The sequence below is a fragment of the Leopardus geoffroyi genome, chromosome A1, assembly GCF_018350155.1.
Source record: "Leopardus geoffroyi isolate Oge1 chromosome A1, O.geoffroyi_Oge1_pat1.0, whole genome shotgun sequence".
Taxonomy (NCBI): Eukaryota; Metazoa; Chordata; class Mammalia; order Carnivora; family Felidae; genus Leopardus; species Leopardus geoffroyi.
Genome location: NC_059326.1, coordinates 234,176,438 through 234,248,526, shown reverse-complemented (window position 1 = coordinate 234,248,526; position 72,089 = coordinate 234,176,438). Strand labels below are relative to the sequence as shown.

Sequence of the window (72,089 nt, the reverse complement as noted above, 5' to 3'; positions counted from 1 at the left end):
TTTGCACGAATGGGAGCAAAATGCCCGGGTGATGTTCCAGAACTCAGACCTGCCCGTGCACCTGACACGCGTCAGTGTGTCTGTTACCGGCTCGGGTCCTGGGCTCTCCAAGCAATAGGTGTCGGCTGGGGCCAGATGGGAATTCTCGAGCAAGGGTTTTACTGGGGCTTTTGCCCAAGCACAAGAGAGACAGCACAAAGAAGAGGGTCCTTCCTGTTGGCCCTCTGAGCAAAGGTTGGGAACGTTTTAAAAAAGACTGAGGTGGGAAAGGAGTGAAATCCAAGCATGTAGAGGTGGGGAAAGACGCAGAAAGTTGGGTGCACAGGCATAAGGGCCAGAACATGCTTCTTCATACATCTCATGTCTCATTAGCATGTAAAATGTCCACCCATGGGCCTGATTTTTAGTATTATAATGAGGGGGATGGTCATCAAAGAGTCAGCACTGGGATCCACCTTGGCACAGACTGGTTTGTTTGGGTCTCTGCCAGTCTTTGTAGTCGAACCCTCCTTCAGTAAGCATCCTGCTTCCACATTCTTGCAAGACACGCTACTCAAGGGGGCACCGGGCTTCAGCTGTCAAAGAACGCTGGATTTTGTCATCAGGGGTGAGGAGACCCGAGTCCGGTCCCTGCTGTGTCTCAAGCCAGTGACTGAGACGCTGGTGTTGAAGCACAGAAAGCTTTATTATCAGAAGGGTAGCCCAGGGAGAAAGCTGGGGATCATTCCCAAAGCTGCCTTGCCCTGTTGAGCCTAGGGACAGCTCATATGTATTTGGGGAAAGAGGTGAATCCATGAGAGGAGAGTGAGGGGTTTCTTAAAACCTTCAGGAAAGGGGCTCCTGGGAAGCTCAGTTGGTTGAGCGTCCAAATCTTGATTTTGGCTCAGGTCATGATCTCATGGTCATTGAGATCGAGCCCTGCATCAGGCTCTGCACTCACAGCAGGGATCCTGCTTGGGATTCTCTCTCTGCCCCTCCTCCCCTTCAAAATATATAAATAAAAATTGAAAAAAAACAAAAAACCTGCAGGCAGGAAGACCTTAAAATAATCTGGAGGTATGCACTCTTCTGGACAATGAGGCACCATTTGGGGCCTGGCACCATCGGGTCCCACAGATGGCTTGAAGACAAACATATGGTTGGGTTCCCATTAGGCTTCTACAATCAGTGTGTGAACAGGGAGTAGTGGTGAAAAAGGCAAAGTTGAGGACTGATCGAGCATGAGGGTAAGAGGAGCATGAAACATAATTCAGTAGGGAGCAAAACGGAATGTAGAGCTAAGTTAATAACGCAACTAATACAACTACAGTTCTACTTAAACTTTGAGAACAAATCCAGGGGAGGGGGCGGTGCCTGGGTGGCTCAGTCGGCTAAGCGTCCGACTTCGACACAGGTCACGATCTCACGGTCCGTGGGTTCGAGCCCCATTTCGGGCTCTCTGCAGACGGTTCAGAGCCTAGAGCCTGCTTCCGATTTTGTGTCTCCCTCTGTCTCTGCCCCTCCCTTTCTCTCTCTCTCTCCCGCTTTCTCTCTCAAAAATAAATACACATTAAAAAAAGAAAAAAAGAAAACAGGCCCAGGAACCCAGCCTCCGTCTTTATGACACAGAGGAGGAGGAAGGCCTGGTGCGTTCTGAGCCCTAAATTTTCAAGGAAAATTGTGATATCCTCATACTTGCATCTCGTGGCCGCAGTTGGGCCTGAGGACTATGAATTTAGAAGCGAGAATGGATTCAGCTTAATACTTTGCTGTTACCGTCATTAACACATGAGACTCCACCCCTCTGCTCCAACCGTTGTGGTCTGGAACAAAAAAAATCTTTGTTCTCCTTTCTTGCTGTGGCACGCTACAGGCCAGTTTCGGCAGATGTTGGTGAACAGGAGGGAAGTTTGTCGGGCCACATACATCCTTCACCCCGAAGGTGGTTCAAGCTCACCCAGCCTGATGCCTAGATTTTCTTCCAAGTGTGCATTTTTATCTGCAAATTATCAGCTTTCCGTTCTGTTGCCCAAGGATATATGTTTGGGGTGCATGTTTAAATTGAGAGTTAATTTACACATAGATAAAATAAGTTAAAACAGACTTACAAACTTTTCCAGGACAGTAAATTCTTGTGTGACATCTTGGGATTCTTAACACAGGCCTCCAGTTTTCCATTTCACTCTGAAGATGTTCACAGCAAGGACATTTTGGTAATAAGCCTATTGCTAATAGGAATTAATCCTATGGTGATTTTACTGTGGTTTTTCCTTTAGTTTATAATACGAAATTCTTTCATACTCTGATTTAGTTTTGTGATCCGGTGATGCAACGACTAGGGTTGTGCCTGCCTTTGATGCACTCAGTCCTCCTGGGATGTTTGAATTCTTTCCTGAGCTGCGGTTGGTGCTGAGGAATGCAAACCTGTACCAAGCCTTTGAATGTAGTGTTTTTCTGGAGCAGGAAGGGGGGCGGGGGTTGTCATTACTCTCACAATTCAAATAGTAGTTGGTGCCTATCCTTCCGTCCCCGACACGGCACCCTTGAAATAATGGTGCCACATTTGTTCACGGGTTCAGCTGCACTGTGCATTATCCCTAGGCAGCTGGGGACAATCTACCCTCAAATAATGCTAAATTAATATCGCCTAAAATCACAAACACATTACCTCACCAACATGAGTGCTGGATACAGCTGGTCGTTATTTCCCTGAGGATATCTGATAACCAAATGGAAATGCAGAATGACGAATACAACCAGCATTTCAAATTTCATTAGTCTTAGAATTTGAAATTCTCTTATGGGAGATGTGACTTCAAAGTTCTTTAAAAACACACTCACATGCCTTTCAGACCGATAATCAGTATCCATATTCTTGACTTCAGGTGCTACTTTTCTTTTTTGTTTTTCTACTCTTTTCTGTTAGATTTCAGCTATATTTATAGTCCATTGATTGAATGTTTTACATTCTAACTGCTCTTTCCCACAAAAGCTAACAGGCTCTGAGGCTGTTAGCTTATGGCTGGCTGTGCACATCTCTGTTGGGTCATCTTATTAACATTTCTTTGCAGAGCCTCTTAATGTTTTAACTGCCATCACTAACCTTTCAAGTTTCAGTTGTCTGCCCAGAATGCCCTGTGGTTAGTTTTACCTGGTTCTCCTTCATTTCAAAGCCTTTTACCGAATGGGACTAAGGGTGCCTTCTAGGCAAACCAAACAAGGGGGTGGAGCCCAGATAAGAATCTGGGCTTCAGCTGTCTCAAAGACAGAATCCCCCTTGTTTGAGATCAGTTTGGGCAAGGAGATAATCACATTACCAAAGCAGATACTTTCCCTACATTTCAGGGGCATTATATAGACACGGTTCAAATAGATCTTTTTTTCCTGAGAAATGTTAGCAATAGTAAATATTGCACCACCGCTCCATCAAAAAAATTCAAAACAACAACAACAGCAAGAAAACCAAAGCAAAGCAGATCATCAACTCATTCATTTGTTCACTTGTTCGCTGAGTATTCCCTGTGCCACCTATTCTGTTCCATGCATTGTTGTAGGTTCTGGAGATGAAGCAATGAATGATGCAGACTTGCCCTTCACGATATGGTGCAAAGAAGAGAGAAACATAGGAAATAAGTATAAAATCCAAAAGGAAAAGAAGAATGGGCCACAATACAGCATGACTAAGGGGTTGCTTTTTTTTTTTTTTTTTTTTTTTTTTTTTTGGCAAGGTCAGTATAGTCCTCTCTGAAGAGGTGGTATCGGTGAAGAGAAGAAAACACTCATTTGAACAGAGATCTAGGACAGCATCCCAGCTGGAACAAATGGCCTGAAGATATGGAGCCTGGTGTTAGGAACTAGCTGGTTTGTTACAGAAACGGTGGCCCAGGAAGGTACTGAAGGAGAGTCATTGGCAAAAGGTGATGAAGCCAGGTAAGTGGGAGAGGCTGGAACATTCAGGACTTGGAAACACTCAGAACGTAACCAGACCGTTAGAACATCTGTGAGAGCGGTAGGAACGTACAGGATTCCACCAGACGGTAAGGAGATTCAATGAAGGAAGCCATCTATAATCAAGGGTGGTGATATTGCTGATGAAATACTATCCAGCTTAGGTGATCAAATTAAAAGAAGTTACAGAAGAATTACATCAGGGAGTCACTTTAACCCGAGAGAAATTGAACCCCATCAAATTCCCCTACAGGAACCATGTTGTCGTGAAGATTATAAAATGGGTTCAGAGTGCCCATCAGTGGTACAGAAGCATGGCTCAGGATGGACGGCATCCTGTGTTCTACTTCTCAGCTTCAAAATCAAGGCCTAGAAGTCCCCTTGGCTCTCCAGATATGACCATCCTATTGGGGTCTCAGATCCCTTGACAGGATAAAAGCATTTCCCCTTAGTAGGGAAGTGTCCTTCTTATCTCAGAAGGGTTTCCAATGAAATGCATAGATGATGAAACAAATAAACCCCATATCCATATTGTGTGCTAAATTTGTAAATAGTTTATATATATGCGCTATTCCAAAGATAGGAAATGTTCCCAAGAAATTTGGCATTTTAGAAAACAGAACAGTATGGTTCAGTGATAACGACGATGTCCAAGATTTCTATAGCACTTAGTGCTGTTCCCAGACCTTTTATTTGTTATCTGAGAAAAGCCTGTGAGGGCAGGTTCTGTTATTATCTCCACTTTGCAGATGAAGATATCGAGCCGTGGAAGAGGAAAAGGAACTACCCAAGGTCACATGATTAACAGAGCTTTGATGCTAGACTCTGGAGCTCACCATTGCCCAACACTGCCTCTCTAGATAGTGATCAAAGTCGATAGGTCCTTCCATACACGTGACATTCTGAAAGAGACTAAGCTATGAAGACGGAGATCAGACGGTAACAAAAATCCCTGAAACAAGACCAGCGGTTGGCAAAGGCTGGGAGCCAGAAAGGGTTGATTCAAAGGAATGGTGCAAGAGAAATGTGGGGTGATGGAACTACACTGTATCTTGATTCTGATGGCATCTACACAGGCTCTATGCGCTTAAAACATGGTAAGACTGTATGCCAGAAGAGTAAATATTACTAAATTTAAATTTATAAATAAATCTAATTAAAAAAACGAGCTCCTCCAAATTAATAGATGCACATTTGTCAGATCTCTTCCAATGATGTATTTTACATGTGTGCATTTTGATATGCAAATTAAAATAAAAGGAAAAAGAACTGTAAGAGGTAGTAAACTCTAGTTAAGGACACCATGTCTGAAGTTTTGAGTGGTGAACTTTACTAATCTGTAACTTAGAAATACATCAAAAGAGAAAAAAGAGAGAACCAATGGCAGGGGAAAAAAAGATGGACGGCTAGAAATGTAGTAAAACAAATATAGCAAAATGTTAAATGTAGGAGCAGGGGGTCCAGTGCTGTACAATTCTTCACATTTCGTGTATGTCTGAAAAGTTGTAGAATAAAATATTGGCAAAAGATTAACGTGCCAAAGTCTTAGACTTGTCGTTTTAAGTTGAACAACGTCAAGAGAATTTGATTTAGTTTGTAGAGTGTAAGTTGACTTAGGACCATTTGAGATTTGCTATCTACATCATTTTAGTATCTTGGATCAGGGGTCGGCAAATGTTTTCTGTAAAGGACCAGATAGTAAGTATTTGACACTTTGTGAGTCCTATGGTTTCTGTTGTAACTACTCAGCTCTGTCACCTGTTCCTTGAAAGCCTCCACTGATAATGGATAAAACAAAAAGGGTGTGTTAGTGTTCCAGTGAAATTTTATTTACAGAAACAGGTAGTTGGAGGGCATGGGCTGTCGGCCAAAGTTTGCTGTCCCCAACGTTCATGGGACATGGGAGTTCATGCTTGGACAGTTTACTTATATGGTCTTAAACTTGCCTAGTTATTAGAAATACTTACAGTGACTAGAGATCATTAATTTTATAAATGCAGTTAAAATTTTTAAAGAAATTCAATTAAATAAGTTCATAAATGACAAATCATTTGAGGGAGTTTAGTCCAGTCAAGACTTGAGCTAGTCTAACAATCATAATCATAATAATGATCAGAATCAGAAGGCAATTGTTTTTATTTTGTTAGATGTATTAATCAGATTTACAATTGGAACTTAAGAGATCAAGGAAAACTGATTTTTAAAATGTATCATCCTTAGTTATTTGGGTCTTGACTTATAACACTTTTAGCTATAATTAATCCTCTCTGCACACAATTCTGGCATATCAAAAAATTCATGCCAATATAAGTAGGATAAGGCATCTGGATGTATTTAAAGTAAAACCCTAAGTTATATCAGACGGTCTTATCAGGGGAGAGGTTATTAGGCTTATACTATTTTAGAAAGATTCCTCTGGCTTCTAACTGGAGAATGAATTTGAGGATGGGGTGGCAAGAAAAAGTGGAGACCAGGTAGGGGACCAACGGGGCATCAAGGCATGACATGATAGTGACATGGATTAGTAGGTAATTTGACCAAATGTAGGTCATGAATCAAAGACAAGTTCTCCCATTTTTGTCCTGAGCCACGAAGTGGGTAATAAACACTATTAACAAGGTGGGCAGCCAAGAGGAAGAACAAAGTTGGATAGTTTCTACGTGTTGGACACCAGTGTCCATCCAGAGGTGACTCAGCTGGTCCTGGGGGCAGGTTGAGAGTCCAAGGTGGGCTGTGTTTCATGAAGTAGTGAGTTTGGGGACCAGATTCCTCCTTCATTGCCCTGACATCCTTCAGCCTGTGAGCTTTGGCCTTCTGGTGGCAGAGAACAGCCACATAAGGCAAGGTGGGCCATGGTTACCATGTAAGCCTTGCCTTCACACCAGGACCACACATCAGTGAGCAAATGAAAACATAATAAAGAGATTGAGGGATGTATAGGGACCTAGGGTTTGAAAAAAAAAAATCACAAATAGTTTGTAGAACACTGTAATAACGAGCAATCTTGGGATAGGGACACTTTGCATGTCTTACCTTAATCTGCCTTAGTTCATTCTTTTTTGCATAATTGTAAAATGATGGGACTAATAAAGACATAAAAGTTAGGCCAAACCAAAATTCTTTAAATGCTTTGTGGTAATTCCACAGAGAACAGATGGACCCTTCACCCAAAATTTGATTTGGGTGTTGCGGCTTCTGAGACTCTACACATCAAGAGAATTTGGGGAAAGTGTCTGGAAAGACACAAGCAGGTATGGGCTGGCTTGGACAGAGGGGAAGGAGAGGTTGATCTTGATAGTGGCTGGGGGTCCACTGGGAAAGTCCCCAGGTGCAGGAGATTTGTATCTCCCACCAGCGCCAAGGGTCAAATGCATATTTGAGCTTTGCTTTCAGTCTGTCCAGACGTGGACCAAAGAGGAAAGTAGGGTGATGCCTAGGAAGAAGTCAGTGCTCACACATCACAAGTGGAGACAGACTCTTCATTACATTAAAGCCACTTAGAAGTAGGATTGGTGGCCTATGATGAAAAATAATTAAATGATATGCTACCTACTAATATACTGGAAGTTCTTTCTCAGGAAAGGTCTCCATATGACTTAGTTTTAGAGGTGGCAACATGTGTTCAGAGAAAATCAGAACAGATAACACAGTTTACAGCTGGTCTTTCATTGGCTCTGTGACTCTGGGTAAATAATTACCCGACCTATCTTGGCCTCAGTTTCCCCTGCTGTAAAGTGCTGAAGATAAGAGTGCCCACTTCAGAGGATTGCTGAAAGGATTGAGTAGGTTAATATGTATAAGGCCCTTAATGTTTGGTACATTTTAGCACTTAATGGATATCACACGGTATTGGTGCTATTAAAATAATCTTTTTAACGAAAAGTCAATGGTAAAAAAAAAAAAAGAAAAGTCAATGGTAATCTTTAGACTCTTTTCAAGATGGCCCACAAAAACAAGTAGTTCAAAGCAAATACATAAAGGAATTAGCTGAGAATTTTATTAAATTACCTATATTTCCTTCTACAAAAACTTAGAAAAAGCTATAGAATTCAGTGGATCTCTATATAAAACTTGGAAAAGGCCTGGAAGTCTTATTCTGGAACCATGTGTCTTTGGGAGAAGGACCTTTCAGCATCCATAGTGTGGCTCATCATAATGCCAATTTCTATCACAAATGACAAGGAATTATACACATTTCCATTTCTATTATGTAATCTCAAATTAGCAAAACACCCCTTTTAAGGGAAACACTCTGGAAAGCCCATATAGAAAACCAGGCCAATGATAAGAAATTTCAGGTGCCACATCCCAGGAAGAATGCACAAGGAAACACATCTGTTACACATAAGGAAAGTGGGAACTCGATGTAGAACAGAGAACATTGTTTGTTCGGAGTCCGTTTCCTAGTGGGGGAATGCACATTAGTGTCATGGTACAGTGATGTTCCCCCAGAAGGTCCCTGGGGACCACTGGGACACCTCACCCCCCACATTCAGGAAGAAAGGGGAGTTATGGTCTCTGGCAGATCCAGGATAACCTTACACTGAATACACTTGGTGAAGAGAGTCTCTGGAAAGAATGTCACAGGCTTCCCTGCTGGGAAGGTAAAGAACATTCCTACCTCTGTGCATCCGGGACATGTGCAAACTACTCATCTGGAATTATAACCACAGAATCTTACCAAGCAGCATATGTCAACAACAGCGGTATTAGATGGGTTTTTGTTTGTAACATTCACAACAGAATGTCAGATTGTGGGGAAATGGCTATTTTCTTTTTTAAAGTAAGGTCTGCTAATAAAAAGAACTATGAAGAAATATAAAGACTAGTTGAAGACATGCATGTTGAGGATTTAGGCTGACAGTTACCAATGCCAAAAACCTACTTTCTGGTGCAAAAAAAAATGGAGGTGATTGGTAGATGGACAGAAGGATGCATAAATGGATAGATATGCGATGAGGCAAACATAATAAAAAGTAGTAAAAAAAATAGTATTAGGAGGTGGTTGTATGGATGTTTTCTATGCAATTCTTTCAACTTGTCTTTACATTTGAATATTTTCTAAATAAAATATTGGAGAAAATACTAAAAAGGCACTTTCTATCGTAGGCTGAATCAACTGTTTGACACCAATGAGATAAGTGTCTCACGGTTTCAAGGCTAGGAAACTTGCAAAAAACAATAGTTTCTACTAGAAAACGTGTGTAAGAAAAATATTTTTGTTTGGCATTAGTCTTTGGACCAGCAGAGTAAGTTGTGCTCAGCACCAAGGACAGGGAACAACCCCAAAGATAAATGTATCTTCAGACCTTAGGGTAATGCTGGAGACCTCTGCCTTTACAGAAGAAAACACCGAACCTTCGGATTGGTTTTTATTCTTGATCCTAGGAGAAATATTCCAACAGCTACTTGTCCAACTTGCCCGTATGTTGTGCGTGTCATAGAAACTGTTATTTGGATCCAAAGAACAATAGAAGTTTGCCCTAAACAAGCTTACAATCAAAAAGAAAAATGAATACATATAAAGTAAATACTTAGGTGCTCAAGGCCCGTGGGAGATGTGAGGTCCGGTCTTACTGTGAAGTATAATCTTGATGTCACTTTGCAAAGCTAACTACCTGAACAGCCCTCCACGTGTTAAATGCAAATAAATGTATACAGTGAAGCCCTCATGAATATGTGTTGCCCAATGACTTGTGTTGTAAAATTAAACAATAATATATAATAAATATAGACAAAAACATAAATATAATATATACTTGTATTACATATATAATAGTGACTTCTATTATATACTTGTGTTATATATAAGAAAATGTATACATTAATAATAGTCAATGATATATCATAATATAATAACCATATTATGTGTTAATATGACTATATTAGATGGTTATATAATATCAACATAGATAATAATATATAACATATGTATTATGATACTGTTATGCCCAGAATTTGTGATCCCCAAAGACCACCAGGGAGCCGAGTCCGATGCAAAAGCAAAGAGCCTTTATTCGAGCTAGCTCGAGCTCAATCCCCTACATGCACCAACGTAGCGGTGAGATACCGGGGAGACAGAGCGAGTTTCAAAAGCACAAAGGTTTTATTGGGGTGTAGGGGCAGTTGGTGAGGTAATGGCTGTGGCCTCAGCAGATTGTCTGGGGAAGGGTCGGAGTCCTGTTATGCAGGTCGCCGGGCGTGTTTTGATCGGGAAGTTTGAATGGGTGAGCAGGAGGTTACTCAAGGGGTGGAGGCGTGGTCTGAGGTTTCTGCGATTTTCCCGGAAAGGGGGCATGTCGGGGACATAGTCACTCAGGGTGGAGGACACAGAACAAGATGGAGTTGGCTGGCATAGGCCCGCCCTTTCAGATACTATTGTTGCATCATATGTAATTATATTATATCTTGGATAATAAGCTTACCAAATAGTTGAATGTAAATATTTTAAAACCATTCATTTTTTTAAAAAATTTTTTAACGTTTATTTATTTTTGAGACAGAGAGAGACAGAGCATGAATGGGGGAGGGTCAGGGAGAGAGAGGGAGACACAGAATCTGAAACAGGCTCCAGGCTCTGAGCTGTCAGCACAGAGCCCGACACGGGGCTCGAACTCACGGACCGCGAGATCGTGACCTGAGCCGAAGTCGGACGCTTAACTGACTGAGCCACCCAGGCTCCCCTAAAACCATTCATTTAGTTACACATTTCCAGGTGTTTCATATCATTTTGGTCCTTTGGTCTATGAATGCCAAACACTCCCTTGGGAACTTCTCATGTAATTATTTGAAAACGTTATGAGGTGATTTGGATGAAAAAGGCTTGAAAATCAGACCAGGGTTTAGAATTATTGCTAACAACTTAGAGAGTTAGGGTGTTATGAAATTCTTGTTAAGTTACTGGAACCAATTTTTTTCTTCACCATCCATAAAATTGATATTTGCTAAATTATTGGGGAATATATTTGTTTTTAATTTATATGAAGTTGTACTGTTATTTTAGATAGATGGTGGATAGATCGATATGTGGATGAATGGAAATAGATGATAGATAGATAGATAGATAGATAGATCTTTTCTCTTTATATTGTCTCTGAGGGCGCTTCTGCCTTCTGAACTTAACAAAAAGGATCAACCAAAATTTATTCTATCAGAAAAAAGGAGAAGAACAACCAAGTAAATGAATTACCTTCTTCAGTTTGCTAGAAGGTCACTGTGTCCCACTTTGATATTCCCTTAATGTCTAATTTGTCTGGATGCCAAGCACAATGTGGCTGAAACTCTTCATCAACAAGATCCAAGCCAGTGTGGTGGGCCAAACAAGACACTTAAAATTAAATCTAAGTAGGAGAATATTTAGTGGTTGCCAGGGGACATCGATGGGGGTGGGGAGGGTGCAGGTCTGCAGGGGAGCAGGAGAGAGGGTCATCATGGTGACAGAACCGTTCTGTGTCTCAGCTGCAGGGGGGTCTAGGTGGGACCAGATGCCACAGAAGTGTACTATGCACACAAACACACACACACACACACGCACACGCACACGCACGAGCTAAAACTGTAAAAACTGGTAGGAGTTGCACACGGTCTGTAGTCTAGTTGACAGGATTACACCGAGGTCAGTTTCCTGGTTTTGATATTGTCTTACCTTCACGTAAAATGTCACTGGGTGGAAGAAGCCACGTAAATCTTTCCTGGGAATCTTTATGTACTGTTTTTGTAACTGCCTGTGAGTCTATGCTCATTTCAAAAGAAACGTTGAAAAGGTAGTATTCAGATAAGGTAATGGTATTCAATCATCACAAATGTTATTTTAATTAAAAAAAATTTTTTTAACGTTTATTTATTTTTGAGACAGAGAGAGACAGAGCATGAATGGGGGAGGGTCACAGAGAGAGGCAGACACAGAACCTGAAACAGACTCCAGGCTCTGAGCTGTCAGCACAGAGCCCGATGTGGGGCTTGAACCCACAGACTGTGAGATCATGACCTGAGCCAAAGTCAGACGCTTAACCGACCAAGCCACCCAGGCGCCCCACAAATGTTATTTTTAATGAGAGAATGCCAGCCTCCCCTCCAATCAAAAATAAGTCTGGCCATGGAAATTGCTGTCTGGTGAAGTGTTTTTGAATAAATGCTCAAGCTCATTTGGTGTCTTCTTTAGTTATTCACCTCTTTTTTATTTATTTTAGTTTTTTATTGCTCAGGTTACCGGCAGCTAAAAAGTGACTTATTTCTGGCCCAGTAACTAAATATTTTCATTTAAGATAGACAGCTGACAGTTTCAATAGCTCACGTAGAAGGGGTTATGGATGTTTAACATAATATTCTAAGTAGTTAGAGACAGAGAGTATGAAATATTCTGAGGACTGCATCGTAGAGCTTCAACATTTTGCCCTCCTTTAACGCACACAGAATTCAGGTTGAAATTCCTTGTCCTTCATCATTTACAGCCACCTTGAGCAACCTTCACCTGCTAGATGGTACACACCTCGGAGTAAAGACAGACTGAAGTTTTCTATTGATTCCCAGCTGCTGGCATTGGGCCAGGAACATGACGCAGACTCTAGGAGGCACGTTTGCTGACTTACCCATATAAATCTTCACGACACAAAGCTCTCCTTCTTGTCGAGCTGGGAACCCATCCTTGCTTGTATAAAAGTTACAGAAAAGTGACTTTTTTGATTGCCGAGAGGTAATCGTGGTAGAAATTATCCAATTCCCAATTTACAGCAGGCACTAAATGTGACTTCTGCCAGGAGAGAGTTTTATATTAATAGAACAGCAAAGGTGACCTAGCTCTCCAGGCGCGGAAAGCCAGGACTCCGCATCACTTGGGCCTGACCGTTATTGCTGTGTCTGATCCTGTCTTTTCCACCCATATCTTCCTTCTGAAGCTCATTTCCTGCTGGCAAGTGCAATACGTTTAAACATGTGACCTTAAAATAATTTCATCTGATCTCTCGGTGATGGCGGAGAAGTGAGGCAATCCTTTTTCCTCCCTGTTTGCGTCCTGTGAAGTCAAGGTGAGCCTGTCTGGAAGTGATTTACCGAGATGAGACTGACTCCATGAGAGGAAATTGCCTATTATTTAGAGAGGAGGGAAGAAAGGAAGGATTTTGCTGCAGGGATTCCCATCCAGCGGCACAATTAGACCCAGCTTCTCAGATCTCATCTCTGCGGTAAGTCACCCTCTCTCTAGCAAGTGAAGACACGCAGGTTCCTCCCCGGGACGGGGCCATTTTCAGAGACCAAAGCTGTCCCACTCCCTCTGAGCGCCGGGATCTGAGCGGCGGAGGGCGTGTCCCGGGTTTGACCCCAAAAAGGGACAATTAAAACATCCTCCGAACAACCACAAAGCAACCAGCGGCGTTTCCTTTCCAGGTAGTAACAGACGCTCCTGCAAAGGATTGTTGCAGATGACACAGAAACAGAATTTGTACCTCGTTCCTAAAGCTTTCTCCCATTGAATATACATACGGGAACACCTTCTGTGGCCGTGGCTAACTCGCGTCCCTTCAGCCCTGGGGAGTTCGGGGTGAAATGAGGAAATGGAGCCGTGGACAGGGCCATTGGAACAAAGACTCAGACTTGGACCGTCCGTGCCATCCCAAGAGTCAGAGGAACAAAGAGCTCCAGGAGGAAGCTAAAATTAAGAGCACTGGGTCACTCTGGCCCACTCTTTCCTTGTCACCCTGTCCCCATTACCTTGGTAGGTCTGCGGACTCCAGCAAGGCGAGGTCAGGTGGATCGGAAGGTAGCTCTGTGGGGTGGGATAGCCGCTGAGATGCGTGTGGCCAGGGAGTCCTCAGGTGATCGCCTCAGTGGGGACACCTGCTAGCTGGCATAGGCATGCAGCATGGACCAGGAGGACTGGAAGGGTCCCAAGCCAGAGGTGAGTCTCGGGGACATTGCTCAGAAGCTGGAAGAGAGCTCGAATGCCAAGCAGGAATCGGGCCGAGGACCCGTCCTGCAGACCTGACGGACAGTTCAGAAATGCATTTGACTCACGGGATGAGAAAATCCTGAGTCACGGTGAAAATGCAGCGCCAGACAGGTCAGACTGGGCCTCCCGCATCACGGAGCTCGCATTCTGGTGCATGTGACACACACACATCCACAAGGTCGCCAGCAGCTGCAGGTGCTGATGGGGAGGTGAAGAGGAAACTTTGCGGGGGGAGCAGGCGCTCGGAGGGGACTCCGTCCGGCCAGGGCGGGAGGCGCTCTTTGAGGACGGGCCGGGGAGATGCTGCTGGGGGGCGAGGTGCTAGCAGCAGCACGAGGACGCCCGGTGGCCCTGGATGCAGAAGGTCAGCTGTGACACAGATGACGCCAGACACAGTCTTAGGGCAGCACCGCTAATTCGTGCAGACTCCTGCTACACTCCAGCCTTGTCGGGCTGACGGGCACCAAGCGGGGCCGGGCTGCGGACGCAGGAACGAGGCCCCTTTCTGCCGCTCGCCCGTCCACGCTCACAAGTCCCAGCCCGCAGACAACAAAGCGGGAGACATTTAGACTCTATTTCCTCTCAAGCACATTTTTTAAAAACATACATAAGATACATCATTTGCATCTCAATCCTTTGCGCTCCCTTCAGGACCCTATGCAATGACCGTTTATGACATTCACACCAATAACAAGAAATATGAAAATAGAGCTATTTATTTAAATCAACGGAGGCAACTGTATTATTAATTATTGTCCCAAAATATCATTTGATGAGAAACAAGCCAAAAAAGCTAAACCTGCAAAAGGTGCTTGAGACAAAGGGAAAAGGAGGGTTTGTTTTTGTTGTAGTTGTTTTGTTTTGTTTTGTTTTTTTAATAAAGATACCAGAGGTTTGCTATGAAGATAAACCTGCAACTTAAGATGGAAAATTGCAAGGACATTATAGAACCTCTCCCTTTGTACCCAAAGAGCAAAACCTTCGTAGAAACCAGAAGCTCACCCTCAAAAGACTTACAGCGCCAAACACAGAGACCGATATAACCCGATTCGATAAGTCCCCAAACTTGGAATCAAGGAAAGAAAAGGGATTTGGGGGTCAAGTAGACACAGTTCATTCCAGTTCATTCCTAACTCTGCTCCATTCCCCCAAAACTATAGTGGCGATTTCACAAATCTAGAGAGTTTTTGGTCTCTCTCTTCCAAATATGTGGAAATTCAAACTGAGAGGCAACCTTATCTTCCTTAACCGTGGGGTTCTGGAAAGAGCCGCTGAGGAGAAAGTGGCAAGAGCAGGAAAGTGAGTAAAAGGAAAGCAGAGACTCCATAGTTCAGTTTGGGGTCCAGGTCTGAGGCTTTGGGGCGTCTCCCAGGCCCAAGTGGGTGCCGGGCACTTAACACACAGAACACGGCAGAAGAGATAACACCGCCTCGGCCAGATCCAGTTCCTCCCTGCCATCCCCTTGGGTCACGGAAAGCCAAATAGCACCCCTAATACCCAGACCTCAAACTAAAACTCAGATGGAAAGGCAAATCTATCCTGGCTCTGATAGGAAGTGGGTCAAATCATCAATATCACATCAGAGCAAGGAGAATGTGCTGATACAGCATTTCACTCCTGGGCAGGATAAAGAAGAATTCTGGGGGGGGGGGGGGGGGTGGCGTCTACGATCATACCACATCACAAAACATACAAGAAAGAAGGACGCCATGTAAATGGCAGACTAAGAAGTTAAAGGGAAAACAAAATTTAGGAAGCACCAGAGAATTTGTCACAATTGTGTCATGTTGCGTGACAAGTTAATGAGACACGCGCTCAAAGAAATAATAGCTCAAAGGCAATATGGATAAACAAGGGAACGAGATGGAAAGGAAGGCATGCCCAAGGAAAGGAAACATATTTGAAGAACAAAATGTTGTCTCTGAATTAATAAAGAAGAAAGAACAGTGAGGAAAAGAAGGAAACTCACCCAAAGTCACATCGTTCACTCAGAGGATTTGAGATGATCGGAGATGACCAATCAAAGCAGAGATAATTAAAACAGATATTTTGTTGTAATCAGAGGAAGATAGTAGATATGGAAAACAGACTGAAAAAGTCTAGCATATAATTGCTAACCATGAGGGTGAAATCACAATCGACTTCAAAGCTGCCTGGAAAATCCCGGAATTGGTAAAGAACCGAATTTGCAGGTTGGAAAATCACACTGCATTCACAAAAATTGGTACACAATCTTCAAAACCAAGGCCATTTGGAAAATTTCGAGGACAAAGGACAAAAGAACAAGCCAGCCTCAAGGGGAAGTCAGGCAGGCCCCGACTACTGCAGTGCAGGATTTGGTATGTGCAAAGTCCCCAAGAAACAAAATAACAAAAGAATGGTAATGTCTGATGAACTGTCATTGAAAAATAAAGTCATTTAAGCATGAAACAGCTTAGGATATATAATTCCTCCAAGCCCTTCTTGAGCAAAAACCCTAAGTGATAAAAATCTACTGAATTAATGAAGAATCAAAGTAACTCAGGTACGGAGAAGCCATAGGAAAAGCGGAGAATCCACGTAACTCTGGGCAAAAATGATTTATAGGGGCAGGGCAAGGGACGGTGTGGTGTGTTTTCATTTCCACAATTTAAAACGCAAGAGGAACATTTTCCCCAGAACACAATGTTGGAACTACAGTCGGCTATGTGGACCAGGACCTCGTGTTAATTAACATCATTCTTTCTCTGTACAAGATCAAGGTTTCTACTTCTGTTTACAGCATCGTGCTCTCTTCTGGGAACCGGATCCTATGTTCGGCCCTCATAACCTTAGCTAGCATGTGGCTCTAGCTCGAGGGTCTTTACTCATCTCTGATGGTTCCCCCACACCAAAACCATTCCTCTCAGGCTTCCGTGTATCTTCCCTCACATTTTTGAAAGAGAGAAAAAGTCCTGGTGGTACAACGGCTACGGTAATAACCTTTGGAAGCCAACCTTCCAAGGACTTCACGATCTATGCCATCAAAATGGGATTTAGTTAATTCTAGGAGAATTACAATATTCAGATCAAAGCTACTTCGAGCCTTCCCAAAACGTTGCGTATAGATTCTCATCAATCCTTAGTTCTTCCAGCTCCATGCTCCAGCTAATAATAGGGCTTCACTAAGGGCAAAGTTTCTGGGATCGCTTCACTTCGGGGAGTGACTGCTCTGGACCGCTTGGGCCACAGAAAACCAAATAGCACCCCTTGTACCCAGACCTCAGACCGAAGCTCAGATGGAAAAGCAAATGTGTCCTAGATCTGATAGGAAGTGGGTCAAATCACTAATATCCTCTAACTCTATAAATGGAGCCTACTCCACCTCTTATACTAAAATTTAGTTATGCCATTTCTCTGAATTTTAACTCACTAAACTTTTAAGTGTATTTTTAATTTTTATTAATTTTTAAAAAAATTTTTTTAATGTTTATTTATTTTTGAGAGAGAGAGAGAGCTTGAGAGGGGAAGGGCCAGAGAGAGAGGGAGACACAGAATCTGAAGCAGGCTCCAGGCTCCGAGCTGTCAGTACAGAGCCCGACGCGAGGCTCGAACTCACGAACCTCAATATCATGACCTGAGCCGAAGTCAGAGGCTTAACCGACTGAGCCACCCAGGCACCCCTAATTTTTATTATTGAAGTATAGTTGACATACAATTTTGTATTAGTCTCAGGTGTCCAACAGAGTGAGTTGACAATTCTATGCATTACTCATTTTATTTATTTATTTATTTATTTATTTATTTATTTATTTATTATTTTTGAGAGAGAGACAGACAGAGCACCAGCTGGGGAGGGGCAGTGAGAGAGGGAGATGCAGAATCCCAAGTAGTCTCCAGGCTGTCAGCACAGAGACCTATGTGGGGCTTGAACCCACGGACTGTGAGATCACGATCTGAGCCCAAGTCAGATGCTTAACCAACTGAGCCACCCAGGCACCCCATTACTCATTTATTTTAATAAAGTATAAAGTAACACTCTGATGTTTAGGGAGGGGGCTAAATCTGTGGATTTGCACAAGCCCTTGCAGTCCTTACGCAAACACTGTCTCACCGAATCACCATAATTTTTCTATGAGGTGGCGTGGGTTGTTACTTAGACATCTATGACTGGGTAACAAATACCGCAAAACTGAGTGACCTAAAACCATACACACTTATTATCTCACAGATTCTGTGGGTCAGGAATTTGGGAGTGGCTCAGCTCAGTTGGTTCTAACTCAGTGTCTCTTAGGAAATTACAGTCAACATGTTGGCTGGGGGTGTGATCATCTGAAGATTTTATTTAGATGGGAGGCCCCCTTCCAAGAGGGAGGGCCTCATTATTAAGTCTCTCCATCAAGAGGGCCCACTACTTGAGTGACCTCACAACATGGCAGCTGGCTTTCCCCGAGTAAGTGATTCAGGAGAAAGTGCAAAGGGCAAGCTGCCTTTGATGACTCAAGACTCACATACCATCATGTGTGCCATATTGGATTTGCTGGACTCAACTCGTTGAGTCCAGCCCTCAGTTCAGTGAAGGGGAAATAGACCCCACCTTTGGAAGGGAGAAGTATCAAAGACTTTGTAGACACATTTTAAAACAAACACCAATCTGGGGCACACGGGGGCAGCTCAGTCAGTGGAGTATCCAACTCTTGATTTCGGCTCAGGTCATGATCTCGCAGTTTGTGGGTTCAAGCCTCATGTAGGGTTCCACACTCGGTGTGGAGCCCGCTTAAGATTCTCTCTCTCTCCCTGTGCCCATTTCTCCTGCTTGTGTGCTCTCTTTCTCTCTAAAATAATAATAATAATAATAAATAAGTAAATAAATAATAAATAAATAAATTCTGTTCTGCTAGAACAAACACCAAATATTATTTCCAATAAACGGGTTAAGCAAGAGAAGCTCAGAATATTTGTTTTATTTGACTAGGGCCATGGTAGCCTCAGAGCTTCTGGCTTTGGAGTTCCTTTTCTTTTTTAACTTTTTTTTTTTAAGTTCTAATTTATTTATTTTGAGAGTGAGAGAGAGAGAGAGAGAGAGTGCAGGGGAGGGGCAGAGAGAAAGAGAGAGAGAGAGATTGAGAGAGAGAATCCCAAGCAGGCTCCACACTGTCAGCATGCAGTCCAACTCAAGGCTTGATCCCCACAAACTGTGAGATCATGATCCGAGCCGGAATCAAGAGTTGAGATCATGATCTGAGCCAGAATCGAGAGTTGGACACCCAAACAACTGAGCCACCCAGGTGTCCCTTGTTTGTTTCTTCCCCTCTGGCATGCTGGACATCCTCGTTAGGGGCATGCCATCCTTCGCTCCCCTCCAATGGGTCTGGTATGTAGCCTGTGCATTGCTCTTAGGGAAGATTCTTCTAAACACTGTTTCTCCTTCAACACCGCCATGCCTTTCAAGAAGTTTCTGCTCTAAGGCAAATATCAAAACAATTTATTCAAAATTTTTCATTTAAAATTTTTTTCAACTGTCTATTTTAGACATTCTTTTTTCCAGGAATAAAAGCTTTTCCATCTCCCTTCTTCCCTGACCCTTCTAGGTTAGCTTTTAAGAAGATTATGATGTCAATGAATCATTCTCACTGCCCAAGGGATCTTGGGCTTCTCTTTATAAGAGTTTTAATAAACTTTCTATTTTATGCGTTCAGAGTGAGAATTCCTGCCAGAATCAGATACATTTTCTCTTACAGGCAGAAAGCATTAGGATACAAGGAAAGAGGAATCAGGACGTCCAGCTAAAGTACGGATGGATATTTCTCAGTCTGGAGAGATCTTAATTGACGTGAAAATCATGCAACAGAAAAATTCCAGATCTTCGGCTGGAGACTCTCTCCTGAGCTTTGATGTTTCCTCAGCCCTGAATGATGCTGCTTCCTTGTGCGGGAGGGAAGAGGTTTAGGCAGTGTCTCCAAGAGGCTCTTTGGATACTGTGCTTGCCTGCTCCCTGCCCCTCCTGTCTCCTGGGATCCCTCTGCTTTTGCCAATCCCCTGTCGGCCACAAGGGAAGGGAGAGCAAGGTAATCCGCACTGTCTTCTAGCTTTCTGTAACTTGATTTCCAAGTCTTACTCTCTCGGCCGTCTCTAGCTACCCATCTTGCCTGAGCCCCTGTGTACTTTGTAAATCTCCGGGGTTTCCCTAAGATGCCAGTTTCCACCGTCCATTCCGTTTGCTTTGTCCCACGGCGCTGCAGGGCACATAACGGGAGAGGAGACCGCTCGCTCTAAGCACACTTGGTTTTCGCAGCTACAGCCGCCTTGTCATCCATTTCTGCATCCCCAGCTTTGGTGAAAAAAAAAATTGGGGCATAATGTGAGGCACTTGAGAGTGTGAATCAACTCAGGGAGTGCTGTAGATAGGATTTATGGTCTTTCCATTTCTGGATTCTTCTCTTTTTTAGTTTACATAATGTAATGGAGATTTCCTTTCTTTCTTTTTTTTTTTATTAATTTACTTTCAAGTTGGTTAACATACAGTGTAGTCTTGGCTTCAGGAGTAGAACCCAGTGATTCATCTCTTACACATGACACCCAGTGCTCATCCCAAAAAGTGCCCTCCTGAATGTCTGTCACCCATTTAACCTACCCCCCAATCCCCCTCCAGCAACCCTCAGTATGTTCTCTGTATTTAAGCATCTCTTATGGTTTCCCTCCCTCTCTTTTTATCTTATTTTTCTTTCCCTTTTCCTATGTTCATCTGTTGGGTTTCTCAAATTCCACATATGAGTGAAATCATATAGTATCTGTCTTTCTCTGGCTGACTTATTTTGCTTAGCATAATACCCTCCAGTTCCATCCACATCGTTGTAAATGGCCAGACTTTATTCTTTTTCATTGCTGAGTAGTATTCTGCCGTATATATACATCACATCTTCTTTTTTTTATTAATTTTTAAAGTTTATTTATCTTGAGAGAGAGAGAGAGAGGCAGGGAGGGGAAGAGAGGGGGAGAGAGAGAGAGAAAGAGAATCCCAAGCAGGCTCTGCACTGTCAGCACAGAGCCCCACGTGGGGCAGGAACTCACAAACTGTGAGACCATGCCTTGAGCCGAAATCAAGAGTTGGATGCTCAACTGACTGAGCCACCCAGGCATCCCATACACCACATCTTCTTTATCCATTCCTCCATCGATGGACGTTTGGGCTCTTTCCATACTTTGGCTACTGTCGATAGGGCTGCTATAAACATGGGGGGTCCATGTACCCCTTTGAATCAGCATTTTTATGTCCTTTGGATAAATACCCAGTCGTGCGATTGCTGGGTTGCAGGGTAGTTCTATTTTTAACTTTCTGAGGAAACTCCATACTGTTTTCCAGAGCGGCTGCACCAGTTTGCCTTCCCACCAACAGTGCAAGAGGGTCCCCTTTTTTCCACATCCTCACCAACACCTGTTGTTTCCTGAGTTGTTAATTTTAGCCATTCTGACCCAGGTGAGGTGGTATCTCATGAGGGTTTTGATTTGCATCTCCCTGATGATGAGTGACATTGAGCATCTTTCCAGGCTGACACTTCTTTCTTAAGCACATCTGGAATGACAATCATTCTCTTCCAGCAGGAGGCCCAACACAGGACGCCCTGATGGGGGAAAGAGGAACGTACATGTAGCTCGGAATCCAATATACATATGTGATGGACCAGCGTCTCGGCAGAAAGCATGATAGCAATTCACGCAAACGGCTGTGACTTGGGTGTGTGTGTCTTAGCGTGGAGCAGCCTGCCACAGGCTTAAAGTGCGTGGACAGTCCCTTTTTTAAAGTCGGGGAGAGGCGGGGTCTGGCTGTGCTTCTCTTTTTCTCAGCACGCGGTGGAGGCGACCGGCAGAGAAGAAAAAGCGGGCTTTTGGTGAAGAAGGGGAGAAACCCTTTCGCGCTCCTTCCTGGCTGCTTGGCCTTGTGCAAAACTTGATTTCATCGGCCTCCTGAGCCCTCCTGACGCCACCGTCACACGTCCACACACCGGACACGAGCGTGCTGCACGCGGCCTTGGTTCTGTTTGGGAATGAGCAGGTCAGCCGACTGGAAGCCAGAAGGTGGGGTGTCGGGCTTCCAGCGCTCGGCTCAGTTGTTGCTGGGGACACGGTCACTTCTGTGCTTGGATCCTGAGGGCCCCGGCTGCCAGGTCCCTCTTCCCACGCGCCTCTCGCCTTCCTGTGCCCCCTCCCGCCAGGTCCCCAGATGGTGCCGGGGCCCCCTCCGCACGGGAGCCCCTCGCCGTCCCCGGCCGCCTCATCACCAGTGACCAGCCTCAGGCCCAGCCAGACCCACGCCACCTGCCGCCACCGTTGGGCGCGCCCTGGGCTCTGACGTTCACGCCCCAGTTCACGCTTGTCCCTCACCTCCTGGCGGGATGTCCTCTCCTCACACGGAGTTCTCAACCCTGGTCTCCTGCCAAGGCTCAGGATGACCTACCTTTTCCAGAAGGCTCTTCTGGACAAGCACTTGTCCAATTGGTATTCATTCTGTTTGTGTCATCTCTCCTTTCCTCCTTCCCCCTTCCTGCCTCTGTCCCCATCATGCACACGCACGCACACACACACACACACACACACTCTCTCTGTCACACACTCCTGCCCACACAGGTGCACACACACTCTTATACATGTTCAGACACTCTCGCACACACTCACCCACTCACACTCGTGCCCACACTCCCACAGGCCGACACACACTCACAGACCTACACTCGCACACACACACTGGCACACGCCCGTCTGTCCATCCAAATCTCTCATTCCACGAGGTTCGCACGGTGCCCACAGCCTCTGTCACACTGATGCCACCGCCTACACCCACGCGTGTCCACAGACACACACACGAGATGGCTGGTTGGCTTTCGTGGCTTGAAAGCATCAGTCTCAACGTTTTATACGACAGCTCTACAGCCAGAGATGTCGTACGTCCCAACTTAGGTTTTAAGCACCTGAAAGGGCTCCGGTTTTCCCCTCCCCGTGCCTAGCCCAGTGCCAAGCACAGCCATGTATCTCTAATATACATTGTCAACACATCTCTTGTACATTTATGTTAACAATTATGATTATTTAATATATAAAATATTTAATTTAATTTATACTTTATTAATATAGAGTATATTTGATATATACTATAGCATATTTTCACGTATCTTTCAATACGTATGTTTTGAATTGAGTATGTTTTCCTCATGGATCAATTTCATGCCCTAAAGCAGGTTTTCTGAAGCTTGTATTTTCATTTTAACCCCCACCCCCAGCCAACTCTTTAGATTCATTTTCTCTAATCGCCCCTCTTATGGAATTTTTTTTTAATTTTTATATGTTTTTATTTATTTTTGAGAGAGAGAGAAACAGAGACAGAGCGTGAGCAGGGGAGGGGCAGAGAGAGAGGGAGACACAGAATGTGAAGCAGGCTCCAGGCTCCCAGCTGTCGGCACGGAGCCCGACGCGGGGCTCGAACTCACGGACTGTGAGATCATGACCTGAGCTGAAGTCGGACACCCAACCGACTGAGCCACCCAGGCACCCCTTATGGAATTTTAATATCGCAGATACACCTTGATGTATCCTACATATACTTGCACTTTACGCATAATTAGAGTAAGATTTCTTTGCTCTCCCCGCCGCAGACATTTGTTTCCTCCCCCTAAGGTAAGAGCACCCCTATTGTGAATGCATGCTCTAAGAAATATTTTTCATATCCATTTCTAACATCTAAAGTCATTACAACTGGTGATACAGGTTTCATAATTCTGACAAAGGTATCTCTTTGAGTCTTTAGGATACGTTGGTGTTTAGTAGTTTCTCTTCAATACCTCTATTTTCTTTTTCAAGTATTTGCGGAATTTGATCAATAATATTAGGGGTAATTTTCCCGACCTTTGTTTTTTAATGAAAATGAGCTACACTGATCCAGCAATATCCAAGTTTAAAAAGTGGTCCATGATCAATGCAGCTTCTTTCAGTCCACTGCGATCTTCGTTTCTTCCGAAAGACAAGACTGAGTTCCCGCCAAGGCTGTGTCTGGCTGCTGGTCTGTAATCTCTTGAGAATAATCTGTGACCTACCTGACAGCTTTTCTCTTCTCTAAAAGAGTTTTCACTGTAAAATGGTAAAATCAGACTATTATACCCCAGACAAGAGACTCTCATTTCTCTTTTGCTAGGGAAGATGAAAAGTCCATAGAGCCATTTTCCAGCTAACTACCAAACGTTTACCAGTTTTGTATCACAAATCCAGTTGATTTGCTATGCCAGTCTAGTGCCGACAGGCTCCGCAAACTGAATTTAGGGGGAGCAGGAATGATTTGTCTTGCTGGATTTTATGCTTCCTAGAGGTTTGTGCGGTGGCTTGTAACACAGGCGGGCCAGGGGAATCCCTAACTGGGAACTCCTTACATTATTCTCCTTGTGTGCCCAGAGTCTTAAATGATTGGGGTCCACTTACCTAACTATATCAATACCTATGTAATGGTGATTTTGTCATTAAAACATGTTTAACCGTTAAGCCAAGGCCTCGCAAAAGATTGGTCTATCTTCTGGAAACAATGTGGTCTTAACTGAAGATCAGAAAAACAAAGCATATTTTTTTTTTTATTTAAAAAAAAAATTTTTTTTTTCCAACGTTTATTTTTGGGACAGAGGGAGACAGAGCATGAACGGGGGAGGGGCAGAGAGAGAGGGAGACACAGAATCGGAAACAGGCTCCAGGCTCTGAGCCATCAACCCAGATCCCGACGCGGGGCTCAAACTCACGGACCGCGAGATCGTGACCTGGCTGAAGTCAGACGCTTAACCGACTGCGCCACCCAGGCGCCCCAAAACAAAGCATATTTTAAGGCAGTGACTTATTTCCTAATCAAACTGCTTTGAAATGTTTAAGGCACAGGGATGTATTTTAAAATACCTCACTTTATAAGATCCCTAGCCTGCCAGGACTCTCTGGTGTCTTGCCTCAAAAGTGCTTCACTTTCTGCCTGGGCCTCTCCAAAGCCACAGGTACAGGGGAGTCCATGGGAACCTGTCAAGGGAGAGACACGTTCTGGGGTATTCTGGAAGGCTCTTACACACACATACCCCAGAAAGTTCCAGATGCTGTTGAGCCTCAGCTCTCTCAGTGGCGATCTTGATGGCTCACCCTCATGTAGACTTTCCCTGATTCCTCCACTGCACCCCCCCTTCCCCAAGCACACACACTCCTGTCCCCAAAGATGACCTCCTAGTAAGCCCCCGGGTCACCTGATCTCAGCTGAGGCTCTGCTTTGGGAGAACCCATGTGGAGATGGGCTGAATGGGACCCCTTCCCCACATCCTAATCCCTGGACTCTTTTAGAAAAAGAGTCTTTGCAGATGTAATTAAGTTACACATCTGGAGGTAGGATCATCCTGGATTACCTGGGAGGGGCCTAAATCTAACAACAAATATTATACAGGAGAGAAAGTCATGTGAAGACACAGGTGGAGATTGGAGTCACAAGCCAAGGAATGCCAAGCACGGCCAGCAAACCAGAAGCTGGGGGAGCAGGAAGGCCTCCAGGGGGAGTGTGGGCCTTGCCAACCCCTTGATTTCAGACTCACGGCCTCCAAGACTGGCAGAGAGCACATGTCAGTTGTCGGAGCCACTCTGTTTGTGCTCATTTGTTACAGTGTCTTTAGGAAACTACTGCACCACAGTCAGGAAAGGGCTATTTTTATATGATCATTTTTCACCCCATGAACTCAGAATCGATTATTCCCAGGTACACATACTGATTGCCAAAAAAAAAAAAAAAAAAAGTTTAGCAATCTGGACACGGCATGGTACCTGCAGACCAGTGAACAGGGTCTTGTAAAGCCGAGCTTGGCTGCACCTGTCATCAGAGCTTGAACAGTGATGAGCAGGTGCACAGAAAACACTAGAACCATCCATTTGGCTCCACCTAATCCACTTTATTGGAAGAGAGGCTTTTGATAAAGCCGTCGGTGTGTAAGATTTTTTACTCGACCACCAACAGCGACTCCCAGGACCGTGAAATTCCGGTCCTGTGGATGTGGTACCACAGCTCACTGTTGCAAATATGCATTAACTATGCTCTGGATGGAAAACGCTCCATCACGCCTAACATTGGGCAAGTTCTGTGTCTTCTCTGTGCCTAATTCTCACATCTGGAAAACGGCAACAGTAATGTCGGCCCTTCAGAATTTGGAGTGGAGGAGATACGACGTATGCTAGTCAACAAGCCTCATAACTGGTAACGGGCTGTCGCTCGTTTTGTTATTATTATTATTGACAGAAGGAAAATAAAAATAGTGACTCCCGTGCCATAAAGCAGTCACCGAAGCATCAGTTTCCTTATGTGTGAAACTCATACAATAGCATCACCTAAAGCAATTGTGAGTTTGAAATGAGATCTGCATAAGCCACACAGAATGATGCCCAGCACATTGTAGACACTCTTTTCCTCTTAGATATTATTACTGCTGTAAGTATTTTGCCACATGCTGGCAATCGCAGTGGGTGCTGCAGACACAGTACCCCCCGAGCAAGCAAAGTCCCCTCCTAGAGTTTGCCATCTAGCACGGGGGCTGGTCAGCGCCTTGACTCTGAACCACAAGATGAAATACACATTCTGCATGCTGTTATACACACACACACACACACACACACACACACACACACGAAAAAACCCTCAAAGAATCAATGTCCACTATTTTTTTATATGATGCTCTTGGACATTTTTCTCTTTTGCCCATTCAAATCTAGTCTATACCATCTATAAAATACTGGTTTGTGACCTGCGAGATGGAATTCTGACCCACTAATGAGTCCTTATCCTGAGGCTGGGAACCCGTGTCCAGCAGGCAAGATGGAACGTGTGAGTCAGCTGCATGGGAGCTTGCTCACAGAGGTCTGGGAGGCTCTGGGCACGGAACAGATGGGACTGTGTTAGTCTGGAGGGTCAGGGGAACTTCCTTCTGGAATGACTTTTACCTGAAGGAGGCAGGATGAGCAGTCAGAGCAGGGAGTTCCCCAGCTGCGGACACTGCACACTGGGTCAGGTAATGGACTCACGAGGACGTGCTCTTCAGGGAGTGACGGAGGGAGGCAGGACAGGGAAGGGAAAATGCTGATGGAAATGAATTATCCCGAGGTTTAGCCTTGGACTGATCAGGTGGGGTGGCGGTGGGATTTAGCATGACACCACAGAGACGTCCCCTTTGAGGCAAAGTGGCGGGTCTGTGCATCCTCTGTCTGGCAGTCTTCGGGGCCTCCTGGGGTGGAGGGCTTCTATCCACTGAGGGCATTCTAGAAAGCCCTCCAGAAAAAGAATCAAGCGGTGAGCAGGAAATTCTCTTAGCTTGAAGGCTTAGCTTGACGTACTTCTGTGCTCCATTTTTGCATTTTGGATATTTGCTAAATAACTTAATGCCATTAGTATGCAAATATTTCCTCCTGGGCTAATTTTCAGGTTTGGAATGTCATCTTGTATCCTACAAATATTTTCAATTTTCATCTTGCACAATCCGTCAGCCTTTTCTTCTATGGATACTAGGCTTTGTGACTTGCTCAGGAATGCTTTCACTCACCAAAAGATTGTTAAAAAAAAATCTCATTTCTTTTTGAATTAGCACACATATTTTATCTTAAGTTCTTTATTTGTAGTCTCTATCTGTGTCTGTTGTGAAGTTGGGCTCTAATTTATTTTTTGCCCGGATGTGTCATCGATCATATGATACCGTTTATCGAATAATCCATTTGTATCTACTGGTTTTAAGCACTGCCTTCATCGTATAGTAAATACTTCATAGTATAGTAAACACTCTGTTCTTATTAATAGCCAATAGCACATTTCTACCGCTATAGTTCCACAGGATGCTATGTTATTCAGGAGGACACATCCTTCCTCACTGTTTTTCTAATGTCTTTTTTTTTTTTTTTTTTATTACTGAGTAAACTCTATGCCCAACCTGGGGCTCGAACTCAGAGCCCTGAGATCAAGAGTCACGTGCCTCACCGACTGAGCCAGCCAAGTGTCCCCTCACTATTCTTTTAAACATGTCTTTGCTCCTTGCACGCATTTTTTTCTCTGGTATAGTAATATATGTTATTATATCTTACTCAACATCCACTGCCTTTCTTCCTTCCCCCTAACATATGCCTCCTTTCATTCAGTCGCCTCCCCTCCACCAGGCAGCTCATGTTCCTCAGGACAGAGCCCCGGACCTAAGACGGATTGGTGACATTGACTGGGCCCTGAGACTGGCATGGGCACATGACCCTGTTCAGGCCAAGGCTGGCCGAGATGCTTTCTGGAAGCTCCAGGCACAGAGCTGCCTTGTTTCTAGGAGAAAGAGAGCTGTTCCCCAAGAGGCGTTTCCTTCTCACGTGGACCATGTTTGCGTTCTGCCGTGGAGCTAGGACAGCAGCTAGGACAGGTCCTGGTTCTGCACACAGGGGACCAGCGTGAGGACGAGGGACATCTAGAGGAAAATACAGCCCAATCTCAAAGCACAAGAAACCCTGACCTACTGAAATAAACCTATCGCTGCAGCTTTATCACTGAAATTCGTGATCCAAGGAATGGTCCTTTTCCCTAAACAATTTTGAATTGTCTGTTACACAAATGCAAGAACATCTTCACATAAGTACATACACACTTCAGAACTAGAGGCTCAGGGGCGCCTGGGTGGCTCAGTCAGTTACGCATCCGACTTCGGCTCAGGTCATGATCTCACAGCTCGTGAGTTCAAGCCCCGCATCGGGCTTTGCATTGACTATGTGGAGCCTTTGAAATTCTCTCTCTCTCTCTCTCTCTTTCTCTCTCTGCTCCTCTCCCACTTGTGCTCCCTTTCAAAATAAATAAACTTAAAGAAAAAAAAGAATTAGAGGCTCAGATTCCGTGTGCATTCCCTTTGGAATTTTGATCGAGGTGACATCAAATTTATAGTTTTGAGAGAAGTTACATGTTTACAATAACAGTTTCTGTCAACACAAAAAATTTTCTATCCATGACCAAGATTAGTCTTGGTGTTTTCGTGATTTACTTTCTAGGTACCTATTGTTTGGGAGATCTCATTCAGTCCCATTTATATACGGACAGTTCCCCAATTTTTATCTCCAGCCTCCATGTTGTCTGAATTTGGGGCTTATAAATCTTACAGGCAACTTGTGATCTCAGCTTGGATGTCTAATAGGTATTTTAAACTTCCCATATCTTTATAAAAAAATCTTTTGATTTCTTCTCAAGAAGCTGTTATCACTCCTCTCGGTAAATGTTAGCTTTAACCAGTTGTTTGGGCCAAACACATTGGCTCATTGTTTTCACATCCCACACATTTAGTCCATTAGCCAAGTTTGTTAGTGATATCTTCATGATATATTTCCAATAGGACCATGTTTCATCACCTTTATTTCTATAACTCGAATTCTTTTCTCTGCTTCTACTCTTCCTCCATGCAATTCGAGAATGACCTTTTAAATCAGGTAATGTCACTCCATAGAAAATCAACCTCCTAGTAAGTTTCCACCATGTTGGAGGTAAAATCTGAAGTTTCTTCCTTGGACTAAAGAATCCCTCAACATCTGTTCCCTTACTCACTGACTGAACCACGCTGGCCTCTGCTTTGTTCCCCCAACACCCCAAATGCATGTCTGTTTTCTTTGTAAGTCCTAGAACAGCACATGGAACAGGGAGTGCAGAGCGATCATCATGGGCTGAGGCGATAAGTGTTCTCCTAACAAATCTTATGGTGTTTGTTGCGTAAATGCTCATGCCTATGGATATTTTACTAAAAATAAAAATTAGGAAATTTTGATTTAAAAAAATCTATCCAAGGGGCACCTTGGCTCACTTGGTTAAGGGTCTGACTCTTGAATTCGGCTCAAGTAATGATCTCGCAGTTCATGAGTTCGAGCCCTGCGTCGGGCTCTGCGCGGATAGTGCAGGACCTGCTTGGGATTCTCTCTCTCTCCCTCTTTCTCTGCCCCTCCCCCATTTTGGCACACACACTCTCTCTCTAAGAATAAATAAACAAACTTAAAAAAAAATCTACCCAAGAACTATAAAGGAAATAATGAGAAGAAATTCTTGCTGCATTAGGATGTGGATGCCCAGTGTGTCCAGTGCATGTGGAACCAGGCTTTGTTCACTCCTTTGCTACTCTTCATCCAAAGATTTCACACTTGGTTGAGTGTCACAATTATCAATTAAATGATCAATTAATGATTAATTCTTGCTGGGCTTCTGGATTTTTTTTCTTTCTATAATACATTTTATTTGGAATATTTCATCGTAAACTTCAAGAGTGATTAGAGTTCTCCTCTCCTACAAACAATCCATGTTTTGGCCACTAGGTTCTGCCTGTGATTTGAGCTGTTATAACCTGAGTAAATATTCTCCACGGTATTCTTTGTGGTTTTTAACCTCCCCAGACATTAAACCAAGATCTCTGCTCTTATATCAGCCCATTACAGAGTAGTTGGGTATTGTGAGCCCTCATTTGTTGCTCTGTATACCCCGAGGAAGAATTCAACCACACTTATATTTAGAACATAAAGTTTGTTGGAAAAGCATCGGTTCCATTTGCATGAAATCCCTTCTGTTCTGTTTTCTGCTTTATGTTTTAATTACATGTGGTCTTTTAATGATGCTTGTAACTTTTGTAAAGGTTTTGTGATACATTATATTAAAGCACTTATGTAGACTGTTTTCCCCTTCCCAATCAGGAGCAAATGACTGCTTTGTAAATAGCGAGGCAGCCATAATGAGTTTTCAAAACATTCTCACCCTACCCCCAACTCTACCACAAAATATATATCCATTTAGAGAAAGCATAAGCTGGAGTGTTCTGTCTCTCTCTCTCTCTCTCTCTCTCTCTCTCTGTTTCTGTGCACAAGCATGTGTGCACCTGTGTGTGTGTGTGGGTGTGTGTGTGTGTGCATATACATATACATGCACAAATGTTCACATTATATTGGGACTTTCAAAACACAGAAATGTAAAGAGGAACAGAAACATCATCCGTTGTTCTACCACTAAAACACAATTATTATTAATTTCCAGTTGTATTATTTTCTGCTTTTATAACAAGCTTATTTTGCCCTCACGTTGTCTATTCAAATTTGCATCCTTTATCTTTTCATTTAGCATTGACATAAATTTTTCCATAGAGTGACGCACATGGGATTTTCATGGCCGCAGAGTATTTTAGCAACTGCGATCAATGACCAAAATGGGCACTTGTCATGAAGAGGTAGAAGCTATCACTTACTTGAGTCTGGGCTGAACCAGGACTTGCTTTGGCCAATACCCTGTGGTTGAAAAGACATGTTTTAGTCTGAGGCTGAGCCTCAAGAACCTTTGCACATTTCCAAATGCACTCTTTAATCCCCAAGCTAATGTGCTGGAGGGGGAGAACCGTGTGGCAAAGACCTCTGGTCACCCCGGTCTCCCCAGCTGAGGCACCAGATGGGACATCGAAAACAGCTCAGAGAGCCAAACCCAGAGGAAACTACACGAACGGCCATATGGAGCCCAGCCCAAACTGTCAACCTGCAGAACAAATGATTTTTAATTTAATCCATTAGGCTTTGTAATGACTTGTTATACGACAAATATGGTGCAAGATATATATAATTGGCCTAACTAGTCGACTATTTTGAATATTTAGGTTGTTTCTATCCTTTTACTAGTATCTAAAGTAACTTAATGAACATGTCTGAACACAAGTATTTGTGCACAACTCCACCAGATCATTCCTTCAGTATAAATACCTACAGCTAGCACTGATGAGGGAAGAGGAATAAAAATTTTAAGAATCTTGATAAATTATACTTAATTGTTTTTCAAAACAGTTCCATTGGTCTACATCCCCACAATCCGGGTATGAAATTGCCTATGTCATCATACTTTTGCCTACATGAGACACCTTAAAAGCGAATTAATTGATAAGGTGTACATATATTTCTTTGTTCAAACTTGACATGTTATCATTGGGGTGAATCACTTCCACACATATGAATACATCTTTGCTATTTACTGTGCAGAGCTTATGACAGTTGAACAAAACCTTTGTTTACAGAGTTCTCACTCAGGTGTGGCATGGCACCATGGTATGACTTTGGGAACGTGCGTTGGGTCCTGACAAACTCTCACAAGGAGCACATCCCTCAGGAGAACCAAGACAAGCTGAACCAGGAGGACCAGGATTTGTTTTGTTCGGTTGGACAGTTGTTTGGCCATCGTGGGTCATTGTGCTTCAGGGACCTAAGTCAGCACCTCTGTTTCTCCTCTCACTTGTGCGCCATTTTCTCTGTCTTGGTCATCAGGGTCTTTCCCACATCCCTCCCCATTTTCCTCAGCACAAGTTGGCTTTTTCCCCATTCTTTCTCTTCCTTGATCTCAGCCTTGTAAGCATCAAATTATTCTCACTTCTCTGTCATCATTTTCCTCGTCAGGAGATTCTTCCATTCCCGTTTTGCTCTTGCCAATGAGTCACCCCCTTTGAGTTTTATGTTTTGGATTCTGTAACTTGTGTGATGAGAAAGACGTGTCTTCCTTGAAGATAGGAGCACTTCTGAACCTGTCTGCTTCCTCCATTACCTGGTCCATCCGTGACATGTGGTCAGGTGAGCAGATCCATGAAGTGTGTGGAGATTGAACAAGTGCTTTGTCCTCTGAGCCAGGAAAGCATGTGAGGATAATGTGCTCTGCCATCTTGTAAGCTCCTACAACAACACTTCACGGGACCATCCTTAGACTGTGCTCCTCGTTCTATGCTTGAAGTAGCTGCTATCACATTTTTTGTTGTTGTTGTTTTGTTTTCCCATTCATGGTTCATTTACATTTTATTTTTATTGTTTAAAAAAATTTTAATATGAAATTTATTATCAAATTGGTTTCCATACAACACCCAGTGCTCATCCCAACAGGTGCCCTCCTCAATACCCATCACCCTCCCACCCCCCCATCAACCCTCAGATTGTTCTCAGCATTTAATAGTCTTTTATGGTTTGGATCCCTCCCTCTCTAACTTTTTTTTTCCTTCCCCTTCCCCACAGTCTTCTGTGAAGTTTCTCAGGATCCACATAAGAGTGAAAACATAGCACTGCTAGGAATTTACCCAAGGGATCCAGGAGTGCTGATGCATAGGGGCACTTGTACCACAATGTTTATAGCAGCGCTTTCAACAATAGCCAAATTATGGAAAGAGCCTAAATGTCCATCAACTGATGAATGGATAAAGAAATTGTGATTTATATACACAATGGAACACTACGTGGCAATGAGAAAGAATGAAATATGGCCTTTTGTACCAACATGGATGGACCTGGAGAGTGTTACGCTAAGTGAAAAAAAGTCATACAGAGAAAGACAGATACCATATGTTTTCACTCTTATGTGGATGCTATCATGTTTTAAAACCTTTGCTTTCTAAACCTGTAAACAGAAGAACAGGATAGCTATTAGCTTAAGGGATGTCATCCTCCTCTTTTGTTCTTTCCAGATATTTCTGCAGGTTAAGCTCTTTAATCTCTAATTTCCTCTTGCCATTGCATCAGAACTTTTGCTTCAGAATTTGTCATAGGTGCCTTCACTTTTGCCGCAGCAAAAGTTCCTATCGAGGTGGTCAGCAATTAGAAAAATCTCCTACTGCCAAAGAACTTGCTCAACAGTGGACTGACACCACTTGAAACACATTTTGTCGAGCAAAAAGCTTTGATGGATTTAGTGTAGATTACTCACCTGTTCCAAATGTCGGTACTTGATTTCTGCAGTCTCATGTTTTTCGAAGTTTCCATTTAATACATGTTCACAAAGAAGAACTTCATCTCTTTTTACAAGGTCAACTTGGTAGGCTCTTTTGTTTTTTTTTTGTTTTGAGATAATAGCAAGTCAATACAAATGGGCTTGTCTGTAAGTGTGAAAGACATCATGGTATTCTTTTCCTTGCTTTATCCTGGGTGTCAGAGAATGAGGTAACCATCCAGGTATGCTCATGTAAGAGATAAAGACCTGTGATTGCAAGATGATTCGACTTGCATTAGGAGGTTTTATGGAAATGAACTTCAAGGATGCTGGTTTCATTTCGTAGACTTCCTTTGTCTTTAAAATCCATGGCTTGCTTGTTGGATTTGTTGAAGCATCATCTTTCCATCTGGTTTAACATACCTGAACTCATGCTATAATGATGTTCCCTTTTTCCCTTTGTTTGAAGGTTTGGCTTTCTCTGAAATCTTTTCTTTTTCAATTATTTTCCTTCTGTATTTACCATTGAAACAACTCTAGAATTGCAAAGGCAAGTTGCCATTATATGGCTTTCTGAGTGTTCAGTTTTTCAGAAATAAGCATAGAATGCCTGTGAAATATAATGTTAATTATGATCATATCTTTTCTTTTAAGTTTTCGTATTTATTTTGAGAGACACAGAGAGATAGAGAGAGAAAGAGAGAAAGAGAACATGAGTGGGGGAAGGGCAGAGAGAGAGAGAGAGAGAGAGAGAGCATCCTAAGCAGGCTCCACGTCCTATGTGGAGCCCAATGCACAGGCTTGATCTCATGATGGTGAGATCATGACCTTAGCTGATATCGAGAGTCAGACACTTAACCAACTGAACCACCCAGGTCCCCGATCATATCTTTTGAACTTAGGCAGAACAATACTTTTTAAAATGTCACTGAGGTCCTATCACTAGCCTTTTTAGCTTGGGCGACTTCTCATTGTACTAAAACAAGAAGAGAGTGAACAATCAGTGATCTAAAGACTCATCTTAGAGTGTTGCAGAGAAAGCTGCAAAATTAACCAAAAGATATTAGAAGAAAAAGTGAAGATAAAGGCAGAAATTAACGAGACAGAAAAAAATATATAATATCCATGGTGAATAAAACAAAAGTCGCTTCTTTAATAAGACTAATAAAATTGATAAATCCATGGTAAAGCAAGAGGAAAAAAAAGAAAAGAAAAGAAAAACAAGAAAGGAGAGGAGGCAGGGACTACTTCTAGACCAGCACCAGAAATGAAAAAGAGTAATTTCTTGCAGATTGACACATAATAAAAAAGATCACAGGAGGATATTACAAATAGCTCTAGGAAATTTAAAATTTGGACATAACAGGCACAGTCATAAAAGATACAGATTACCAAGGCTGACAAGGAAGTTTCTGAGCCCAAATAGCATCACGAATAAAATCTACCCAATGTTTAACAGAGAAATGATACCAGTTTTACACAATCTGTTACCAAAAATTGAAAAAGGAAGTATTTATGTATAGTATAGACATAGTTTTGAAGTTTTTTTGTTTTGCATGTGCACGTACAATTAAAAACATTATTTTAAAAACATGCTCTTAAAAATTCTAAATATATCGGAATGTGTGACACTGCATCACGGTTAGTCAGTTGGCTCCAGATTTCACAAATGAGAACTGTTTAACCTCCGAAATCAACACTGCGATTCACTGCATGAGTAGAGTCAAGAAGGAAAATAGGACGATCATCTCAACAGACGCAGCAAATGTGTTCTATAATCATCAGTGTTTGTTGATGCTTTTTAAAAAGCCATCAAATACCAGTACCAGAAAGGAATTCTCTCAATCTTGGAAAGGTATTTTTAGAAACCACTACAGTGAACACTAGCTTTCTTAAGTGGTAAATATCACTTAAATGGCAAAATGTTGGAATGCTCTTTTCTGACACTGGGATCAAGCAGGCATGCTCACTCTTACCGCTTACTTTGTTCCAGAGTCCTAGTCTCTGCAGTGAGAAAAGGAAAAAAATGATGTAGAATATTTCGACGGGAAGAAATAAAAGCGGGGCACCTGGGTGACTCAGTCATTTAAGCGTCCGACTCTTGATCTCAGCTCAGGTCACGATCTCTCGGTTCATGAGTTCGAGCCCCACATTGGGCTCTGCGCTGTCTGCTTGGGATTCTCTCTCTCTCCCTTTTTCTCTGCCCCTCCCTCATGCTCTCTCTCTCTCTCTCTCTCAAAATAAATAAATAAACTTAAAAAAAGAAAGAAAAGCAAACATTAGCAGATGATGTCAATGTTTGATATCTTGAAATTATAACAAAACCTATGAAAAATTATTAGAATTTAAAAGTGTAATGTATTTGCTATTATGTCAATAAACAGAAATTAACAGGTCTTTCCATATATGAGAAACAAACAGAACATGAAATTAAAGATATAAATGTAAAATAGCATAAAAACAGCAAATTACTTAAGAAGAATTCTAATAAATTATGCCCAGTAATTCAATCCAGTCACCGGTGGGATATGTTTAAGGAATTATGAAGTAAGGAAATGGACAGATACAGCACATTTATATAGAAGAATATTCGATATTGAGAAAATACCAGTTCTCCCCATTATCATCTATGGATTCAATGGAGTAGAATAAAAATCCCAACAGCTGTTTTCAAATGGAACTTAACAAGCTGATTCTAAAAGTTCTATGGAAATGGGGGCTCTTGGGTGGCTCAGTCGGTTAAGCATTCGACCTTGGCTCAGGTCATGATCTCACCGTTCCTTGGTTGAAGCCCACGTCGGGCTCTGCGCTGACAGCTCGGAGCCTGAAGCCTGCTTCGGATTCTCAGTCTCCCTCTCTCTCTCTGCCTCTTCTCCACTCACGTTCTGTCTCTCCCTGTCTCTCAACGATAAGTAAACATTAAAAAAAATTTTTTAATTTCTATGGAAATTAAGAGAGCCAGCAGTAGGCAAGGCACTCCTGAAGAGGGGCAAAGTGAAGAACCTAGTCCGTGGGGTGTTGGGATGATCTCACTGGCACAACATGAGCCGGGCAAGCGAGGGGAGCCTCTGCTCATCTTTATACCGATGAGCTCACTGGTCATCCATGCTGCATGGGTCCTTTTACAAGGATAAAAGACGGCCAAAACCCAACTATAATATGAAGATGCCTACTGAGGTACTAAGAGAATATAAATTCAGAAGACTGTTATGCGTGCAGGAGGCTTCTGGGGGCCCTGAACGTTTTGTATTTCTGGGACTTGGGGGGTGAGTTCAGGGTGCTTGCCTCATTACTTAGCTGTCTGTTATTTTTCTAATAAAAAAAAAAATCTGGGGCGCCTGGGTGGCGCAGTCGGTTAAGCGTCCGACTTCAGCCAGGTCACGATCTCGCGGTCCGTGAGTTCGAGCCCCGCGTCAGGCTCTGGGCTGATGGCTCGGAGCCTGGAGCCTGTTTCCAGGCTCCCTGTGTCTCCCTCTCTCTCTGCCCCTCCCCCGTTCATGCTCTGTCTCTCTCTGTCCCAAAAATAAATAAATGTTGAAAAAAAAATTAAAAAAAAAAATCTAAACACAAATAGAAGAGAAAAAGAAAATGAGTAATTTCTGAAAATTCCCTAGATTTCTGTATTAGTTTCCTAGGGCTGCAGTAACTAAGTACCATGGACTGGGTGGCTTAAAACCACAGGAATTTGTTTTCTCATGGTTCTGGAGGCCAGAAGGCCAAAATCAAGGTGTGGGCAGGGCTGGGCTTTCTCCAAAGCCTCTGGGAAGGATGCTTTCCCTCCTCTTCCAGCTTCCTGCGGTGGCGAATCCTGGTTTGCGACAGCATCACTGCGTTCTGTCTCTGTCTGCACGTGGCCATCTTCCCGTTGCGTCTGCGTCTTCACACGGCCTTCTCCTGTGTGTGTGTGTGTGTGTGTGTGTGTCTGTGCCCTAGTCACCTCCTCTTAGAGGGACACCAAACATTGGGTTAGGGCCCACCCTGATGACCTCGTCTTAACGGACTATACCTGCAAAGTCCCTATTTCCAAATAAAGCCACTTTCGCAGGATTTGGGCTTCAACATGTCTTTTGGAGGGACACAAGTCAACCCAGGACAGTCTCCATACACAGGTGTACGTTCTGTAACGGGACCAAGTCCTTGCCATTTGCTAGCAAGCTGTGTCTTCGAACGAGTCACGTTCTGTGTTTAGCCTCTTCTAATAAAATGGGGATAATAATTGCCAGTCTCAGATTTTGTTTTTTTTTTTTGAAAACGTAATATGTATAAGGATTTAGGCTGCTTAGAACCGTTCTGGGAACATAGTAGGTGCTACATTAGTGCCTGCAATTCTTTTTATTTATACCTATATTATTGATGTCGTCATGAGCTTTATGGCTCCGGCAAGCCCCACGGCAACGCCGTGGCCAGAGGATGGTATGCGTGGAGGGGAGACTAAAGGGAGACGTCACATTTACATTCACATTGTAAAGCGAAACTTCTATTCTGGGCAGGAGTACGTGAACCTGCTGCGGCACTGAAGGCAAAGTTTTTATTTCCAGTATGGAACTGGACTGTACCATCGTTCAGAATTTACATCGGTCTTTGAGATACATGGCAAGTGTTTGACTCAGTCATGATTCAGTCCGATTTGATCCAGTCCCATGTCCACACAGAATGGGATCCATGCTCGACCTTGCGGCACCGGATACCGGACTAGACTCGTCATTCTGTGCTCCGTCCTCCGCCGGCCCCCTGAAGCTTCCCACCCCTTCCGCACTCCCCAGTTTCCTCCTTCCCCTGTTAGCCTGACCCAGACTAAATAACACAGGTTGGGGATACTTTACTTTCCTGGGGCTGCTCAGAGACATTATCACAGCATCGATGGCTTAAAACAAAAGAAACTTATTCTCTTACAGTTTCAGGGGCCAGAAGTCTGAAGCCAAGATGTCAACAGGACCACGCTCCCTCCGAAGGCTCGAGGGAAGGATACTTCCTTGCCTCCCCCAGCTTCTTGTGACTCTTGGCATTCTGTGGCATATGGCGGCATTGTTCTGACTCCTGCCTCTGTTCTAGACTTGGTCATGTCTTTACGGGGGACACAATCCAACCCACTATGTGGGGGAAAGTTTCTGTGAGGACTTTCTTTGTCCTTGGACCCCCTAATGGGTGAAGTTGTACATCTCTATGAAGGGCCGATTGGAAATGTCTTCTCTCGGAGGTAGATTCATCAGCAGCAAGCAAAACACAAGAGTCTCTTGCACACAATTAACTTCTATTTGGGCTTACTCATTCAATTGATGGAACACTCATTTGGAGGCTGCATTTCTCTTCCCACATTTTAATTTCCTCTCTATAACCCCTCTTATTCATTCAACTCAAAGCGTCCTTTGTAGACTTCCAGTACTGCTGTAGAGGCAGTAAGGTAAAGTCAGCCATGGCCTTCCCAGTGTTTACATTTCTGGATTCTTTCGAGGGGGCTGTTGGTTCTGGCTCTTGGTGGTCTCCATGTGTGGAGGGGTTCTGGATGGCAGAGTGCTGGGAACCATGGGATGGAAGGATGTACCCAGTGGAGAATCAGCAGCCAAGCACGCCATCTAGAGCAAGACAAACCTCAGAGGTAGGATAGGTCTGATATTGGGCTATAGATGCTACCCAGGCAATCTTGGACTTGGTTGGTTATAGCCTGCAGTATGCATGGGTCGTACACTTCCCAGAACAAGGGAGGAATCCTAGATACATAACAAAACATCATCAGGGGCATCGCTGAATCTATTAATGATGAAAATTTTCAGCGAGACTCAGGGTAGTACAGATATGACTGAAGCACTTTTATTTCTTTTATTTCTTTTTTTTTTTTTTATGTTTATTTATCTTCGAGAGAGAGACAGAGACAGAGCGTGAGCAAGGAAGGGGCTGAGAGAGAGGGACACACAGACTCCGAAGCAGGCTCCAGGCTCTGAGCCGTCAGCACGGCACCCGACGTGGGGCTCAAACTCACAAACTGAGAGATCGTGACCTGAGCCAAAGTCGGAAGCTTAACCGACTGAGCCACCCTGGAGCCCCAAAGCACTTTTATACCTTAAGAACTATATGTTGTAATTGTCGTCGACTTGCTTACTATTGTTTGGAGTCCTTTAGTGCCTTCCAGTGTATTTTAACAATCTGAAGTTGATAACACTGCCATTCTGAGAGTCCACAGGCCTCGCTCTTCCTTTGCCTTGATTTCTGTCCGTATCCCCACCTCGACGAACTCTCTGTCCACTTGCATTGCTTTCCAGGAAGCCTGGCATTTCCTGAAAGCATCATAGTCTTTTTATTCTACCAGAAGTATCTCGTGCTCTTCTCCTCTGCGGGCCTCCCTATCCTTGCCTTCTCCTTCGCACAGGGACGGCCACGTGAGCTATGGTGCTGTTCCTTGGCAACTGCACCGTGTTGAGAGGTCCATCCACACTTAACCAGACTCGAGAGTGTTTAATTCACCCCTAACCTCCCAGCCCCGCCCAGAGCCTGCATCTACTGGGTGATAAATATAGAGCAGTGCCGCGTGGCTTAGCTGAATTGGCCTCTTCTGTGAAAGTAATGACTTGGGTCTGCTGGGAAATATTCTGAAGGTTAATATCTCGGAGCGCAAGAGAGAAAATGAACAAAGAATTGCTTCCAGTCGGCTCAAATACATAATGATTTTGTGTGATGTTTCCTAATTACATTTTGTATTGAAAAATGTATCTGGATGCGCACATCTCCGAGAGCACAGCCGCAAAGCGCGGCGTGATCTGGAATCTTGCGGGTTGCGAATTTTGCCACTTTTTTTTGCGAATACGTTTCTTTTACATTTAACTTTTTGTGCAAATGACGGCACGACAATGAAGTCTGCAATAGGTCTTGATTAAAGTATTTTTTTTTTATTTTTTTTTCAATGTTTATTTATTTTTGGGACAGAGAGAGAGACAGAGCATGAACGGGGGAGGGGCAGAGAGCGAGGGAGACACAGAATCGGAAACAGGCTCCAGGCTCTGAGCCATCAGCCCAGAGCCTGACGCGGGGCTCGAACTCCCGGACCGCGAGATCGTGACCTGGCTGAAGTCGGACGCTTAACCGACTGCACCACCCAGGCGCCCCGATTAAAGTATTTTTAATGAATTACTTTTTGGTTAATAGCTCTGCTCAGGAATTACTCTAAATGCTCAAGGATTCACATTGAATTATTCCACATGGACAGCTTTGCATCAGTAAGGTGACTGGACTCGGAAGAGGATGAATTAAAACAGAACAACGTAAAAGAGATGGTAATGAGGGCTTCTCCCCCACCTGGATTTTGTTCCAGGAAGTCAAATTCAAAATACCATGTACTTTTAAAAACTGGCATTACACAGCTTTTTTTTTTTTTTTTTTTTTTTTTGACAGCAGCAAATTCACTTTCAACAGATTTTCTGGCGAAGATAAGTGGCTAAAAATGATTTTCTTTTTAACTGTCTTGACCTAGTTGTGCTCAGCTGCACTTCCAGAAAAAAAGAGAAAAAAAGAAAAAGAAGTAAAACCAAAAAGCCCAAGTAAACTTTAGAAAAAGAATTTGAGCAAATGCGATTCCAAAGCAAAATGCAGTAGCCTGCGTGCTTGCTTCCTGACTCCCAGCTCTTTAGAATTATTATAATTATTACCACATTAACAAGTGTTACATTATCAAAATATGATTTCAATTATGAAAACCGCTGTTAACATGCGATTGTTACATTATTAAAATTACTATTTTAATCATTAAAATTATTTCAAACTCTGGGAATGGAGATGTACAAAAGTATTTTTCAAGGAAGTCTTACTTATTGCTTCATTGTTGGGGAGCTTCGTTTTCATGAGAGACTCTTTTTGTTGTTGTTGTTAACATTTATTTATTTGTGAGAGACTGAGAGAGACAGAGAACAAAGGGGAAGGAGCAGAGAGAGAGGGGACACAGAATCCCAAGCAGGCTCCAGGCTCCACGATGTCAGTACAGAGCCCAACACGGGGCTGGAACTCACAAACCCTAAGATCATGACCTGAGCTGAAGTCGGACACTTAACTGACTGAGCCCCCCAGGCGCCCCAGAGAGCTTTGTGTTCAAATTGACGAAGAACTGTGTCGACTTTACAGGTCAGTGTTACGTGCCTAGCAAAGACCTGGCATATGGTGAGCAGTCAGCAAATTGTAGGTGTTTATGGAAAACACAGAATAAAAGATACAAAGTAGACCCTGGAGATGATGGGTGTCTATTTAGAATCCATGCAACATGCATTTTGTGTGATCAGGTGGACAGAGGGAAATAGGGAGAGGGCTAATTAAGGACAATAACTCTACTAGTTCTGACATGTGCTTAATTAGAAACAATGAGTAAGATTTTTCCTAGTAGTCATCTTGTTAGATGAAAACTTCCCCACAAACTATCATCAGGGCTGTTGCTGCTGTGGTTGCTTTTGATGTAATGCATGTACATGATGAGTAGTTAAAGAAAATCCACCAATGCATTGTGAAATGTAATTTTAAAAATGTAATTTTTAAAACATGAGCCTCCCTCCTTCATTGTAAGGTCACCTGGAATTTTATTGAATAAACATGATTCGCAGAACATAGTGGTATTGATTTTAGTGCTTTGTCTCTCCAACCAATTCCCCACTGGATACCCGTGGGTGTGTACTTTATCGTCCAAGAGAGAATCTTCTGGGAGAGAATCATCAAGTCAAAGGGTATGTCGTTCTTAAATTCGGATAATATTAGAGTCATATTATTCTTCAAAGAAGTGATATTAAAGAATTCATCAACCACAACACGTCAGAATGGATTTCTCCACACTTTCGCCCACGCCCATGAAACTTTCAAAACATTTTTTTGTTAACCTAACAATTGAAAATGGTGTCTCCCTTAGTTCTTAGCGTATGTTTTAAACTTTTTCCATTTTACTTATGATGTTCCATCTATTAAGGCTTTCGAAGTTATTATATTCTTTTAACAAGCAAGGTTGCATTTCTTTTTATATATTTTAAAATATTTCTTCACATTTATTACAGACTCCCTGTTGGGTTGAGTTTTTGTTTGCTTTTGCTGATCTGCCTTAGAGACATCAGCCTGCATTTGCGACATGTGTTTTTTTAAATCTTTATTTATTTATTTTTTGAAAGAGTGCAAGCTGGGGAGGGGCAGCGAGAGAGGGAGAAAGAAATCCCAAGCAGGCTCCGCACTGTCAGCACAGAGCTGAATGTGGGATTCACACTCACAAACTATGAGATCATGACCCGAGCCGAAACCAGGAGTCGGATACTTAACCGACTGAGCCACCCAGGTGCCCTCGTGATACATGTTATAAACATTTTCCTGGTTGATTGTTTTGTTTTGATTTTTACTTTATTGCTGGAATTTATTTTTTCCATGCAGCAGCACATTTTCGTTTTTTTAGGTCATCAAATATAACATTTATCAGTGTAACTTGAGGCTGAGAATTTTTGCCTAAAAAGAGTCCTCTGAGGCTCTTAGCAACATTTCTGTATTCTGTCAGTGTTACCATCTTTGAATCTTTGAAACTTTCGTTCTCATTGAACTTTGATTTTTTTTCACCTGATGTAAGCAGTGAGGTATGAATCCAGCTCTGTAATTTTTCTCAGATGCTGATTAGACACTACAGACACACACACACACACACACACACACACACACGCACGCGCGCGCGCACGCGCGTTTAGACATATGTGTGTTATAAATGGCTCGGTAGAATTATATGTTTAAAAGATGAGGAGAAGCTGCCTAGAGCTGAGTGATAGGCATTGATGGTTTTCTAAAAGAATACAAAGTAAATCTTTTGAAATATTTAGAATTTCAGACTTATAAAACCCAAAGGAAGAAAAGTATTAGAGAGGATGTTAAGGACTGAACGCTTGTGTCCCCCAAAGTTCCCGTGTGGAAGCCCTAACTCGCGGCATAATGGACTTGGATGTGGGGCCTTTGGGAGCTGATTAGGGGTGGATGAGGCCATGCAGGCAGGCCTGTGGTCTGACGGAGTTCGTGTCTTTACGGGCAGAGATGTCCGGGAGCTGTATCTCCCTCCCGCACATGAGCACAGTGAGAAGGCGGCCGTCTGCACACGAGGAAGAAAGCCCTCACTAGAAACCGACCACGTTGATATTAAGCTCCAGATTTGTGAGAAACTAAATTTCCGTTAAGTCTCTTGGACCACAGCACTTGGTTATGGAAGACTAAGGACATTTCATACTTATTTACCAGCTAAAGTAAATCCACATAATGTTTAAATTAAGAGAGAAGAAATAGGGATTAGATGTAAGGAAGAACCTTCTGCCAATTAGGCTGGTCAAATTACCAGAATGAGCTGCAGAGGGTTTTCCGAAGATCATACAGAGGGTGGAAAAGCCAAATCAAGCCTTGTGTTCCTGGAAAGTTAAAGTGAGACCTGTTTGCAGGCAAGGGTCTCGACTACTCGATTCCCTCAAGTGTGTTTTCTACCCACTGACTATCCTGTGGTGTTGAATTTAATGTTTTTATTTCATATTTCTACATGAAGCCACAGGCCGCTTTATGACTACGTTTTACTTCAGGATTTAATATTTAAGACAATTTTTTAGAGCAATAATATCCAGTTCAACGGAGTGAACTCTCCTTCGGTGTGTTCAAATCTGTTCAAAGGAACAAGTCAAGGTGGAATTCTGTCACGAAATGGACATTGTTAACATAGCTGGTTTCTATATACATTGTTTGAGCATTGAGAAATCAAGTTAGATTCTCTGCCAAGGCCTACATACATACCCCCAGCCTAAATTGCTCATCTTTGATTACACAATAATTTAGTGGTAGCTGGTATTAACCCCACAACCTAAGTCTGGCTCATACACACCAAGCCAGGGGAGCTCTCTTCCTTGAGGATCATGTAGGAAAACTGATATTCAAAAGGGATAATGCTACAGAAACAATGTGCAGATGCATTAATGCCATAGTTAACTATAAGTCTTCTTGGCATAGGCTCTTTGGCTGCCTTCACATATTTTGGGGTCCAAGGAAGCTGTTAAGGACTCAGCGTGTGACCATTCTGCTGAGGGCTGAAGGATGCCCTTCCGGAGCTGAGAAATTTTTCATTCCCCTCAAACACCCATGCACTTTCAAGCAGTGACTGGGGAGAAAATTTGATATAGCTTGTGAACATAGAAAATCATTTGGAGGCAGCCAGAAAAGAAAGAAAATATAGATTCAGAAGACCCACAGCTTTGGAAGCTATAGCTAAGAAAATACAATTTGAGCAGAAATTATTGTGAAATATTACTCCTTCAATTTCCCATCTGAAAGAACAAACCCACAGCCAGCAGCAGGGAAGAAAAAGCTGCCTGCAACCCCAGAAGGGTTTTACTGTATGACAAGCCTCTGGGTATGTGGGTTGAACCATCAAATACCAACACACTAATGAATATCGCATGGCTTTCCAGTCACTGGCACGTACCGATGAGTGGTTATCATCAACAATGGTCAGTGGCTGTTGATGTCCTAAGGACAGTGAGTTGTCAAAGGAAGCCTGTCAAAACTACTCAATTCTGTCCACACAGCCATCCACCAGTGCCGCTCAACAACGTCAATGCCAGTTGGTGTCCCTCTTATGTCCGGTCAGGTAAAATTCCATTATACGGCACCAGTGACTTGGAATCCACCAAGACTGTTGGTGAGATTATGTCCTTCTCCCGCCATTGGCAGGTCAACCAAGTTAAACTGCAGCTGAGTACCATAGTCCATGCAAGAAGAAAATCAGGAATGGAATTTTAGCTACTTCACCAAGGGACTCCATAGGGAATGCAGACATGATTGATGAGACCAACACACTCTGTTCGACTTCCCAGTTCTTACCGCCCTTCTCTCCGCTCTCCCGGGCCCTTCTGCCAGTTTCCAGAGCACAGAAGTTCCAAACCGTTAGTGTTTCAGAACGAAGGCATTTTGCCTCAGAGCCAATGCTAATTGCCTTCCCTGGGAAAGCCTTCTTCTTTAGCTCTCTGAATCATGTGCTGGTAAGCCGTGGTTGTTTATTTCAGAGTGGTTGTGTATTGTGAATAGCTGAACCAGATACTCGGTATTTTGTTCATGTGATGCTGTCCCTCACCCAGGCAGATGCGGCCGAACAACCTGGTGTGCCCAGAAGCTCGGGAGGCACAGACTCTGGAGCATGGATGGGGCTAGAAGGCTGTTCGGAATCCAAGCCGCTCCGGGGAGCACGGAAGCCGTGCTCCATCCATCTTTGTCCTGATCCTCTGTCCATCTCTGTGTTCTCATTCCTCTGTGTCTGTCTTGTCAGAGAAAAATTGCACTGGGTGAGTTAAACAGGCAAGAAGGGCTTTATTCAAGACGACTGCTGTAGGGGAGAGACTCTTTTCCAGCAGAGGAGACGGAGGCCAATTCTGCTGGAACAAAGGAGGCCGTGGTGTTGCGGCTCCAGGGAGAGCTAGTGGAAAAGCACTGCAGGGCGTTATGGGCCGGTGGGCTAATGTGATCAGGCTGATGCGATTATCAAAGTTAGGCTCCCACCCTCTTGCAGAGACCGGGAGACACGGGAGCTCTCTTCCTTGATGATTATACTTCAAAGGCACGGTTTCCAGGTCCTCGAGAAAGACGTTTCCCGGGTTTTAAAACTGGCGAGAGTCTGGGACAAGATCCACAGCTCAAAAGGGCAGAGAAAGGATTTCCGGTGGCAAGTTTTCAAAATACATATTCTAAGTAACGAAGAGCCAGGGGCTTAACGTCAGGAAGAAACCTCCCCGTTACTCTTCCCCAGACACTGAAAGTCCACGGTTCAAGGGCTGTCCTTTCCTTTCTGAATTCCTAGGGCCCGGCATGGTACTTGAACACATCATGGGAATTCAATCAGTGCTTACTGATCGGTGAACTAGTGCGTAAATGCTAGTTGTATTCTGCTGTCTCAAGAAAACAATTCAATATGGCAAGTTTTCCAGAACTAGAAATGTCTTCATGTGTAAGTATGTGCAGGGAGCACTGCTCCAATTCTCTACCTCGTGCCCACAGAAAGGAGACCGTGTTAACACCATATGGTGATCATATGGGATTGATTCCTCCTGAGTTTAGAAACCCTTCCTAAAATATGCTCTATTTGTCCATCACATTACAGTTTATATAAACATTCCGTACTGCCTCATTTTATTTTTACAACCAGCTTGTGTAGTAAACGACACGAGACCTTTCATCCCCGTTTAGGGCTGTGCTCTCAACAAATTACAAAGCCAGACGCTAATTCCAGCTCTAGAGTGCTTTTGTTACCAGTCCTCCCCCAGCCCACCCCGTCTCCCACAGCCCACCCCCAGCCCTCCCCCCTCCCCCCCTGCCTCTACCCACCTTTACCCTCTGACCCCACCTGACCAGTTCCAACAAAAGCTCCTTCCCTCCCACCTGGTATCCAACATATCAATTCTCAGAGAATATGACGTAAACTCTACCTGGTTCTGAATTTCCTCAGACATGATATTTGTTTTGTAACATCTCAAGGACTGAAGGACTTGGGAAAAAGTTAATATCAACTCTTGCTGAAGGTAGAATACATTTTAAATTGTTCTTTCCAATTTCTAGACTGTGATAGGGCCCGTGGCAATAATGTCTTCATGCTTGGTCTGGGGAAATTCGACACCCGGTGTCTTACTTGATACATAAGGGTACATCTTTAAATATGTCATTCGTCTCTAAAGGCACCGCTGGTGTTTGCTCACCTACCCATCCTCACCTGGTTACATCTATCTACATTATTTTTTTTTTCTCATTTTCCTTTGTCAGGGAAGGCAGAGAATTTCTGCCAATGAAAGGAAGTGTGGGCAGCAGAAACATGTGCTCTATATCCTAAAATAATAAAACTATTATAATAATAAGATAATAAGATGATTACCTAAAATGTCTTTCTCAGAAAAAAACGAGGACTAGCAGAGTAGCGATAAGTGATCTTGAACAATAGATAGTAACGTGAACTCACAAGGCATTTCTAGAAATCCTATCCCCAAAACGTTGTCAACATCCGTAAAGCTTCAGGTAGCATTCCTCAAAGAAATCATCAAGAAACTTAGGACCCTAAGAATAAAGCAGTTGATATTTTTTCCCTTGATATAAGAAGCTGCATCGGCACTTGCCATGTCAATTGCACATAGTATCTCTGTGCAAATGTTTCACAATGGAAGGAAGGGAGGGAGGATTGAGTGAATGAATGAGTGAACTGGGCAGTATTATGCTCCTAGTAGTTTGGGTGAGACTCTCAATCTCCAGCCCTGTCTTCTCCCCTGTCTTCTCCCCTCCTGTCTTCTCCCCTCCTGATACTTGGTCCAGATGTGATTACAGTCCCCGCTGTGTGTGTAAGCAAACTAAGATTTAGGGCTGTCAAATAACACACTCAGGCCCGTGTGGCTGACTAGGGTCTTGAACTCTGTTCTGTCTCAGAGGCTGAAACACAAGGTGATCAGCTCCTGGCATTGATGATATTTCCTCTTGATTGGAATAAACGTGTGATTGTTTACGGGTGGAGCTCATGGGACATCTTTTTATGCCACTTTCTCCAGGAAACACCCTGGAATGAACCGTGAATTGAAGCCACGCTGAGCTACGCTATGAACCTCACAGAATCTACAGAGCCACTCTCCAAGTAGCAGGGACCCAGAAGATAAAGAAGGAGGAGCCAAGGGGAGGGTTTCTCCAGCTTTCTGAGCATTCGAGGGAAACTGTATGGCTTTTAAGCGTGTGTTGAGAGCACTTGTACAGTGATATTCATAAACGAAGCCAAAATAACCCGTTTTCTAAGAAGCTATCTGGTGAGTTAGGAATGCACCTGTCCTACTCATTTTAATAGGGCCTAACAGCTGCTTCCTTTGCAAATAATTTCAACAGGTGCAGGTGTCTCACTGCATTTTAGAGCAATTACGTAAATTTCCACGACTACTTCAGGATTTGGCCCATAAATGGACATTAAGGATCCGGCACAATCTTAACAATATATGCACTTTGGCAGGTGTCTGTGAGTAGGTGCAGTTTTTTCTAGGGAAATAGTGCATCACCGTCACCTCAACGTCTGGGGTCAAAAAAGTGTTTCAGCCACAAGTTCATAGTGGCAAAACATAAAGAGTCAATAAGCAGCTTAAGTAAATGGAGCAGAATGAACCTGTTCCTGCAGCAGAAAGCCAATATGTAAATGCAGCAGGAAGGAGAGAAAATCAGCATTTTGCAGCCACCGTGGTGATGATTGCTTCAGGCATGACTCATCAAAGAAAGCTAAACTCCTTGATGAAAGTTTGATGAAGAAAAAGGATATGTGCTCAGCCTTAAAGAATCTTCACTGAGATTACTGATTATTTATACAAAGGGAAAAGCGAGGAATCCGGAGAACACCTCTCCAACCGGGTCACCAAAGCGAATGTCTCTGACGGCAAGACAAGTGTGCCTCACAGCTTCTGAGCCAACGCGCAAGGACACAGCCTCACCCATGAGGTCTCCCTGCCCCAAACGAGCACCCCAAATCTGACTGTGAGGGAACATCACACTAACCCCAAACCTCCGCTCTTCAATTCCAAAAGGTCAATGTCACAAAAGACAAAGAAGATAGGAAAAACGTTCCAGATCAGAAGGGGACCAGGGAAGGGATGTTGAGTTCAACCGAAGCGTGATCTTAGACTGGACGCTGGGTTAAGAAAAATTGCAATGATGTGCATTGTTGGGACATCGGACAGAATTTAAATATGGATTGTGGATTATATAGCGCCATGGTGTCAGTGCGAATTTTCTGATGGATAATTTCACTGTGGTTTTGGAAGAAGTTGGCCACAGAAGTAGTTAGACCGAAAAGGGCTCGGTGTCTCCAATTTACTCTGAAATGCTTTGTCAAGTACTAATAACGATATCATCATTGTCATTATCACAGCAAAGTAAGAAAGCAGGAAGTCGCCGTCAGTGAATCCGAGTGATAAAGATCCTGAAGCTCAGAGTACTGTTGTCGCTACTTTCCTTGCAAGTTGAAGTTTTTCAAATACCTTCAAAGAAAGGTCATCGCCTTCCACCTAGTCCTTCTCCCCCATTTTACGGGTGAGAAATCAGTCTCAGAGCAATTCGGTTAAACGTATCGCACGTTGGGGGAAGAAGCCGTATTACAACCTGGATTCCCTGAGTCCCTCTAAATTGCTTTAACTTCCCAGACAGTCGGAAAACTCACATATGTTTGTTTTTAAAATGTATTCGGTGGGAAACTCACATTTGTGTATTTTTAAACGGTATTTGGTGCGGGGCGCCTGGGTGGCTCAGTCGGTTAAGCATCTGACTTCAGCTCAGGTCATGATCTCACGGTCTGTGAGCTCGAGCCCCACGTCGGGCTCTGTGCTGACAGCTCAGACCCTGGAGCCTGCTTCGGATTCTGTCTCTCCCTCTCTCTCTGACCCTCCCCCGTTCATGCTCTGTCTCTCTGTGTCTCAAAAATAAATAAACATTAAAAAAAAATTTTTTTTAATGTATTTGGTGCAACCTAGGTCACATTGTCAACAGACTGACAGTTCCTCTTTATAAAGGAGAACACCGTTCCTTCCACAAGTGGGACGAGAGCAGCATAAGAGAAAAGCTATTCTTACCTTCTCGTCCCAGTAATTGGGAGACACACAGCACATTTTGCTGTACCCCAGCTTTCAACTTCTGCCAAATACGCGTAAAAGCAGGCAGATCTTGCGGGAAGAGAGCACTGCTGAGGGTTGTCCCTCTTTCTCACCGAGCCTGTGACGATACAAAGAATTTTGCTCAAAATCCCCACAGGGCGTCCCGCCTGTCCCCCCCCCCCCCCCCAGGAGCCAGCCCCTGGGCGTTCGAGACTAGGAGCGTTTGATTTGACAGGCTGTGCCTCAAAGCTCCTACCTTCTCCTTTTGTCCTGTCATGGACAAAAAGGGCCATGGGTTTCCAGAGAGAACGTCCATAGATTCAGTTATGTCTGAGGTAGAGTTTCCAACGGCACAAATAGGAGTCAAGTGAAACCTGTGCTTTTCGGGTTCCCCGGCTACTTTGAGATACGCGACGGGACCACATTCCACGGTAAGACCTGCCCCGGTTGAGCCAGGTACATCATCAAGGAAGTGTCACATTCGTTATTCCTGTTACACTGTAGTTGTGATAGAGTGTTCAGGGCACAGATTCTAGAACCAGAGGGTGTTCTTATTCTGGAATGCCTGTCACTAGCTCCACGACCCTAGGCAACTCAGACTAACCCTGCTTCCAGTTGTCTACCTGTCAGATGGAGATAATAGCAGAATTCTTCATTTATGCTTTATAAAGTCAGTGACTGATGTTCTGTCATACACAGTGCTTGCATTTACATACAGTAAAACCTTGGGTTGTGAGTAACTTGTCCCGTGAAAGTTCCACAAGACGAGCAGACATTTCTATCAAATTTTGACTTGATAAACGAGCGATGTCTTGCAACATGGGTACTACGTGATGCTGAATGTCACATGATCACAACTGAGCCAATGGTTCCCTCCCTCCCTCTCTCTTAAAAATAATTTTTTTTTAAGAAGGAAATCATTGAGAAGTATGAGTGAGGGATGCAAGTAGCCAAAACTGCAAGATTTTATAAGCTGTCTGTGTCTGCATCTCATCTGCAGAGGAGGAGGAGAAAAAGGCGGAGGGATCCCTCGCTTCAAATGAGATTAGGGAGATGCGCAAAATGTGGGAAACAGTGCAAAGTTTTGTAGAAAAGCACCACCCGAATAAGGCCGTAGCGGTGCGAGCGATGAATCTGTTTAACCACAGTGCAATGTCACGTTTCCGCGAAATCCTCACAAGGAGGCAAAAGCAAGTGTCATTGGACAGGTTCCTTGTTAAAGCTGCACAAAAAGAAAAAGATTCTATTGAGCCGATTGATAGCAGTGATTCCGGTAGTGATAGTGAAAGTCGTCTCACACAATAACCCTCCTCTCTTGTCTCTCTCACACTAGCCTTGAAGGTTTTCAAAGGTAAGTGCAGGTTAATTTGTTTATTTTTCTTTATCTTTATTATTTTGTATTATATTACAGTATTATAATCATTTTTATATGAGTATTTTTGGGTTGTAGAACGAATCACCTGAGTTTCCATTATTTCTTATGGGGAAATTGACTTTGCTATTCAAGTGCTTTGGATTACAAGCATGTTTCCAGAATGATTTATGCTCACAAAGCAAGGTCTTACTGTCCTTATTTAAATCCTACCTCGTTTCTTTTTTTAATTTTTTTTTAACGTTTTATTTATTTTTGAGACAGAGAGAGACAGAGCATGAACGGGGGAGGGGCAGAGAGAGGGGGAGACACAGAATGGAAGCAGGCTCCAGGCTCTGAGCCATCAGCCCAGAGCCTGACGCGGGGCTCGAACTCACTGACAGCGAGATCGCGACCTGAGCCGAAGTCGGACGCTCAACCGACTGAGCCACCCAGGCGCCCCAAATCCTACCTCGTTTCAACATAAGACCATGATAGAACAGGTGGAAAGCAATTAAATGAAGAAACTGGGCTGCAGGGAAAACAAGGCAAGCAGAGTAGAGCTCAGCCTTCACGAGGGCCCTATGCCCTACCTTTCAAGTGAGCTGCAGTCTCCATACTTTCTAGTGCCCATGATGGAAAAATTGTACATAAGATTGTAACTGCAATCTTATGTAGATTGAGAGTTTTCTTGCTGCCCTGAATTTTGGCCAAAGTCTTGAGGCCGAGAATAATGCGTGATATCACCCCACATTCTGAAGAGAAACGTGGAAACATCCCCAAAGGAACTGCCCAGAGAAGGCCAACCCATTTTCATGACCTCCATCCTCAATAACCACCGAAGAGAAGAGGCTTTCAGGGAAGGATTCTCCCTACAGCTGTAGAGAAGCAGATTCACTTCCCTCATGTGTCAATGCTCTTGTCCTTCCGGACCCTGAAGCCAAGAGAGAAATGGAGGGAGGTTCGCATGCAAAAAAGGAAGATGGCATCTCCACTTGGCTGGATGCTTGCTGAATCCCAGCAAAATCTCACCTTATTCACGGTGCTCGGCATGAGGAACTGAGTGAAAGACCTGCACTTGTCCCCACCCTCCAGGCTCGGGGGGCATGGAGACAGGTACCTGGACAAGTCTGAACGTGGGAAGAGGGCTAGCATGGCCATGACGGAGGGACCAGATGAGAGGGCTGGCGCTGGAGTCACCTTCTCTTCTGTGCCTTGGGAAGGTAGGCAGCCGGGGACCTTGAAAGGACCCTGCCCAGCAGCCTGCCTGGTGGCACCCTCAGGAGACAGGTGTGCTGGGGGGACGTGACCTGAGTCGGAGCCCCTAAGGAGCCACAGTGTCTGCGGGGATGTCTGCAGAGAGCCACACAAGTGCCCAGAGAATCAGAGTCACTTTTGGACCCAAGAAAAAATATAAAAAACAGCACCTGCTGAACCAAAACTTCTTTTTTTTCCTCTAGTCCTTCCTCCCTTTATCCCAGACTCTGAAGGTGGGAACAATAAATAAGGAAGGAGCTGGAGCAAGGGAAAGTTCTAGAAAGTCTAAACACCTTCCCTCCTGGTCCAGAGAATCCCCCACCTCATCCCCACTCTCCTGTTGAAATGGTGAACGAGAAACTCGGATTTTGTTTAAACTTCATGAACTTTATAGCGTCTAAGAAGACTGTCCTAACACCTGGGTGAAACCAGAAATCTCTGAAAGCCACCCAAGTTATTTTTGAGAGAGCATGGGAGGGCTGACCTGGCCTATTTGGAGACATGGTCAGGGAAAATATATTTGTTTCCGGGATGACAGCCAATGGAGGGCTGGGACAGAGACTTGTCAGGTTCACCTGACGCTGAGAACCCAGTTTTCCAGAGCGGAGCATTCCTGTCCTGACTCCAAGAGAAATGATCCCATTTCATGCCGCGGGGAGGGGTAGCAGTCCTTCTTCATAGCTTTAGATCCCATCCAAGTCTAGGAAAGGAATTGCCAAGAAGTTGCTGTGACCACACTTGAATATTTTTAGTTGATTATGCATCAAGGACCCGTTATTATTTTATAATACATTTGGAAACCCCCCAAATTTTCCTGGTCTCCTTCTCCTCCCATACTAAACCACCACACAAAAATTCCCATGTTTGTGGAAGAAAACCTTCCATCTTTTAAGAACTTATAGCGGAGCCATTGCTTCCGGTAGACGCTTTAAATTCTCTCTCACCCGTTCTCGCAACAAATCACGCGGAAAGGCTCCCAGAGGTTGCGTGAATCGCCCTAAATCACGCAGTGAGAAGAATGTGGGTTGGCACCCAGATTTCTGTTCTTCCAAAGCCAGAGTTCCTTCCAATTGCTTTGTTGGCCTGACTCTTCCAGTCATTCAGTCTTTCATTCACGCATTCCTTCGCCCACGTGTACCGCTACGCACAAACCCAGTGTGTCCTCAGTGCTGCGAGATTGAAAAGGCAGCGTAAAGTAGGGCTCCCAGTACTTGTCTCAAGTATTCTTACCTCCCTGATGCCGTTGGAGGGGAAGAAGCCCAAGAAGAGAAGTTGAGGAGTAGAAGAAACTATAGTCCATACTCGGTATAACTATAGGAACGGAAAACGGGCAAGCAAGAAGTTTGCAGACAAGGTGCTCACAGACGTTAGTGTCTGAACAGCCACTGACTTTGCAACTCTGCCTCCTTGCCTCCCCAGGGAAGACCCAGCGCTTGTCAAGGCAGGTTCTGGCTCGCTGACCCTGGCTCCAGTGTGGAGAGGCACTGGCAGGCACCCCGTGTGTTGGGGTGAGGGGGCGACTGCTGGGAAAAAGTCACTCATTTGGAATATTAAGAAGGCAGTGAAAGAATTGATTGAGAATGATCTGAATCCAATGCTGAACACATAAAACCAAACTCTTGGATGGTAGCTGGGGTGTGCGGAAGAATCCCCCCGCCCAAGACTTCCATATCCTCACGCTGCTAGCTTAAAGGTTAAAACAAAAGTGAATAGAGGGGTGCCTGGGTCGGTTGGTTAAGTGTCTGGCTCTTGATTTCAGCTCAGGTCATGGTCCCTGACTGGTTCCTGAGATCGAGCCCCGAGTCAGGCTTTGCACTGCTTAGGATTCTCTCTCTCCCTGTCTCTCTGCCCCTCCCCTGCTCGGGCACTCCTCTCTCTCTCTCTCCCTCTCAAAAATAAATAAATAAACATTTTTTAAAAAGTGAATGCAAAAACCCAACTCAAGTTCCAGATTTTAGAGTATAGCCCTCCTAATACATAATTTCTCTCTTGCTATACTTTGTGTCATAATTTATGTCCTCTTGTCCGGCATTGATTCCCAAATAAACCCTGAGCTCTTCAGGAAAAGACTATCTTATTCATATTTGTGCATCACATAAAACTAAAGACACGAAATACCCAATGAACAGAGGCATGGACTGATTGCGAAGGAGCCACAGATTATAAGAATTTACAAGACAGCAGGAGGGGCACCTGGGAGGCTCAGTTGGTCAAGCGTCTGATTTTAGCTCAGGTCACGGTCTCACGGTTTGCGAGTTCGAGCCCCGCGTCCGGCTCTGTGCTGACAGCCCAGAGCCTGGAGCCTGCTTCCCATTCTGTGTCTCCCTCTGTCCCTCCCCTCCCCCCCACCACACTCTGTGTCTCTCTCAAAATTAAATAAATATTAAAAATTAAAAAAAAAAGACAGCAGGGAACTGGCTGTTGGAAAGAGTAATCTTTGAACAAATCTAGACCTACCTATGCTTTAGATGAACTAAATGGAACTCCTTGAGAACGCTATTCCAGAAACTATCCCGGAGACACTGTGAACCACTGAAAAAGTCATTTCTGTATGCTTTTTTCTTCGTACTGGCCATCCTTATAAAATAAAAACTGACGGAAGGTGTAGCTGACGTCATTATAAGAGTTCCAAAAGAACGTTTTCGTAGCTCTTTACACACGCGCTCAGATTGAGTGCCGTGACCTGGCAGTGCTGGCCCCCCTCGCTCCATTCCTGCTATGCCCGGTTCTCAGGCTCAGTGGCTCCCACCCTGGGCTGCATTCCAGCCCCCGACCCCCAACCCCAGCTGGCTCCTGACCCCGTTCCATCCATGGCAGGAACACGGAATTGGGAAGAACGGTGATGGCGTGTCTCAGCCAGCACCTACCACACAGGCCCGGGCGCACCTGTCATCGACCTCATGCACCATCGTCACCTCCCCTCCCCGGGCTGCCTGCTTCCTGCTGCCACCAGTCACCGCTTTCCCCACGGTCTCTCCTGCTGGCTTCCCGACTTCCTCCATCATCGACCTGCCGGTCTCCTGAGCGAAATTCCTGCGGTTGTACACGTTTAGGGTGGTTCTCATTTTCCGGGGCGGACCCTGACAAACACAGCAAAAATAATCCTCCAAGGGAAAGAAGAAACAATGGGACTGACAATGGGCTCTAAGGAATGCACTTCTTGACAGGCTGCATCATTTCTCCCATTTTAAAAATGAGGAAAGATCCCAATGGAAGTACGTGACTTGTCCAAAGTCACATGAGCGGGGAGTGATGGGGCAGGCGACGGAGCACGGGGTTTGCTTTTTTCAGTAACGGAGAAAATGTTTTGAGATCCACGCATGGGGGCCGGGGGAAGAGATGGAAGTGTGGCAAGAAAACGACAGGAAATTAGGGTGCCTGGTGGCTTAGCTGGTTAAGCGTCTGACTCTTGGTTTCGGCTCAGGTCATGATCTCACAGTCTTGTGAGTTCAAGTCCCGCATCGGGCTCTGCTCTGGGAGCACGGAGCCTACTTGGGATTCTCTGTCTCCCTCCCTCTCTGCCCCTCCCTCTCTTGCACTGTCTCTGTCTCAAAATAAATAAATAAACGTATTAAAATTTTTTAAAGAACAACAACAGGAAATGGGAAGGAAAGGGAAATAATAATCGAGGGCAGAGTTTAATCATGCTTCAGATCTCGCTCTTTCTGCTGATACAACCTCTCTGGAGGTAGGTGCCACTTGTAGAGATGAACACACTGGCTCAGAGACAGCGGTTCTCCTGCCCAAAGCCACACAGCTACCATGTGACTGAGCTAGCAGGGAGGTTGTCTCTTCCCTGATTCCCATCATGGCCTGGATTCTGCCCTTCATGCAGATTCGTCTCTCTGACTTGTAGACCCGTCGAAATACAGACTTACGTGTAAGAAAGTTTCCCGGCAGGAACTTTCGCTTCGCATCCGTGTGGCCAATCTTGGGACTTTCTGTGGGGCCCTGTAGCAATTCGCCCCTGCCATGGGGCTATATGCGTTCTTTAACTCATCTGGTGACTCCATCTTGAATGCACTGAACTGGTCTTGGAACACCGCAGCGAACAAGGCAGCTCAAGTCCGAAGTCTCCCTGGGTTCAACGATCTTAGATTAATGTCAGATGCTGGATGCCAAGGGTCAGTTGGGATCTTCAATGCCATCATACTTGTTTGCCGGCACATTGTTGAGCAAAAAAATGCTCCTTCACTGGCTTGATTAAATTCGATCAAGAATTTTCTTATTTATTTGTTCCTTTGTGGTGCGTAAGGCAGAAAGCCGTTGCCTTCATACTGTGGGTTTTTGAAGCTGTGTGTCTCAGGTATAATTGCTGAGTGCAAACCTGTGTCTATTTACTGTATACAACTCAGTGAGTTTGGGGATAGGTGTAGGCCCGTGAAGCCATCACCGCCATCGGGGCCACAAAGATATCCATCGCCTCCCCACGCTTCCTCCCACCCTCCTTGTTCAAATATTTTTAGTGCGTCGTAAGAAGCATTAGCTCTACCGTCTGAGAAAACTTTAAGGATGTAATACAGCTGTGTTATCTAAAGGCACCATGCTGTATGGTAGCTGGTCACAGAATATGTGATATAAAGGAATTCTAGGGGCGCCTGGGCGGCTCAGTCGGTTAAGCACCTGACTTCTGTTCAGGTCATGATATCCCAGTTCGTTGGTTCGAACCCTGCATTGGGTTCTGTGCTGACAGCTTGTTTGGAACCTGGAGCCTGCTTCCAATTCTGTGTCTCCCTCTCTCTCTGCCCCTCCCCTGCTTGTGCTCTGTCTCTCTCTCTCTCTTTCTCTGTCTCTGTCTCTCTCAAAAATGAATAAAAGCATTAAAAAAAATTTTTTTTAAAGAGTTAAGCAGAAACCTCCCCCATTCCGCTTCATTTTGTGATTTCGACAAGAAACTGATTTTGTTGATATTCTTTTATATTTTTATTGCACATCAAGTAAAAAAGAAGCAATGTTTGGACATGAGATGAAGCAGAAAACACAGATGAGACAGTGAATGATCCAGGCGATGGATAAGGGCACAACTATTATTCCAGATCAAACAAATCAGCAAGAACACACCCATGGAGAGGTTAATTGATAAGATCAGTGAAAAGCTCTGCACGCATAAGAAACAATGAACCATGGAGAGCATCACAATGGCATTGCCATAGACGTTTCTTTTGAAACATCCACTCAATTTTTGAAGGAACAGAATTCATCTGCCTTTTTACATGCTGGGATAGAAGAAAGATGACTGTGGGAAGTCTAGAAATATCAGCTCAAATGGCATGTACTGGGGAGAATCTTTGTCTACCCAAGTCCCTGCAGACCTTTGTATCTTAAGATTTCTAGTTAGAAACGGCAAAGCAGGAGGAACCCCTCGTCCTCGGACAGATAGACTCCCACAGCCGTGTGCCTGCGAATACAGAATTATAACACTGCGTGTGTGAGCCGAAGGAATATAATTTGTAATTGTTACCATCGTGATTTATTGCAACACCGTCTGTTAACTCACCTAAGATGAAAGATGTGGAACTGACTGAACTGTACGATGTCACCTAAATTTGTGAGACTCGTTGGTCATTTTCAGACTGGGCTCACGGTGGTGGCAAGTAAAGGAAACTTCCAGAACTCCAGTCAGGACGGCCTCCTTTTAGAACAGGGCCGGGGGCAGAAGTCACTCCCAGCTGTCCGCAGGTCAGGTCTGACTTCCAAGCACGTTTCACTTTCGTTTGTCCCAGTTGGTTGTTATAGAACATATGTGCTAACAAATATCAGTAGTATTCCCACAAAAAATCTGGGTATTTATCTCCTTTTGGAAAACAAGATCTGATCTCGGGTGTTCTCACCTTTCTATGTGATTGTCACTGGCTTAAGCCCAACAGGGTCATTCTGCTGTGGTCCCCAAACTGTCCCTTTGTTAGTCACTCCACCGCCTGCCCTGTACGAACAAGTTTGTGATCCTTTGTGTGGAGATGGGATGTCAGCTCCACACGTTCAAAAACTTCAGCAAAATTCATAAAAGGCTGGATCAAGCATCACACGCCCATATCTCAGTATCCAAAGAGCCTACCTGGTAAATAAAATGCCTGTTTGTTAACTTACCATGGGAAGTACTGACCAAATTGTTTTTATCAAGGGATCTGTGTGTTCTCTCCCGAGCACACGTGTCAGTAAGAGAATCAAGCTGATGATGTTTGGGGAGCCTGAAATTGAGGCAAATAAGAGGTTAGATCATCTTAAAGACACGCTGTCGTACAAGCGATGACAGCTGCCTCCTGGTGCCATATGCTCAGGAAGTGGATTTCAGGATGCCTGAGCACTACCAAGATCTATGAAGATGGCTCTTAAAGGGTGGGTGGGCCACTGCCCTTCTGTCCCCAACCACCACTGTCACCAACACACATCCACACTTTCATGAGAGCACCTCTTTGTTTGGACAGATCATCCCATTTGAGCAGGGTGTCTGTGTGCGGGGCGGGGGTCCACGTCTAAACCCCCTATCGATCATTCTCTCCCAAACTGCATCCGGCTCTATTGCTGTGTCAATGAAGGGGACCTCTGGAAACAGAAGTACTGGGCCGCCCAAAAGACGTCCCTGGAGCTGCTCTCAAAATTGAAAAATTGCTCAGAAAATGCTGACTCTAGCATATGACATGACGAGCCCTGCTTCCATAGGAGTTCTTGGGAACTAGATACTACATCATTTAAATCCCTCAGTATCTCTTATTCTATACTACCATAAGTTAATTTAACACTTTACTCACTTTACTTCAAATGAGTTTTGAAAATTAATATGAATTAGAAAAGTAGATGTTGAATATTTTACTTAATATTTCTTTTAATTTTTTTTAATTTTTTAAATGTTTATTTTTGAGAGAGAGAGAGAGACAGAATGTGAGTGGGGGAGGAGCAGAGAGAGAGGGAAACACAGAATCCAAAGCAGGTTCCAGGCCCTGAGCTGCCAGCACAGACCCCGATGCGGGTTTTGAACCCACGAACCATGAGATCATGACCTGAGCCACCCAGGTGCCCCTTAAGATTTCTTTTCTAATGGGGCGCCTGGGTGCCTCAGTCGGTTAAGCGTCCGACTTCAGCTCAGGTCACGACCTCACGGTCCGTGAGTTCAAGCCCCACGTCGGGCTCTGGGCTGATGATGGCCCAGAGCCTGGAGCCTGCTTCCGATTCTGTGTCTCCTTCTCTCTCTGACCCTCCCCTGTTCATGCTCTGCCTCTCTCTGTCTCAAAAATAAATAAACGTTAAAAAAAAATTAAAAAAAAAAGATTTCTTTTCTAATGAAAGAGTCTTTTTATTGTCCCGCTTTTTAGAAAGAGGAAACAGGTTACCTTTTGAGGTCAAACTGAGAACTCTTATCCCAAACATACATGGTATCCAAAATATAAGTGACTGAAAAGAAGATATCCCCTTACATTTCACCAGGGAAGGTCAAGTAAGAGCCAAAGAACACGTGGTTGAAAAAACACCAGAAATGGCAGGATTTCCAACAGCTACATGTTTCTTCACCAGTGGGACTTGGAAATTGGAGGAAAAATGCAACAGTGTATCTCCAACTGCCTTCTCTGGTTTCTTCCTGGCCATTATTTTGGTTTATTTAACATTGTTTGCTTTAAAAAAAAAAAAAACAAAAAACTTCCAGGAACAGAGATGTGGAGGCTGTCTGTTCTAAAAGCCATCCTCTTTTCAGCTGCTATGCTCCAGACATGTATTTTCCTTAAGGGAATCCTTGGCATTTTTGCTAAAATTCCAAGAGATGCAGAGAAAAGCAACATGTACTTTAAGTAAGCATGCTGAAAACCATTTGTTCACCTAAGAGTCAGTTTAAGCAAATGATCTGTGTTAACTATTAGAAACTCCATTCTATTCTGCCACTCTATGCATTTGCAATACGGATTCTTCCAGACGTGTTTAAAGTGAAGCACATCTTACGGAAACCCTTTGTGAAGCTGGTGTTTTACTTAGAGATGTTCATAAATCAACACCTAGAATCATCGGCTGGATCAAGTGCTTTGGCTTTTTAGAAAAAGACTTGCGGTGATACAAGTTAGGGATTCCATCCTGCTGTGTCTGCATGGGATAGAATCGGGGGGGCCTTAGGCTTTGAGTAAATTTCCAACTTTGGGTTATTGTTCAATGAGGAACGTCTGAATTATTTCGTGCATTCAGAAAACAGAGTATGTTAAACCTGTCAGCTACTGCTGGGATTGAGGAAGGTAATTCTCTATCAGTATTGGATCTCAACGAAATATATACCAGACATGGATGTCGATAAGATGAGTTTGGTTTTCAGGTTGAAACCCCCGCTATTGGAAATTCCCTGCTATCTGCCCCTACTTTGTCCTATACAGTGATGCCTGTACTACGGTTCAGCTTAGTATATAAGTATATACTGTGAAACTTCCATTTGAGTTCATTTCAATCCATTTCTAAAGTGATCCACCAACTACTCTGTCACTTCTAAAGGGGGGGGGGGTGGGGATGCCCTGGGAGTGTCAGGATAAAGTGGGTCTATCGAGGGAAAGGAGAAGAAGTGTGTTTTCTCTCTGAGAGTGCAAATAAGCCAGGTAAGCCTGAGCAACAGAGGAGGGTCCTTGGGTGGAGACAGAATCACATCCCCCTTCTTCATTCTGTTAACCTTGCACATCACTGCCGGAGCAAAGGGGCATCTGTGGTCATCTGAGACATCAGTCATGTGTGTAGACCCCTGGTGTGTGCATAGCCTCATATGCAAGGAGAGCAGGGCCCAGAGAACGGCTGGGAGCAATCCCCAATGTCCCCGTGGCCAAGACACATGATGGAGTTGAGTGGGAGAGGACTGGGAAGTGGCCAATAGATGACAGCTGTCTCCAGAGGGATGTACAAGGTGGGAAACGGGGGACGTTGTCACTGGATTTTAGGTTATATAATCCCCCCTTCTCACATCAACCATGGGCGGGAAGTCAGTCTGCCGTCTTCTTGGGTGACATTCACGGATTCGGTCTTGAGGAGATAACATGATGTACCCAAGAGGGAAGTGGGAGTATGATGGTTCATGCAGTGGGACCAGCAGGAACTGGGAGAAGTACCTGACCTGCTGTCGCTGCGTGGCTTCTTTCCATCGTGTCTTTCTTCATTTTCTCTTTCCTTCTCATGTCTTGTCTTCCTTCCACTAACAACAACCAAGAAAAAAGAAAAGCTAACAACTTTATACATATATAATTCAGGATTTTTTTTTTTGAAAAAATAGATGATTAGAAACACAGACTTTGTCACCAAGAAAATCAGTGATAACTATCTTTAAGTTACTGATTTTTATCATAGTTAAGAGTTTGGGGTTTGCAGAGGGGCGCCTGGGTGGCTCAGTCGGTTCAGCACCCGACTTTTGATCTCGGCTCACGTCACGATCTCACGTTTGTGAAATGGAGCCCCGCGTTGGGCTCCGCACTCACAGCGCAGAGCCTGCTTGGGATTCTCTCTCTCTCAGGGTCTCTCTGCTCTCTCTCTCAAAATAAATAAATAAGCATTTCAGTAAAAAAGAGGATGGGGCTTGGACTCAGAAAGATTTGAGTGTGAGTCTTAACTCCGTCATGCACAGACTAAGACCACAGAAAAATCGCTCCTCCTCCTCTCCTTCGTTTCCCTCTCCCCCGTCCTCCACCCCTCCTCCTCCTTCTGGTGAGAACACTTTACTTCCATCTTTTAGCATATCTCAATTATGCAGTGTTATCAACGCTAGTCATTGTTAGTGGAAACGTATTGTTAGTGGAAATGTAGAACCATATAGCCTTTTCGAAAATAGTCTGGTCGTGTCTTAAGAAGTTAAATATAAATTTACCATGTGACCTAGGACTTTCACTCCTAGTGACCCACCCAAAAGTGATGAAAACATTATGTCCACACAAAGACTTCCATGATAATGTTTATAGCAACATCATTTATAATAAGCAAAATGTAGGCAAACCCCAAAGTTCATTAACTAGGGAATGGATAAATAAAATTCACCCATGCAATTGAATAATATTCAGTAATAAAAGGAAACAAAAATACTTACACATGCTACGACATGGATGAACCTTACAAACACGACACCGAATAAAGGAAGCCAGGCACAAAAGACCACATATTGTATGAATATTTGTTTTCTTTTTAAAACTTTTTATTTAAAAAAATTTTTTTTTGCTTTTTAAAAAATATAATTTATTGTCAAATTGGTTTCCATACAACACCCAGTGCTCATCCCAAGTGCCCTCCTCAATGCCCATCACCCACTTTCCCCTCTCCCCCACCCCTCTCTACCCTCCATTTGTTCTCAATATTTAAGAGTCTCTTACGGTTTGCCTCCCTCCCTCTGTGTAACTTTTTTTCCCCTTCCCCTCTCCCATGGTCTTCTGTTAGGTTTCTCAAGCTCCACACTGGAGTCAAAACATATGGTATCTGTCTTTCTCTGCCTGACTTATTTCACTTAGCATAATACCCTCCAGTTCCATCCACGTTGCTGCAAAAGGCCAGATTTCATTCTTTCTCATTGCCAACTAGTGTTCCATTGTATATAGAAACCACATCTTTACCCATTCATCAGTTGCTGGACATTTAGGCTCTTTCTATAATTTGGCTGTTGTTGAAAGTGCTGCTATAAACATTGGGGTACAAGTGCCCCTATACATCAGCACTCTTGTATCCCTCGGGTAAATTCCAGGGGTGCCTGGGTGGCTCAGTCAGTTAAGCATCTGACTCTGGATTTCAGCTCAGGTCATGATCTCATGGTCGTGAGTTATAGCCCTGCATTGGGCTCTGTGCTGATAGCACGGATCCTGCTTGGGATTCTCTCTTTCTCTCTGCCCGTCCCCTGCGTGCGCTCTCTCTCCCTCTCAAAATAAATAAATAAAAACTTGTTAAAATATATTTAAAAAGTTAAAAAGTCAATGAAATATCCAGAAAAGGAAAATCTACAGGGACAGAAAGTGCTTTGTTAATTGCCAAAGGTGGGAGGCAGGAATGGAGGTTAACCACAAACACATGTGAGGGAGCTAGTCAGAGGGATGAGAATTTTCTAAAACTGGCTTATGCTCCCAGTTGTACACCTTGGCAAATTTGCTAAAAGCCATGAACTATATATTAAAAGCAGGTGAATTTTATGGTCTGTAAATTACAACTCGATAGAACTGTTTTAAAAAGTCAATGCAGTCAGTTGAGACTTAAATCCTATGAGCAAATTCAGTGCAAAGATTAAAAGACTGAAAATCAAAATTTTAAAGTTCATTTATTTATTTTGAGAGAGACAGCATGAGTGGGGGAGGGGCGGAGAGAGAGGGAGACAGAATCCCAAGCAGGCTCCGCCCCGTCAGCATAGAGCCCGGACCCATGATACTGTGAGATCGTGACCTGAGCTGAAACCAAGAGTCGGACGCTTAGCCGACTAAGCCACCCGGGTGCCCCTAAAAATCAAGTTTTTTTAATAAGCCAGTAAAGACCAATTAGAATATTTAGTGGAGAAAAAAGGTGCCAATCTCAAGAGTAGCATGTGCTCTCTGCTTTAGTCTCCTCACCTACAAATGGAGATGATAGTGTCAGCCTCTTAAAGATGTGAGGATTAAACTAAGTAAAATTTTCAAAGCGTGAAGAAAAATGTCTGCCTGTAATGTTATTAAGTGTTCGTATTCATGCACTATATATATATACACACATATATATGTATTTATGATAGCATTCTTTTTTTTTTTTTTAATTTTTTTTTCAACGTTTATTTATTTTTGGGACAGAGAGAGACAGAGCATGAACGGGGGAGGGGCAGAGAGAGAGGGAGACACAGAATCGGAAACAGGCTCCAGGCTCTGAGCCATCAGCCCAGAGCCTGATGCGGGGCTCGAACTCATGGACCACGAGATCGTGACCTGGCTGAAGTCGGACGCTTAACCGACTGCGCCACCCAGGCGCCCCATGATAGCATTCTTTTAAGTGAAAAATTAGAAATAACATTTCTTAATTTAAGAATTACTATGTAAGTAATGCCATTACTGTACCATATAGTTTTTTTTAAATGAACGACATAGATCCATATACTTTACCCTGAGAAAGAGCTCCAAGATACGCTATTAATCGAAAACAACACATTACAAAACAATAAAAATAGGATGGTTTCATTTAAGTTAAAAACATATTGTGTGTGAAACAAAGAAAAAAAAGCACCAAACCAAGAAACAGACTCTTCACTACAGAGAAGGCACTCATGGTCACCAGAGGGGAGATCGGCAGGGGGAGGCGGGGGTGCGACAGGCGGCGGGGATTGCGTGCACTTCCCTTGACCAGCACTGGGTGGTGTATTGAATTGTTGAATCAGGGGTGCCTGGGTGGCTCTGTCAGTTAGGCGTCCGACTTCAGCTCAGGTCACGATCTCACCTTTCATGACTTCAAGCCCCGCGTCGGGCTCTGTGTTGACAGCTCAGAGCCTGGAGCCTGCTTGGGATTCTGTGTCTCTCTCTCTCTCGGCCTCCCCCACTCACACTCTGTCTCTCTCTCCTTCAAAAATAAATAAGCATTAAAAAAAATTTATAGTGTACACCTGAAACTAATATAACACTATATGTTAGCCATACTGGAATTTTAAAAAAACATGCTGCATGGGTACACATGGGTATAAAGCAGTGAAATAATAGGTTCTGAAATGATATGAACTAGTCTGGATTGTTGGGGAAGAGCGGGAGGGGGGACTCTAACTTTTTATTTTGCATGTCTGTGTTGAGTAACTCTTTCAACCTAAGAATATCTTCAACAGCTTGCATATGATCTGACTAGAGATTGAAACAAACGGGCCATCCCACCCATCTCAATGAGGAGAATGCCACGGCCCAATGGGCCTTCTAGAAAGCACCACACAGCACAGCATAAGGGCCTCACATCAGATGTGCCCAGTAGGTGAACACATCTTTTAAAAATGTTTTGAGTGATTACTTGTGCACTTCCAGGAGTTGAAAAAGAGACGTGCTAAGAAGTCTTGCCTCAGAGATCAACTGCAGAGCCACAAAGAACAGATGTAAAACGTATAAGAGGAAACCTTAAGGTACAGAGGTGTTTGTCTTTTTTGTACTACCCAAATTGTGTCAAAGCATTCGTTCCCAATGCTGTCGTGAAGATGACTTTTGTTCAGAAATCGGAATGTGCAATTCGTACTGGGAGAACATGGCCATCAATAACTTGTTTTCCGTACAGCGTTGTCCGGAGTTAAAATAGAATATTCTCGCTCATATACTGGGTGGTCTGGAGAAAGGAAAATCTAAGAGATACACAGATAGAAACAAAAGCTCAGCTTCCATTTCTCTGGCCATGATCTAATTTGAAATGTTCAGAGTGGTAGAACTCCCATCCCTCCTGCTGAGAGCCTTTCTATTAATCAAATATTTCCTGTAATCAGGAAACATTTCCTGAAACCCAGTCTAAATTTTTGTCTTTCCTATGGCATTACGTAATTTGGTTAACTGTATTATCCTGTTAGCAGATCAAAAACGATATTTATCTGGTTACCCATTTTGCTGTTGCGGCACAGTGGGCATGTGGGCCTGTGGCGAATGGGGAACGAAGTGGCCATCATTTTCTTTTATTTCCTAGATAGAAACAGAGAATCAGATCAATAGAGAACACAGCGCGGCGTGATGATGCATCACAGCACAACTGTCACCATCAAGATCTATGCATGAAGGGGAAACACATCTGCCTACAAAGATTCCACCTCAACACGCAAACTATTTTGGCTATTTACTCCCGTTTGCCTGACTTCCTCCTGCCGGCTGTTAGTAGCTGCTCTCAGGGAAGAACAAAGAGGGAGAATTGTTAAGAATCGGTCTTAGGATTCTGCCATTAATAACAAAAAATAGTCATCCCCTATTGCTTTCATATAATACTAATCTGAAGTTTGCTCAGACAGGAGTGAAATGTTTGCCTCTGGAAAGGCAGAGATAAGCTACAGTTCTCGTTATGGTACAGGAAAGCCAAAGGCCCACGATTAGGAGGCACATGGGCTGTTTCTGTGACAGGTGCCTGCAGCAACTATTTTCCAAAGGATGGATGATAGAAACGGGAGATGGGAAAATCAATACTTTGGGCCAATACTGATCACAGTTCATTAAGAACGCAAGCTTGGGACAAGGGAAGGGGAAATCTGCCTTGTCCCTAAAGTCTCCGCATCAAGATCTCCCTCAGCTCCTACCTTCTGTCCCGAGTCACTGAGTCTCCATGCCCGTGACACATCAATAACTGGAAAGGTAGCATCACGTAATGTGCATCCGGGCATATTTCTCTTGATGCAACGAAGTCAAACTGAGAAATCTTAAAAACCCAAGGTGCTCCACAAGGCCGCAAGGCCACTGCTATTTCACACCCACCGTCCACCTTACTTCTCCACATTTAGACAAGCCTCTTTTTTTGAAATAGGAATCACTAAGGGACAAAGATTTGTTTTAAAATATTCATAGTAGGATTTCGTGGGAATGCATTGATTTCAATCTACCCATCATCTTGAATGTTAAGGGCTAGGTGAGTGTCATAAAAATAATGTTGAGTGAATTTCATGAAAATCGCATTGAGTGCATTTTTAAAACTAGTTGAATACGTGTTCTTTTTATCTTATTGATTCCCAAATGCAGAGAACATGACTTAGCTCATGGTATGAGAGGAGTCAAAAACAAGGCTAACCGTAGGGTGGGCAGAACTCTATCAGAATCCATTTCTGAGTGTGGGGGGGGGGGGGGATAGAGAATCTGGGATCACGGTATCATCGAGAGTGTTGTTTGTAAAAACCAAAGGTCGGCAGTCCCAGCAGATGATGCAGTAGAGAGTTTTGCTGACCTGTTAAAGGAGTGTTAATAGTTGCCTCAGAGATTTTGTCTGCTAAGGGCTAAATCTTAAAAGGAAAGCCCAGGGCAATTTTGTATTTCCCTTTGTAATCAGCATTAAAGGCATTTTAAAGTATTAAGTCTGGAGAGCTTCAGTTAAAGCTCAAATCCCTCTAATCTCCTCCCCGCCCACCTCCCAATGTCTTCTTCCAGTAGTAAGGATAATTCCCTTTGAATTAATTTTTCCCTGGGTACCATTTCCTTCCCTGATAACGATGCATGCTGCTCAGTGGGCTCTTAGACTTCAGAACATTTTAATCTAAGAAAGGTAAAAGGTAAAACCAGCTCCGCCCAATGGGGAAATCTGATCATGCAGTGCGGGGAAAACAGCTCTCTTGAGTTGTGCTCTAGGGCCAAACTCACCAATGTGGACCCTTCTTCCACATCCAGCCAGGGTATTTCTGGAGCCCTGAGAGGTGTGACCCCACTTTGGGGAAGACTGGGGGTCTGCTCCAGTGGAACTTCCCTGGGAGAGCCACTCAGCACCAGGTGACACATCGATCCCGGAGCCACCAGCGGGTTCTCCAGAATGGTCAAGGTGCCTAAGAGAACAGAACAACACCCTTTGAGGGATCCCAGCCCTGGGTTTGGAGGAACCGCCCTCTCAGAGCTCTCAGGTGGTTAGAGGGCATCTGCAGGATGTGCCCAAGTCCTGTCTCCCATGGTCTAATTTCCCCTCTGTGACACTTTTCCTGGGGTCCCAGAATCTTAAATGAAATCTTTTCAGCCAGGAAATCATATAGGCCATGCAGTACCTTTTCAGAGCAGATATTTCTAAATCTTTTCTCCGCAGCATATAAGCCTTCCATCTTCCAGGGATTATTCCTGGGGTTTCTAGTTCTCTGATCTCTTGGTGTCATCTATAACCAGTGAAGCATTTTCTAAAGTCATCTTGCCCAACCCAATTTTTAATTTTTCCTAGGAAAGAAATCAGGATCACTTGATCAGACAAATGGAAGTTTCATCCATGTCTTATGAAGAAAGGGTGTCAACCTTTTAAGAGAAAACGTTGAAGACCCTACCAACAAAGACCAAAAGCTGGCCAGAATCACTGTCTCTCTAGGCATGAACAACTTTGTGTAGTTAGACATTCTCTTTTTCTCCTGGTCATTGCCCCCTGGATTTTCTATCTGCTGCCCATCCAACCTTTCGACTCCTTTCAGGTGGTAGCAAAAGCCAGCTGTGTTCACAAAAATACAACACACGTCTCCACCAAAATCATTTCTAACTTAGCCGTCACAGCTCTCAGAACACTCCGAACGTGACAAAGCCTAGCCCACCCTGATGATTTTGGAAAACCCAATTAAAAAATAAGCTGTTCTAGAGAAATGGGAAATGTACTCAGTGAAAACAAATTCAGCTCTTTTGCTGGTAAAAATAAAAGGATTCGTGGCATATCAAAATACCGCTTGTTCCCGAGATTGTTATGTCTGCCTGGTCGAATATCGGGCTGACACCTTCTGCAAAGTGTAATTGCCTCCACACTTTCTATTTGGTATCGGGTTTCCTGTTTGTCTTATCAAGGCAGTAAAGTACACCATGTATTCTCCTCCCCAGGCATATCTCATTTCACCAGCTAATTGTCAAGATTTGGGAAAAGGTCAACCGAGCTTATCTAAACACCAACTGAAATGAAAATTATTTGAATGATTTCTTTTCTGAAAGATAACATTAAATCAAAATACATTCTAATTATAAAATATCTTAGTCTGCCCAATAATCTTGCCCAAGGAATTCACATTTCAACAATAATATTAATGTACTCATGACGTTTTTATTAATGTTTTACAGATTAGAAAGTATGTGTATATATGGGATCTTACTTTTAAAACAGCATTTTAAAAGTAGCATTTGGAGATAGGTAATATTATTGTTCTTGTTTTCGTACAGATGACAGAATTGTGGTTCAATGTACATAGTTGACTCACAGACATAGAGCTAACGTGGTGAAACAAGTTTCTGTTCTACCACATTGCCCATCCTGAGTTCTTAGACTGAAGCATGGATAGTTCACGGACTTATTATTAGGGGTAAACACAAGAGAAACAGACCGCTCCCTTTTCTTTCCAGACTGAAGCAGGATTACATCATGACCTACGCATCAGGAGCTGATACACAGCACTGAATGATGACCCAAGTACACGGAAGCCCCGAGGTGCCATCCTCCCTCTGTATAGTTTCATGGCACACACCAGACCAAGAAGCCAACCAGTGGTACACGCGATCTCTAGGGGACAAGGGAGATTCTTAACTTTGTCTTCGTTGCTGAAGGTTTAACAGATACAGAATTTGGAGGAACTCAACGCTGAGATTAGAGACAGTCATCTTTATACATTTTCTGAACAACGTGATTCTCCTGCTCATGAAGCTGCCTGTGTCAGAGGGCAAGATATTCCGATGGGCCTGGGGTTGGTAAGCCAGGGCACAGGGCTTCCACCTTGGTTCAATCACAAAAGGACATGGCTTGTTCACACTTGGTCCCAGTTCCAGTTACATGTTGGCCTGATGCTGGGGATAGAAACAGCGATCTCTCCTTAGAGTTTAAGTTCTATGAGTTCAGGGATTTCTTTTTTCCATTCTGTTCACTTCTGTTTCCTTATTGAATATAAAAGCACCTGGTATAAGACAGGGGCTGAGTCTGCAGGATGTGGTTGGAGTAAATATATATATATATATATATATATATATACGCATATACATATACAAAATCTTGCCTAAGGAATTCGCATCTCAACAATAATATTAATGTACTCACGACATTTTTATTAATGTATATCTATGCATTATAATAATATAATAATCATAATAAAATAATTATGTGTTTATTATAATAATAAATTGTATTAATTATAGTAATAATTATGTCAATGATTACTAATTGTAGTAAAGTAATAAATACATAATGTATAATATATATATAAATATATATACTTGCTCAGATCTGATGATCCTAATTTTATTTATTTGTAATGTTTACTTTTGTGAGAGAGAGACAGAGAGAGATAGAGCACCAGTGGGGGAGGGGCAGAGAGCGAGGGAGACACAGAATCCGAAGTGGGCTCCAGGCTCTGAGCTGTCAGCACAGAGCCCGACGCGGGACTCGTACTCACGAGCCGCGAGATCATGACCTGAGCCGAAGTCAGACACTTAACTGACTGAGCCACCCAGGCGCCCCTGACCACCCTAAATGTACGGGGCATGTGTGGTAGAGATTTATCATTGCCACTCGTACTAATTCTCCCCATTCCTCCCTGATAATAAAGCCCTTCATTGTTATCTGGGTGCGTGGCTATTTAGAAGAAAGACTGCATTTCTCCCTTTCCCTGGTAGCTAGGCATGGCCATGCGGCCAGGTTCTGAGCAGTGGGCAGAAGGGGAATGTCCTGTCCAAGTCCAGGCAGGTACAGCTTCCTCCTTCCTGCTGACCAGGATGGGTGTGAGACGGCTGGCATGCCAGAGGCCATGGCGGAGAGCTGCAGGTTGGGGAGAGAAGAGCAGGTCCACACATGGACAACCAAGGGGCTACACCCGCCCCAGCATGCTTACCTCTGAGTTCTTTTACACCATAAGTAAATAAGCCGATCTTGAATAAGCCGCTGTTTTGTTCTGTTTTTAAGTTTTATGTATTTATTTGGAAAGAGAGAGGAGGAGGGGCAGAGAGAGAGGGAGAGAGAACATCCCAAGCAGGCTCTGAGCTGTCAGCACAGAGCCTGACGCGGGGCTCGAACCTACAAACTGTGAGATCACGACTTGAGCCAAAATCAAGAGTGGGATGCTTAACTGACTGAGCCACCCAGGCACCCCCTATTTTGGGGTTTTAACACTCACAGTCAAAGGGAATCCTAGTGGATACAGATGGATTGCATTACGTATTAGCGATAGAGAAACAAACACATCTTTCCAAAATACATTTATAAAGTTATCTAACAGGTGGGTTAACACAGCATTTTATTTTGTTGATATATTGTCAGTTTTGCGTTTCCTGAAAATAAACCATATGATGTGTTGCTCATGCTTGTCATCAATGTCCATGTGTCCCTAAGAAACCCAGTCGCTCAACTATGTTGCATGGTGGAGAGCATCAGCAGAACGCTTCTGTGCATTTTCTTCTTCCTGTCCTTCTCAATCTGATTTCTGCATCAGAGCTTTACTCTTTGAAGTATATTCAGAAAACCAGCTTGATGCATTTTCAGAGGCAGGGCCAAAGCATCAGGCCAAAGCTACAGGGTAATTATTTTTCCATTAACCTGATGTGCTTCCTATGAGCCAACTAAACCCTACCCACACTGCAAGTACCATCCAGACCCTAGTGATCCCCTATTCTTCTGTTTCTCACCCTTTTAAGTTGATTTATTTATTTTGAGAGAGAGAGAGAGAGAGAGAGAGAGAGAGAACATGAGCATGAGCAGGGGAAGGGCAGAGAGACAGAGGAAGAA

General features: G+C 43.8%; 1 long non-coding RNA gene across 1 annotated transcript; it reads right to left on the bottom strand.

The window, feature by feature from the left end:
• Positions 1–28,618: 28,618 nt before the first annotated feature.
• On the bottom strand, positions 28,619–51,545 carry LOC123606833. Its single transcript, XR_006716524.1, has 3 exons — positions 51,329–51,545; positions 33,154–33,168; positions 28,619–28,636 (listed from the first exon to the last, which is right to left on the bottom strand). It is a non-coding gene; the product is annotated as an uncharacterized LOC123606833 (long non-coding RNA).
• Between the last annotated feature and the right edge of the window lie 20,544 nt (positions 51,546–72,089).